Source organism: Lepidochelys olivacea, assembly GCF_965140295.1.
Source record: "Lepidochelys olivacea isolate rLepOli2 genome assembly, chromosome: 2".
Taxonomy (NCBI): Eukaryota; Metazoa; Chordata; order Testudines; family Cheloniidae; genus Lepidochelys; species Lepidochelys olivacea.
In genome coordinates, this window is record NC_140412.1 from 246290042 (window position 1) to 246362130 (window position 72089).

Genomic DNA, 72089 nt, shown 5'->3' on the forward strand with positions numbered 1-72089 from the left:
TCAGAAGGTGGAGAAAGCTACTCGGGAAAAGGCTGTTCTCAATTTGATTTTGACAAATAGGGAGGAACTGGTTAAGAATCTGAAAGTGGAAGGCAGCTTGCGTGAAAGTGATTATGAAATGATACAGTTCATGATTTTAAGGAATGATAGGAGGGAGAACAGCAAAGTAAAAGCAATGGATTTCAAGAAGGCAGACTTAAGCAAACTCAGGGAGTTGGCAGTTAAGATCCCATGGGCACAAGAGAAAACTATCCCACTGCATAGGAAAGATAGGAAGTATGGCAAGGGACAACCCCAGCTTAACTGGAATATCATCAATGATCTAAAAATAAAAAAGTTCAATAAAAAGTGGAAACTAGGTCAAATTACAAAGAGTGAGTATAAACAAACACAAGTATGTAGGGACCAAATTAGAAAGGCCAAGGCACAAAATGAAATCAAGCTAGCTAGAGACATAAAGGGTAACAAGAAAACATGCTATAAATACATTAGAAGCAAGAGGAAGACCAAGGACAGGGTAAGCCCATTACTCAATGAGGGAGGAAAAATAGTAACAGAAAATGTGGAAATGGCAGAAGTGCTTAATGGTTTCTTTGTTTCAGTTTTCACCAAGAAGGTTGGTGGTGATTGGACATCTCACATAGTGAATGCCAGTGAAAATGATGTAAGATCAGAGGCTAAAATAGGGAAAGAACAAGTTAAAAATTACTTAGACAAGTTAGATGTCTTCAAATCACTAGGGCCTGATTAAATGCATCCTAAAATACTCAAGGAGCTGACTGAGGAGATATCTGATTTTTCTTTTAAAAGTCATGGGAGATAGGAGAGATTCTAGGGGACTGGAAAAGGGCAATTATAGTACCTATCTATACAAAGGGAAATAAGGACAACCTGGGGAATTACAGATCAGTCAGCTTAACTTCTGTACCCAGAAAGGTAATGGAGCAAATTAAGCAATCAATTTGCAAACATCTAGAAGATAATAAGGGTAACCAGCCTTGTGGATAGGGGGGAAGTGGTAGATGTGGTATATCTTGAGTTTAGTAAGGATTTTGATGCTGTCTCGCATGACCTTCTCCTAAACAAACTAGAGAAATACAACCTAGATGGAGCTACTATAAGATGGGTGCACAACTGGTTGGAAAACCATTCCCAGAGAGTAGTTATCAGTGATTCACATCACTGATGTGAAGTGTGGAAGAGTGTGTGGAAGAGCATAACAAGTGGGGTCTTGCAGGAGTCAGTTCTGGGTCTGGTTCTGTTCAAGATCTTCATCAATGATTTAGATAATGGCACAGAGAGTACATTTGTAAAGTTTGTGGACAATACCAAGCTGGGAGGGGTTGCAAGTGCTTTGGAGGATAAGATTATAATTCAAAATGATCTGGACAAACTGGAGAAATGGTCTGAAGTAAATAAGATGAAATTCAATTAGGACAAATGCAAAGTATTCCACTTAGGACAATCTGCTGCACACATACAAAATGGGAAATGTCTGCCTGAGAAGGAGTAGTTTGGAAAAGGATCTGGGCATCCTAGTGGACCATAAGCTAAATATGAGCCAACAGTGTAACACCGTTGCAAAAAAAGTGAATATCATTCTGGGATGTATTAGCAGGAGTCTTGTAAATAAGACAAGAAGTAATTCTGCTCTACTCCACACTCATTAGGCCTCATCTGGAGTATTGCATCCACTTCTGGGCACCACATTTCAGGAAAGATGTGGACAAATTGGAAAGTCCAGAGATGGGCAACAAAAATTCTTAAAGGTCAAGAAAACATGACATATGAGGGAAGATTGAAAACATTGGGTTTGTTTAGTCTAGAAAAGAGAAGACCAAGAGGGGACATGATAGTTTTCAAGTACATAAAAGGTTGTTACAAGGGGGAGGGAGAAATTGTTCTTAACCTCTGAGGATAGGACAAGAAGCAAGTGGCTTAAATTGCAGTAAGGGAAGTTTAGGTTGGACATTAGGAAAAACTTCCTAACTGTCAGGGTGATTAACCACTGGAATAAATTGCCTAGGGAGGTTGTGGAATCTACATCATTGGAGATATTGAAGAGCAGGTTAGACAAACACCTGTCATGGATGGTCTAGATAGTACTTAGTCCTGCCATGAGGAGACTGGACTAGATGCTCTCTCGAGGTCCCTTCCAGTCCTATGATTCTAAGTTCAGAGGATAGGTCCATCAATGACTGTTAGCCAAGATGCTCAGGAATGCACCCCCTGCTCCTTGCATCCCTAAACCTCCAATTGCTAGAAGCTGGTGTTTTCAGCCGTTCAGTTGTGTGTGTGCGCGTTCTCCCTGTGTGTCCCAGCTCTGCATGGATAGCTGGCACAGCAGATCTTGAGCAAACCGCCCAATGACCAGAAAATCTGTTAAGGTGCAAAGGCGCTTGGTCATGTTTATTGTCAGCAAAGCATGGTCCTAGCTCCCCAGATCAATGTCTACAGTTACATTAACACATGTATGCCCATGACAATGGATGCAGCTCAGTCAGTGGCGGGACTTTCCACTGCCCCCTCGGTTGGACAAAGACAGTCCCTCTGAGGGGGTGAGAGAACCTGGATTTGTGCAGGAAATGGCCCACCTTGATTATCATACACATTGTGAAGAGAGTGGTCACTTTGGATGGGCTATTACCAGCAGGAGAGTGAGTTTGTGTGTGGGGGGGCGGAGGGTGAGAGAACCTGGATTTGTGCTGGAAATGGCCCAACTTGATGATCACTTTAGATAAGCTATTACCAGCAGGACAGTGGGGTGGGAGGAGGTATTGTTTCATGGTCTCTGTGTGTATATAATGTCTTCTGCAGTTTCCATGGTATGCATCCGATGAAGTGAGCTGTAGCTCACGAGAGCTCATGCTCAAATAAATTGGTTAGTTTCTAAGGTGCCACAAGTACTCCTTTTCTTTTTGCGAAGACAGACTAACATGGCTGTTACTCTGAAACCTGTCATCTTTATACACCAATACCAACAAGTTACATATGACCCTCTGACTATTAGGGCACCACCCATTGCCTTCTACCTGTAGGTTCGATCAAAACATCTCTATTCATCATGCTGTCATCCTGACCTTCTCCTTAAGATGGGTCAGCATGTTCCTGTTACCTTTGGGGAATGTGTTTGGTATCGGGGTGTTCTGGTACCACCCTTCTGGAATGTGCTTGCGTGAGTGCTTTGTGCCTAGCAACTCTTAGGAATATATGTTTTTACAACATCAGATCTGTGCTTGCCAATTCTGTGTGGAGGGCCTGCCTCTTGCTCACAACTTAACTTTGCTTTATATCAGTAAAGTTTTGACTACTTTAGTTCAGGCCTCATACCAGGCCTGTGATACAAGGGCTTATGTCTCAGGCTGTTCCATCCTCTTTGGTCCAGTCCCAGATGTAGTAGGATCACTGAAAATTGTCCTGTTCCGTTCATTCCCTCTGAAGCAGCCTGCACTGACCACTGTCAGAAGACAGAATACTGGGATAAATGGACCATTGGTCTGACCCAGTATAGCCGTTCTTATATTCTTAACTATTTTAAATAACAGAAGTTCCTCAAGTGTTTGTATCACCCAGATTTTATTTTCTTTATTTCTATAATACCATTTTACATAATAAGGTAACCAGAAATTTGCACCACATTTTACATGTGGACTAGAGTGTTAGAATGGTTTCCTCTGTTTAACTTCCCATACCTCTCTTCATGCTTGAAAGAATGCATTTTCCCCTTTATTTTTCATTTTTCCAATCCTTTCCTTGTTCTGTCCCAGCTATTATGTTAATAAAATTATGTGCCCACTCAGTTTTTCAGATACTTCACATTTAGGGTCCAAAACAAGGGAATACAATTGTTGTAATTTTAAACCCAGGGCCCATTCAGTATTTTTATTTGCTTGATAGCCTATTTTTACTGTGGGCACACACTCTCTCTCCCCCTATTCTAGAGTTCTTTGGTTCCTATCCTCAATATACTATCCTATCTAGCAGTGAATTGTAAAACATGAAGGGCCTGATTCTCAAGTCCCCTATAAGCCTTTCTTGCTTTCCTTTGGGGTAAGTGAAAATTAGGGCTAGAACTTTCCATGATTCAGTGATATCCATGTTACTCCCTGTGATGGGGTGTGTACTCTAAACAGGCAAGCATTGGTTTAATGTGGGCCTGAATGTCTGGTTGTGCTATGTGACTTCAACTGGAGGATGACCCAGATTTAACTGAAGATGAATCTTAGCTGAGGGAAGAGTTGGGTAGCGGCTATAAAGCGAGGAAGCCCAGAATAGAAGAGGACTGGTGTGAGGAACTCTGCTATGACTCCTTGGACTATAGAGAGGAGAGACCAGGAAGATCAAGGAGGAAGTTCCGGGGGGAGAGTTGGCCCTGAGATCCTGTCCTGAATAGAGACATCTGGCAGGAGACCAGTGGAGACACAGAGCAGCCACTAGAGTGGAGGCTCTGCTGAGAAGCCCTGACAAACGAGCAGGAACTTTATCTCCAGGGAGAGAGCCCTGAGAGGCATTTAACTGAGGAATTGTGTAAGAAACTTCAGAGGGATGACAGGTCAAGACTGAGGAGAGTAGAAGTTGGGTGAAGTTGGGTTAAGTTGAATTTCTGGTTTGAGATTTATTTGGGGATTCCAGGGATGCTGGAACAATTTGTATAGTGGGGGTGCTGAGACCTGTGGTGGATTCCTGGGGACAACCCTAACTCTGTCCAAACTCTGAGGGAAAGGTGAACCTAAAGAGGTGTGGGGGAAAAGGTCTTGTGACAGACTCGGGTAGGAAGAGGTCCACGAATGTAGCAGGGGATGGGTCTGAATACAGAGAAGGAGATGAGGATTACTAAATCCTAAGAGAAGGTTGGAGGACCACAGGGCCCAAAATTGGTGCCAAAGACCCTTTTGTGAGGACATTGGACTGTTATTAGTTGGGCTTCCTGTTCCCTCCAGAACGGGTAGGATTAAAGCATAACTTGGCTGGAGGGCTGAGTCACAAAGTGGTGGATCACTGTGGGACTGGTGTGATGACTGGCAGGGAATGCTAGACAGATTAAATAGCTGGATCTTGATTGAGTAAAGTTTTAGCTCTACCTTCTCAAGGAAATTCATAGCTCCCAGGATTTTTATATTTATTCTAATGTTTGTTGATTCTAATCTAGCCGCTCAAGTTAATGCTGATCATTTCCTAGGAGAACTTGATGACTGATGTACTTCATTTTCAGATGTGCTATTTTTCATGGAACCCTGCAAAACTCCCCAGTGTGTTTCCCTTTCTATGCTGATCTCCAAGACAATAGTGTCTTCTGGGCAAGAGTGGGAATGTAGGGCCTACACACTGGTTGACCTGGCCTCTCACAAATCTCAAGGGTTCTGTCAGGCCTCACTGCCTTTACCACTTGGAAGCAAACCCTTTTTGGCATGTGATGGGGTAATCTCCCTGAGAGAATCATCGCTGAGCATTCCATGGAAAAAATAACATCTCAAAGTTTTTCAGGTAGAGGGCAAGAGATCACCTGGCCCACAGACAGGTGCATCTGCAGGAACAAAATAATCAGTCTCACTCACACTCGTGCTTTATTTGAAGCGTCACCCTAAGGGCTCACAGGTGATGGAATAAGAGCTACACTTTCACCTCAAGCAGTGGCCTGTCATGAGGCTGAAGTACATTGACAAGATATTGTAGGTAAACCTTTACTACTTCATTACTGCTGCTTTTGTTCTACCTGTCCTGTAGGTGAATAGATTTCACTTTCCAATGCAGTCAATGTAGCACCTTTCACAAGCACTAAGGATAAGTGTCTACATTGCAATCAGCAGGTGTGACAGCACCACATGTAGACATATCCAACCTAGCTTTGGAGTGAAGCGCTGATAGCATGGGTGGTGGCCTGGACTAACTGCCCAAGTACAAGCCTGCCTGGGACAATGGACACATACTCAGGTAGCTAGTGTGGGCTACCGCCCATGCTGCCGTGGCTCTACTGCCATTTTTAGTGAGCTAGCTCAATCACAGCTAACTTGGATTTGCTGACACATACTGCAATCACACCACAGTCATACCCCAAATGTCCATTTAAGATGCAAAAAGTTACTTTATTCCTACCTGTCTGAGGCTACATTTGAAGAATTCAGGATGTATTTCTAAGCATTTTGTAGCTTTGGTGTGACTACAGAATTGTGTTCTGTGTCCCTGATTCAGCAATGTGCTTAACTTTTTAAGATCACGTGTAAATCCCACTGGTTTCTGGGACACTTAAGTGCTTATTTAAGAGTTGTGCTGAATAGGGATGGATTTACGCACTTGCTTAAATACTTCATTGAATCAGGGTTTGTTAACGGGTAAATTAAAAATACCTGCATTGCCAATTTCTTTAAAGGGAAACCTTGCTAAGTATCAAAAATGTCTGAGTTTTAATCAGAGTTCTCACCCTGCTAATTCTCAGTATGTAAAAAACTTTCTAAATGATCTCCCAACTAGCAATGAAAGTTAATTCCAAAGTGCTATATAAGACAGGAAAAAGAAAAAAAGCAGTGAAGGCCAATATGCTCTTATCTTTAAATCCTAAGAGCAGTGATCATTAAATCTAATCCTCTGACTAACTTTCATATTCATAAAACCTCTTGACATTATGTAATTTTGATCTGTACTGCTGATGGGTATTAATGATTTATACTTTCTCTCTGAATAAACAAGTGGGATGCATACTGATAAATAATAAGATGTTGAAAATGCTGTTCTTTCCATTTGAATAAAATCAATGTTATAATACAAAAAGAAAAATAATTTTAATCTTCTGAAAAGTCTCTCACTGGCTTCCATGGAAGTAAATAAAATAGTATTTTATTTGCTTATCTTCTCAGTTATTTGTGTTACCATAGTGTCAGGAGCCCAAGTCATGGACCAAGACCCCTTTGTCCTGAGTATACAATAAAACGGAATGTTGTTGAAACACCATACTATGCTGGTGAACTAGTTTTGTTAGACAAAACTTCTCTGCTATTCTAATCTAGCATTCATCTCAACTGTGGATAGGGTTGCAGGAACTGACACATATTTCACTATGGTATTTTGACTAGGACTTTGTGGTTTTAAAATATTAAAAGTACTATAGCTGTAATACTGCCTATCTCCACTAGAGCGTGCTCACAACAAGTTTAAAACTCCCTATGTGAGGCTATCTGCAAAGAAATACGCACTAATTTCACTTTGGAATTTCTTGGCTAATTCCTATTATAGTAAATTTTGTATACTAATCAGGGATGACTATCTTGCTGAAAACATCACTATATTACGTGGCTGCATTTAAACATTTGAAAACATGCATAGCAAATTATTCCTTTTTTTGTGCGTGTATTTCCCATGGGTTTTCCATAGTGAAGAGCTCACATGCTTAAACTTCTTTGTGCAAATTGGCAATACATATGGCGCTAAAAAAATGTACCTTATCTATTGTGCATCTTAAAGACATTGTCAGTCAAATTAAAATTTTCTTTCTTTTAGATACCCCCACTAGAATTAGTTAAGATAAGAAAAACTGGAAATACTGAAGTTGTGAACAGAGGCCTTTTATACAACCTGTCTAACTCAAGAATACCAGTATAACCTTTTAACAACAGTTTTGTTTTGGGATAAGTGCTGTAACATTAGCAAGCCATTTAAATTCCAGCCACTTTGCTAGTTCAGCGTATTTTAGCAAAACACATGACAAGTTGACCTGGTTGAAGAATGCAAGAACAGGTTTCATAAACAGTATTTGGATACTGAACAGTCATTTAGAATTCAGCCACATTGCCTTTTTTCACTATTCAGACATTTTCACAGATGCTTTTTATTCACAACTGCTTGGGGTCAGGCAATTCTTCATGCACATAACTGTAATTGCAGGCCAATATCATTATTCATGTGCTAACAAGAATATCTATTACTAGTTTTAGTTTTTGATATTCATTTGTTTGTTTTTGTTGTATGCATGATTGCTTTCTTGCCCTGTGCCTCCTTGATTGACATTCACAGTGTGGTCTGTCTTGGGGCTGTGTGCTGAATCTAGTAGGCTGCTAGGCCAGTGGTTCTCAACCAGGGGTACAACCGCGTACCCCTGGAGGTATGCTGAGGTCTTCCAGGGGGTACATCAACTCATTTAGATATTTGCCTAGTTTTACAACAGGCTCCATAAAAAGCACTAGTGAAGTCAGCACAAACTAAAATGTCATGCAGACAATGACCTGTCTTTACTGCTCTATACACACTATACACTGCATATTTATATTCCAATTGGTTTATTTTATAATCATAGGGTAAAAATGAGAAAGTAAGCAATTTTTCAGTAATAGTGTGCTGTGACACTTGTAGTAGTTTTAAGCAAGTAGTTTTAAAGTGCGGTGTAACTTGGGGGTACGCAAGACAAATCAGACTCCTGAAAGGGGTACAGTAGTCTGGAAAGGTTGAGAGCCACTGTACTAGGCAAAGCTGAGAGCTTCCTAACAAGGCTCTTGCCTGCTATCCTTTGATCCCTAATCACTGTAGGATTCCTTAAGAAGGGGGTGGGGTTAAATCAGGAAGAACAGGGTTTTAAAAAGCAAGCTCCTAAGCAACCAGAGGAGCTAGCAAAGAGAAGCAGAACACAGGTGAGTTTTGTGAGGGACTTTAGAAAGGGAACATGAGAGCCAGATGCATCTAACAAACATACTCTAAACTTAGGCCAATAAGCACCCCACCCCCCACACCGAAGAAAAGAACGAACAAACCCCAACCCCAGTAAGAAGCAAAATAATGCAGGCAGAAGTCTAGCAACAGAGTGAGGACTGTCCAGATAATTGCACTGAATGCAGCATGTACAATTCCCTACCTTGTGAGCAGGTGACATATGTGTGCATTCAGTACAAGCAATTCATGACCCTCAGACTGCGAATGGGCTTTTGAGACCAGAGTGGCTGAACTGGGGGAGCTAAGGGAGACAGAGGTACATAGACTAGACTTTCAGGGACACAGCCAAGCAGTTCCACCCTCTGTGCTGTTGAGGAGGATGAAAGTCTTGAGGAAGAACATCAAGCCGGAGCAGAGGGAAACAATCCCATAGTTGGGACCCTCTTTCCAGATGTCATGGTATCCTCTCACACTGAGGATACCTCTCTGGAGGTGGGGACCCCATTTATTTGGAAGAGACAGGTAACAGTAATGAGGGATTTGATTATTGAAAACATATATGGTTGGGAGAACCTCATGGTGAATTGCCTGGTGGGTGTGAAGGTTGCAGACTTCTCAAGACATCTAGATAGACTTATGTTGAGTGCTGGGCAGGAGCCAGTAGTTGTGGTACACATAGGTACAACGACATAGGGAAAGATAGGAGAGGGGTCCTGGAGGCCAAATTTAGACTGCCGGGTAAGAGACTAATGTTCAGAACCTCAACGGTAGCATTCTTTGAAACACTTCAGTTTCCCACGCAAGGCCAGTGAGTCAGGCAGAACTGCAGGATCTCAACTCATGGATGAGACAATGGTGTTCAGAGGAGGGATTTAGATTCCTTAGGAATTAAGGAACTTTGAGAAAAGAAGAGCCTATACTGTAAGAATGTGTTTCCCCTAAAGCAAAACAGAACCAGATTGCTGGTATGTAAAATTAAAAAGGTTGTAAAGGAGTTTTTAAATTAAGGGCTGGGGCAAAGCAGATAGGTGCAGCAGAACATATGATTCTGACAGACTTCTCTTAGAGGAGATTTATTAAAGGGGATACTCTATATTCTAGTAAGGACGAGAGGATAGAAATTGCAAAATACAGGTAGGAACTGAAGAGAAACAGTCAAACAAAAAAAGTCCCATCCAATTACATCCCATGAAGGCAGACAACTAAATATTGACAAATTTTATAAGTGCTTATATACAAATTCAAGAAGTCTAAACACTAAGATGGGTGAACTTGAGTGCATGGTACTAAATGAGGATATTGATTTAATTGGCATCACAGAAATGTGGTGGAAAGATGATGATCAATGGGATACAGTACTACAGGGAACAAAATATATAGGAATGACAGAGTAGGTCATGCTGATGGAGGAGTGGCACGATATGTGAAAGCATAGTCAAATATATTAAAAATCTTATGAATCTAACTGTACCATAGAATCTCTAGGGATAGAATTCCCATGCTTGAATAATAAGAGTGTAGCAGTAGAAATATGCTACTAATCAGCTGACCAGGATGATGACAGTGATTGTGAAATATTTAGGGAGGTTACAAAAACAGAAAAGCCAATAATAATGGGGGATTTCAACTATCCCCACATTGACTGGATACATATCACCTCAGGACAGGCTGCAGAGATAAAATTAAAGACTGCTTCTTGGAGCAGCAAGTCCAGGAAGGCACATCAGGAGAGGCAGTTCATGACTTAATCCTCTTCCACAGGAGCACAGGATCTTGTCCAAGAGGTGAATATTGCTGAACTGCTTGGTAATAGCAACCATAATGAAATTTAACATCCTTGTTGGGGGGAAAATACAAAGAAACCCACCACAGTGCCATTTAACTTCAAAGGGTGGGGGGAACTACACAAAAATGAGGCGGTTAGTTAAATGGAAATTAAAAGGAACAGTCACAAGAGTGAAATGCCTGCAAGACACAAGAAAACTTTTTAAAAACACCAATAGAGGCTCAAATTAGATGTATACCTCAACCCATCATGGCTAAACAGAGTAAAAGAGGTGATTAGTCAAAAAGACATTTTAAAAACTGGGAGTCAAATCCTACTGAGGAAAATAGAAAGGACTGTAAACTCTGGCATGTATAAAAGTATAATTAGGCAGGTCAAAAAAGAATTTGAACAACTAATAAAGACACAAATTTTAACAATTTTTTTTTAGGTATATCAGAAACAGGCAACCTGCCAAATAATTAGTGGGTCATTGGATGATCTAGGTGCTAAAGAAGTATTCAAGAAAGTCAAGGCCATTTCAGAGAAGCTGCAGAAGATGTGGTGAAAATTCTTTTTAGGTGACAAATCTATGGAACTGTCTCAAACCAACGTATCAGTAGAGGCGGTTTTGAAACAAATTGTTAAATAAGTCGCTAGAACCAGATGATATTCACCCAAGAGTTCTGAAGAAGCACAGCTATAAAATTGCAGAACTACTAACTATAGTATGTAACCTGTTGCTTAAATCAGCCTCTGGATCAGATGACTGGAGGATAGTGAATGTAACACCATTTAAAACATGCTCCAGGGGCGATACTGACCTGTAATTGCCAGGAAGCCTAATTTCAGTACCAGGCAAACTGGTTGAAACTACAGTAAAGAACAGAATGATCAGACACACAGATGAACACAATATGTTGAGAAGGATTAACATGGCTTTTGTAAAGGGAAATCGTGCCTTGCCAGTCTATTAGAATTCTTTGAGGGTGTCAATAAGCATGTGGACAAAGGTGATACAGTGGATGTAGTGTACTTGGACTTTCAGAAAGCCTTTGACAAGGTCCCTCACCAAAAGCTATTAAGTAAACAAAGCAGTCATAAGTTAAGAGGGAAGTGCCTTCGTATATCAGTAACTGATTAAAAAATAGAACAAAAACGGTAGGAAGAAATGGTCAGTTTTCACAATGAAGAGAGCTAAATAGTAAGGTCCCCTAGGATCTGTACTGGTACCAGTGCTGTTCAACATACTCTTAAATGATCTGGAAAGCAAAGTGAACAGTGAAGTGGCAAGTTTGCAGATGAAACAAAATTACTCAAGGCCAAAGCTGACTGCAGAGTTACACAGGGACCTCACGAAACTGCGTGACTGGGCAGCAAAATGGCAAATGAAATTCAACATTGATAAGTGCAAAGTAATTCACACTGGAAAATTAGTCCCAACCATACCTACAAAATGATGGGGGTCTCAATTAGCTGTTACCACTCAAGATATAGATCTTGGCATCATTGTGGCTAGTTTCTGAAAACATCGGCTCAATGTGCAGCAGCAGTCAAAAAAAGCTAACAGTGTTGGGAGCCATTGGAAAGGGATAGATAATAAAAAGAAAATCTAATGCTGCTATAAAATCCATGGTATGCCCACATCTTGAATACTGCATGCAGTTCTGGTTGCCCCATCTCAAAAACGATACATTAGAATCGGAAAAGGTGCAGAGAAGGGCAATGAAAATGATTAGCGATATAGAACAACTTCCATATGAGGAGAGATTACAGAGACTGGGCCCATTCAATTTAGAAAAGAGATGACTAAGGGGTGGATATTATAGAGATCTATAAAATCATGAATGATGTGGGAAAAGTGAATAAGGAAGTTTACTTCACATAACACAAAAGCCAGGGGGGTCACATGATGATATTAACAGGCAGCAGATTTAAAACAAACAAAAGGAAGTACTTCTTCACACAGCATCCAGTAAACCTGTGAAATTTTGGTTCCAGGAGATGTTGTGCAGGCCAAAAGCATAAATGGGTTTAAAAGAGAATTAGATAAATTCATGGAGGATAGGTCCATCAATGGCTATTAGCCACCATGGCCAGGGATGCAACCCCATGCTCTGGGTGTCTCTAAACCTCTAACTGCCAGATGCTGGGACTCGACAAAAGGGGATGGAACACTCAATAATTGCCATGTTCTGTTCATTCCCTCTAAAGCATCTGGCACCGGCCACTGTCAGAGGCAGGATACTGGGCTAGATGGATCATTGGTCTGAGCCAGTATGGCCGTTCTTATGTACTTATTCTGGTTTAAAAAGTTTTAGCATTTCTCCTCCATGACTGGATAACTATCACGTGATTTAAGTAGCCAAGAAGATATAGTAGAAATGAGCAATTCATGAACACTCCTAGGCAAAAAATGTGTTCATGTATGCCCTTTGTCCAACAATTACACATGTCAAATACGTTCCAAGGGCTAGATTCCGATAGACTTAATCACACTACATTGTACTCCACAAATAGTCCCAGTGAAATAAATGCAACTGTTTATGAAGCAAGCTGCTGTTCCAGGTAAGTGTCTCAGAATCTGACCCATAAAAATCAAAGTCAGTTTGTAAATAATTCACAAACAAAAAAATACATTTCTTAGGTAATGTATTCACGGCAAACAATGTGATCAGCTTGAATTAGAAAGTAGACAGTAATGTATAAATGCATTTCACAAAAGCAGTGAAATTATGTTTCTGTTATAGTTTTCAAGATCATGGGCCTGATTCAAAATGAAATTTTTTTTTCCTGACCCATATCTATATTTGCTTATATTACTTTAGAACTGGGTAGAATTCAACTGTTTCTTTTGGGTTCAATTCACTTGAGTTCAATTCATATTGGTTCACACCTTCTGAGTTTTGCTTTGAGTTTGAGGCTTGAACAGTCCTTAAATTTCAAAGCAAAACTCACTGAAAAACTGCTGGCTGTCACTTGGTTTCCTGTCAAAACATATAGAACTACTTGGTGTCATTCAAAACTCTGAACTATCCCAGAGTCACTTTGAAACAGAATCCAGATTGCAAACCTTGTTGAACAGTTCAACAAAGCTGGACTGAATTTCACGTTTGTAATGAAACCTGAAAACTCCAGTTGGTCCTGAAGTGATCGCTGAAAGCTGGTGCAGCACCTTTCAGGGTGCAGATTAAGCTTCCCTTGTGTGGTTTAATAGTCTTATATTCCTTTTTCCTAGTTCAGGAGACATATGATATTTGGATTGAAAAGTGCTTGTAGCAGAGGTCAAATTACTGGCTGTGAATAAATTATCTGATGAATTTAGCCCCCTTTGTGTCTGTTTGTCCTGTGTGAAAGACCATGGATATGGCACCAGAAAGGAACTGCTGCTGACTCATAGGCAGTATACTTATTTCATAAATGACCAGACTGTTAATCTTAAAATATCAATGAAGATCTCAATGCAAACATATGCCTGTTAAAGGGATTTTGTTTTCCTTAAAAAATAAAATATTTGAGTATATTTTGAGCTGCAAAATATAAGAGAGGAGACAGTGAGTATATCTGTTACACTTTTTACAGGGTGGCAGGATTTCATTGACTTCAATGGTGCTGATTTATTCCTTTTTATACCAAGAACAGAATCTAAGGCCTGGGTCTCCATTGTATTTCCAGTTACACCTGTACAAAGTGTGTGTATAAAATGCTACCAAATCACATTGTGGAGGCAGGCTCAGGCGCTTAATACCTATTAACTGTCATACTAGTGTGTACTATACGGTGGTACAAAATCTCTCTCTCTACAGATCCTGCTTCCACTGAAGTAAATGGCAAAACTCCCATTGAGCTCAGTGGTGCAGGATTAGCCCTTCTATTTTCTACTGAGGCAGGTTTTTTATCTACCCCATTATTGTATCTCCACACAAATATAGCAGTATTACTGAAAGCCTGGAGCCTGCTGCCATTGCCTTGCTCATCTCCTTAAATTCAGTACCACAGCAGAGCCTTATCTCTAGGACCAAAAAGAAAAGCATGATCACAATAGTCAGCTTGGCTTTTCTTCTCATCTCTATATGCACTTCAGTGCAGGAGAAGTTCAGACACCACAGAGCTTCAAATGGTTTCTTTCAAAGGCATTAAGAAGAGAAAAAGAAACAAATATTGAGCGATTACAAAGAAGTTTTCAGCTAGTGAATGTTTATTAAGCTTACTTTATTCTAGCCAGAATATTCAAAGATATCTGATTAAACTGTCCTGTTTAAAGAAAAAAAAAAGGACAAAGCTTTCTTCAATCTGTGCGGTATAGATAAATAATTTCGTGGAAGATTTTTATCATCTCTCTCTGGCTCTGTTCCAGGAACTCCTTGAGTGTCACTTCAAGAATCTCTGTTAGATGAATACATTGCCAAATACAATCTAATTCAGATTCAGAATATGCATACGTTCACTGAAATTAGTGGAGCTAGTTGCATGAATAAGGATAGAAAAATTGGGCCTATATCGTAGTTGGCAGAAACAAATGGGTAACATATGACAGTTCACAATGACCATTTAGTTACAGTGGTTTTTCATGCATTGTTTACGCCTTGTACTAACTTCTATCTAATGTTATGAGTGCCATTTTTGCAGAGGTTATTCCAGACTGAAAGGAGAAGTGATGAAACACTGTATACGTGAAGGTAGAGATAGAAAAGATTCTCTCTGGGCAGCTCCTCAGCTGGTGTAAATATCATAGTTCCATTGAGGTTTAATGGAGTTATGAGAACGTACACCAGCTGAGAAGCTGCCCCTTGCATTTCTTTTTAAACCATGACCAAGCGGGAGAATGCTCTCCTTATTCTAGTTCACTCAGGCATTACTCACTCCCCTCACCTCACTTAAGGCCTGACACAGTGTGGTACTTATGCATGAGCCTAACTTTATGGGACTACTCATGTGCTTAAAGGAAGAAAGAACAAAGGAAGAAAGAGCAATTCATACCTAAACTCATCCCAACTGCGACATTGTCCAAAATGCAAATGAAAACAACTACAAAAGAAGAAAAAAACATTGAGTTTATAATCCAAGTTCACATTCAAGCTTTATTCAAAAAGCAGTACAGCTGGTTAAACTTGAACTTTTTTCTAAGGAAACTTCAGGCTCCGCTCTACACACACTCTGATATTGAATTTTTAAAAATAACTTCCACTTTAGCCTTTCTGTGAACTGGAAAAGAACAAATGACTATAGAGCAGTAATTTGGTGGCCAATTTTCCTTAAATACATGTTCTGTTAGATATTGAACCATTTTGATATTTGGAAGTTTCATGACTTGGTTCTCTGAAAGAAGCTGCATAAATTGAGGAATTCTGACAATACAGTTTGGCCTAATAGCTACTTGATCATGATTCCTCAGTGGATCACACTGTTCTGACTGATTGGAATGCTCTCAGTTAGATACCGTATTACAGAGATGCCATTCAAACTGCCATGGTTAGGGTTGTGCATGCATTTTCATTATTAAACCCTATTGTCAGGGGCTTCATAATTTGGCTTTAAAATCACTCTGAGATGAGGCTTGGTATACAAGCCTGGCAGCACATTCACTTCTTTATTTTTACATAATTTTCAGAGTCCATTCATTTCTGCTGACTTTTTTTTAAGGAAAAGGAGTACTTGTGGCACCTTAGAGACGAACAAATTTATTTGAGCATAACCTTTCATCTGAATGCATCCGATGAAGTGAGCTGTAGCTCACAAAAGCTTATGCTCAAATAAATTTGTTCATCTCTAAGGTGCCACAAGTACTCCTTTTCTTTTTGCGAATACAGACTAACACGGCTGCTACTCTGAAACCTTTTTTTTTAAGGAGGTCTCTTCTCCTCAAAACTCAGTCTTCAAAGTGATGGGGGACATTGGGTGACATTGTAGACCAGTTCATTTCCCTCTCTGGATGCTTCAAAACTACCCCTGTAAATGGTGGCTTTTCTTCCTACCTCCTAAAAAAAAATTCTGAAGAATAATATGTCTTTTTTTTTCCTTTGGCATGAACCAGATCGCACCAGGTAGCAGGTGTTTTCAAAACACTTTTGTGATGAAGGATGTCCGCAGCCGCTTCATCCTCAGTTGTCATGGTCTCCCCCTCTGCAAATGGCTTAGGGCCCAGGGCCCAGTTGTTCCACTCATGATCATGCTGAATAGTATCTTGATACACAAGTGATCCTGTTGAAGTCAAGGGGACAGTGCGTAGAGTGTTACTCACCATAAGTAAGGGTGGCAAAAAGGGGCCCTTAACTTGAACACTACTGACAATGTAGAAATTTTAATTTTCCCATTTTTTTTTGAGTCACTCCAAGGTGGGGTTAATTTTTTTTTTTTAAAAAGACAAATTTTACTTTGTGTTGGCCAATAGCATTAACTGATTACTTTTGGTGGTGGTGTAGAAGAAAAGTTTCTATTAAAATTATCTGATACTTATGAGCTAGGGATGGGCAAAACTTGAAAAACTTGAAACTTTCGCTCAGCTGTCTTGGTCCAGACACATGGAAGGTTTGAATGTTAGGAACAAAACCATAGTTTGACTTTGTATCTAAAGGGGGAGACAATGCAAAGAGTGATGTCCCAGGGTGAAGTGGTCTCAGCAACTTACATTGCTGCCTTTGTGGCTGCTGCTTTCTGATCCAGCCTTACTGTCCTCTCTTCCATTGGAGGCTTCTGAGAATGGTAGCGGAGGTTTTGCGTTTGTGACAGTATGTTCTTTACTCGTGGCTGTATGTAAGGTACTTCCTATTAATAGAGTAAGACCATTAGTATCAACTACAACTATTCACTTTCAGATATCAACAGTTTTCATTCCCCACCCACCCAGCTGACCTTCCTTCTCCTCCCTTCAGTGTAGGTATATAGACTCGTATCAAAGAGCTGCTTCCAGCTACTACTGTGACTACTACAGTCTGCACTCATGGCATCCTTAGCTCCATGTTTTTTTTTACAAGTCATGCAAAGCGTTACAGAATGTATTCTGTAGCAGGGAAGTTACATAAACTTGAGGAGTCCTGTGGGCCCATGATACTGCATGACTGGCATCCTTGGAGGTCACAGCTTGAAATATTTGGCATATTATTACAAATCATATACCTTACTGGTGGAACTATGTGAGGGAATTCATGCAACACTTGGCTCCAGCCAATGATTTGCTTGTTAGATATATTCATTTTAGGAGGCCAAAAATTCATACAAACTTTCTTCAGTTTTTCAAGAGGCCAACATGAAGTAGTAGTGAGCCTATGTGGCTGATTTAACTAAGATTATTTGAAAGGGGAAAAAGAGTTAGATGCATGTAGGCCAGAGAGCCTTTGTTCAATAATCCTGGTTTTCCCCCCAAATAACTCTTTACTTTGACCAAGTGGCATGATCCTAATCCATGGCTGATATTTTGTGAACACTCCCACTGAGGAAGTGTGCCAGACTGAGCAGTAAAATTATCTCCCATTGTTCCAGAATAGGCACAAAGGCCTCTGCTTTGAAGGCTGTCAGTTTCCCTCAGGGTTAATAGGTCCTTCCTCCAGGCCATTTTCTTCTCTCCAGCTGCTCCCAGTTGTGTCTCTTTTCCTGCACTTGCTTCTTAGATATTCATCTTTTCAATTCCACGCTTCCTGCTGATACTGACATTTCAGGCAATTTATATCTTCCAGGAGAGGAGCAGTGGTTTCTTCCTGGTGGTCTCAGCATGCTCCATTAACTGTTCTGAGTGCTACAGCTAAACTCTGTTATCTTAGAGCAGTGATTTAAAATAGAAAGCGACAACATGATGGCAGAAACTGGCAGAAAGAAAAATCTTGATTCCAAATCTAGTTGAATGTGGAGTGGATTTAAATCCCCAGATCTAAACCTGTCCCTCCAGTTTCGGTTTATGGATCCAAACACTGCAGAAGCCTACTTTCCAATTCTTGTTTACTTGCAGTGAACATCTCTGAATAGGCATTTGCAAAGTTTCAGCTCTATCAACAAAAACACAAATCCCAGTCCTTGTTTTACTTCAAACCCAAATCTCAACCCCTTTCTTTAAACCTTATCTAAATCCACATCACTGCTTCCTCAGCCCCATCTACACAACACCCAAAATGAATGCCTGACCTTTACAAAGGGTTTACAAAGAATTTCACATGAATGAGTTTATCTGCAACACGTAGTAGTTGCCACTGCGTTATTCCTCCTTGCTCCCCGCACCCTCCACTCCCTCCCCCCACCCGTCATTTTTTACAGTACTGGAGTCTGTCTGAAATCTTTAAAAAAAGTGTTTTACCAATCTGTTTAACTTACCTTTGGAAAGTTTGTTCTACTATCACAGAAATAGCGGATAGAAGGAACTCAGAGATACTGGTTATATTATCAGAACACGCTTGTAAAATGGCACTTAATAAAGTGTCACAAGAAGACTTACCAGCAAGTAAGGATTTATGAATTACAAGAAAAAGGAATGACTTAGAAATGCAACGAGAAGATGGACTGGGGAGATATGATTTGTCATTGTGACTGACAGTTAAAAAAAAAGTATTCCTGATATTGGTAGTGTGCAGAGATGTCCCATGGAGATCAAGTTGAAGGCTTATATTCAGTGCAGTACATTGCAAAAAAATGTATGGGGAGGAGGAACCTCCCAATAGGCCATAGGAATGTTCTAAAGAAGGAGATCAACTGCTGAATGACAAAATCTAGCTCCACATAATCCCTGCTGGAAAATTCAAACAGCTTGGATGCATTCAGGTTCATCCTCTTCTTCGGCAGCTCAGACACAAATTCTCTTACACACCTACCTCTTGCCAGCAATACAGCCAGTTTAAGGAGTGGCACTCAGACATTGAGAAGGAGAGTGATAGGGTTACTGGCAGTAGAATTCCTTGCAATTAGAACCATGCTGTAGCTAATGAAGCCTAGAGGAAAAAAATGTCAAAGAGCAAAATTCAGACCTAGGTGAAGGAGAGGAAACTCCAGTGGAGCTCCATTTACTTACACAATATTTGAATGTGATCCAAAATGTTCAGAAAACATAATGGTCCAAACAGAATTGAAGACAACCCTGCTGTTCATTGTTTTGAAAATGCTCATATCTAAACCTTGTGAGTATCATACGATACATTTTCCACTCACTTGGTTTTTTAATGTTTTTTTTTCTCTTGAAAGATTAATCCCACTCTCCATTGTCCTTTGTGGATGAATAGGAGAATTATCCCACCTTACCCTTCAGGGCATTTTTTATTTGAAAAAAAATCTTTAAGTCTATATAGGAATATTGCATTACCTCTGTGTTGTAACTTAAATGAATAGATAGGAGCCCTCCTTTCGGTTGTGGATGAAACTACTGCTAGGTATCATTTATGTGCTGTGACATTTAAGAATCTTATTGCACACACAAATCAGACAACTATGATGCCTACACTGTGGACTCAAATACTTGAAGATGCAAAATGTAAACAACCCAAACATTTCCTTCTTTCCCTTCGGAATTTCCCCCAAAGCTACCCAAGGTTGAGGCCATGCAGATAATAATCAGTCTTGGATTCATGAGAGGTTTACGATTTAACACCTTGTGAGCTGGTAGGGCTAGAAACGCTTTCTATACTACTGCACTATCTCATCATCCAACAAATCCCACTCAGGGTTTGGATCAGCAAGAAGCAGTAGTCTGAATGGGCTGTGCAGGTCTGTCTGCTGTTCCACGGGAGCTCCTTGCCTTGCCAGGTCACCACCTAATCCCATTTAGTGACTCATCTTTACTAAGGTGCAGGTGCCCACTGGTGTCCAATCAGCTGTGTTATTGTCCTCTGCACATTCTCACAACACAGCCCTTATGGAAGGGGGCTAAGAGCACACAGGATTCTCAAGCAGAACTCTTGACTACTTGAATGAGCTCTTTCCCATAAGATAAAAACACGTTTCCCTCTTTGAGTCTCTCTGGGAGTCCACTACCCTTCAAAATACTTAGTACATATATAGTAATGGTGACTTCCCAAGTGTCACTAGAAGCATTGTTAGTAGTTAGCCTATGCAAATGAACCTTTCTACGGCAGCACTTTTCCCTTTTCACCAATAAAGGAAGTAGAGAGCTCTGTCCCCTCTGGAGCCTTTGCATCAGGCTTCCACATATATTCACACACAGGTCAGAGGTTAAATCCTGACCCCCTTGAAATTAGTGGCAGCTTTGACAATGCATTGACTTCAGTGGGCCAAGATTTCACTCTAGATATCTATATCTATATATACATACACAGACATTTTAGTGCCCATTGGCTTATGGCCTATCAAATAATTGCATTGCTGAGAGATTGTCAGAAAATCAGATCTTGGTGACCAAAAAACCTGGAAGTTCATGAGTTCAATAAAGATTATCAGGCAAAAAAGTAGCAATCATTGTGGGTAAGAGCAGTGATGTATGTTGACAAAGAAATATTGTGAACATTTAATGGCAGTTCTGGTAGCTGCACAGTATGTTCTAGTTAAATAGTTTTGTCAGCTGCTTTTCTTGTAACCATTGGCTATGCCATAGTGCTGTATAAACCTTTACAGGACACAGAATTAGCTTTAATGAAATTTGAGTAGCTGACATAATAGACAATGTATTATACTAAAGAAATGTTGCGTGATATTTTTCCAAGGGACTGTTTCTTGACTATGATCACTTTATTTCTTTGCGATACATGATGTCACCAAAGACTTTAAGAAACTAATTATTTTGACATTGACTATAAAACAAACAGTTTAAGAGCATATGAAGCTCTTTAGAGAGAATGCTTTTGCTCTACAATCTGGTACAAAGCACTGGAAGCGACAGCAATTAGCAGAAGCAGACTTTAGAAGGCTTAGTAACTACTGGGTCCCAAAGTCATACCCCATGGTCTCTCTCATTTTGAGGCTGTGATATCTTCTAAATTGTCAGTCCTAGAAAAGTCTTTTGAAAGAAACAGAGGTCATAAGGTGACTTTCCTCCACATATATTCCAGAAAATATGCATGAAAAACCCTGCTTAAATACAATGCCTTGAGTTACCAACCATCATCTACAGCCAAAAGATCTTAAATTCTGTTTCCAAACATGACTTCAGTTCCTAAGAGCCAGATTTTCACAGGTGTTAAAATACCTAAAGATGCAGATATGCGCTTAGTGGGAGTTTCAAAAGCTCCTAAACAGGTTAGGCATTTAACTCCCATTGAAAATCAGTGGGATTTAGGAGCATAGAAAATGGGATGTAGGACTAAGTCACGCAGGCACTTTGGAAAAGGTTATCCTCTGTTTATTATCATTATTTAAATAATACACTGAATTGAATGTATTAGGGCAAGTTTGATAAAAAATAGGGCTTAAAATTATTCTCCTGAGTCACCATGTGTGCTCCTGAATAACTGGTTTGATTGTTCAGAATGGCTGAGCACCTGGGAACTCTCACTGAGGTGAGTGGGAGCCTGCTTGGTGCTCAGGGTTTTAAAAAAAGATCCGTACCCAGACTTCAAGAAGGATGCTGATAAATTGGAGAGGCTTCAGCGAGGAGCCATGAGAATGATTAAAGGGTTGGATAACATGCCTTATAGGGATAGAGTCAAGGAGGTCAATCTGTTTAGCTTATCAAAGAGAAGGTTAAGGGGTGATTTGATCACAGTTAATAAATAACTGCAAGGGGAACAGAAGTGCAATAATAGAGGGATCTTGAAATGTTCAAACTGTCAAATATTTATTAAATATATTAAAAATATATATCACTTTATTTTCAGCCTTAACAATGAGATTCACAGTTTCAGCTGTATTTAAGTCAGGGCAATGTAAAAAGTGTAGCTTGAATTTTTTTTTTCCAGTAGAGAAAGTATCATGTTTCCCCCTGTCATTCATTCCACTATAGTTATCTTAAAGTTTTCCTGATCTTAGAACTCTTCAGTGCTTATAATTTAGTACTGCACTGGCTTTGAAAAAAGATGGTAGGATGGAAAATACATGACTTGCCTAAAACCGACTTATTCTGCATTCAGATTTCTTCAGTATCCTGTGCCAATACGTATGGTGTGAGATGATTCATGTTTAATTTTCTTTCCTCAAGATACTTCCCTATTACCCTGATGCAGACCAAAAAGGTTTCACAGGATAGGAGACCACTGCAAAATTTCACGATCTTTGATGAGATTGAGTTCCCTTGAGTGCAACAGACCCAAATTATATTTTTGTGACAGATTTTTTGATTATACAGTCATGGTCATCGTCACTGTCTGTGACCCTGGCTGTTAAAGCTGATTTCAGTGCAAAATCCAGTTTCCATATTTATATGCAACTGGGATATCATGGCAAATTATGTATATTATTATTATTATACTCCCCTTTCTGCACTTCCACTTAATTCTTTGGTGAAACACAGGCCAGTGTTTGGTCTTTTCAAAAAGTATTACACTGGCCTAGGGCTGCTGTTTTTAAAACCTGAATTAAAATCTTATCACTAGCTCATAGTCACTGTCAATACCACAGAATTGCATAGCATACTTACACATATTTACATTTATTACAAACAAGCAAGCATTTTAAACAGCATTTAAAATATTCTTCAATAAATGTTTTTAAACAAAAGTTAGTAAGGAGTAAGACTGTGAAGGGCCTATTGAAATTGAATTGCCCATCAGCAATGACAGTGGGTCATGGGGAAAGCTTATCGTCATCTGATGAACTGTCCTGGAGACACTTCAATCAACCCATGGATAATGGCTGCCATCACTTATTGAAGTATGCAAGGGCATATGACTAGATCACATGATACTGAACTCCATTTTGGTACCTGTATTTTTCTACAAACTGGGCTGGGAACTTGGCTTGAAACAAAGGGGTTCCCATCATATGAAGTAAGCTATTAAAAGGGGAAGTGACATTACCAAGTGGCCTCACTCCCCACACAAGACAACACCTGGAAACACCTGAGGAACAAAGACTGAACTGGGAGAAGTGCTGGTTCCAGGCAAGAAAGAAGGAAGCCTGCCTGGGTAGGAAACCTTGGTGGACTGCTTATACTATCTAACAGGGTGAGACACTGGTTAATTCAAATCCTATCTAATATACAAGGCTTAGTTTGTATTTTTTGTTTATTTGCTAAGTAATCTACTTTGATCTGTTTGCTATCACTTATCACTTAAACCTATCTTTCTGTAGTTAATAAATCTATTTTATATTTTACTGAAAACAGTGTGGTTTGAATGAAGTACTTGGGGGAAAATCTCAGCTCAGAAACAAGAGTTAGTGCATGTCCACTTTCCTTTGTAGAAGTGGTGGACTAGGTAATAACTCATATACTGGTCAGGCTTTTGACCAGGGCACATCAGTACAGCTCCGGGGTCCTAAGCTGGGGAACTGGGGGTATTTTGGCTGGAGCCTCAGTCTATTGTCAGATTTCAGAGAGGTAGCCATGTTAGTCTGAATCGCAAAAACAACGAGGAGTCCTTGTGGCACCTTAAGAGACTAACAAATTTATTTGGGCATAAGCTTTCGTGGGCTATGACCCACTTCATCAGATGCGTGGAGTGAAAAATACATAAGCAGGTATAAATATACAGCACATGAAAAGATGGGAGTTGGCTTACCAAGTTGGGCGGGGGGGGGTGTCAGTGCTAATGAGGGCAATTCAATTAGGGTGGATATGGCCCATTCCCAACAGTTGACAAGATGAGGTGAAGTTCTTGAGTGACCTAGGAGAAGCATTCATATAACTGCAGCTGGGTGTGTCCCTGCCTATGTAAAGGTCTGTATAAGTGCAGGATCGAGACTGGTCTGCAGCTTGTCACAGCAGCACATTGTGTGAGAGAGAGTCCAGGCTAGTGAGACAGAGGGCTCAGCAGTACCCCAATTCCAGGTTGCACCCTGGGGGGACCCATCACAAGGTGTTTGCCCATATTTTTCAGGTACTGGTTGGATATCCAATATTTAAAAATCTGGCTGGTCTTTTTCAAACAGATTGAGCAGCATTAGCTGTATGTCCTGGCTTAAATTGCAGAGGAGCCAATCATTCAGCAGTCCATGATCTGCAGTTCTTTTACAAAGATGCCGCGGGTTAGAAGCCTTTCAGCAACAACTCATTGTGTTAGTCACCTTGCAGCAGATCACTACTTTTTGTCTCATACAAGTCCTGTTATTCCTTAAATAGCTGTCACATTTGGGACGTGAATGGGGAACCCCAAAGCTGTAGTTCTGCCACTTCAGCTCCAATAGCTTGTAGTAGTGGAATTACCTGCTGTTATCAGCTTTCAGGCCTTTAACCATTAGAGGGCAGACTATCATATTGCTGAATAGTAATGTGCTTAGTCTGAGCAGTGCTATTATAGTACATTGGAAGTCTTGAGAGAGAGATTTTCTGCCCTACTTTGAAATAAATAAGTCACAGCAGCAGTCCAAAGACTGGTGATGGAGTATTTTGTAGCAGCGCTTTGCTACCCTCATCTTATTCCAAACATAGATACTGCATCTCCAGGCTTTGCTTTAGCAGCACTTGTGTAAGGCCCAGTGGAACCCCATTTGTTAGAAAGGATGCTGCATTCAGTTCCTTAGCAGTTCTAAAATAGCAACTGAACTCCATTGTACCAGGGGCTCCTTTGTTAACGTACAGGCAGGTCAGCTGTCATTTATCTCTCTCTCTCTCTCTTTTTTTTTTGGTTAGGGAGAGAACATGGTTGGGTGAAGGAATGTAGGAGCTAAAACTGTGATTAATTGTTCACTAGTAAATGCTGGGAATAGAAATTACAGAGGCTGGGGAAGGAGAGCTGTTATAACCTTCATAACAGCAATAACTTCGAATAGTGAGTTACAGTATGATACCATTATTTACATGTGTCTATATATGCCCACTCCTGACCAGAAACAAAAAGAGGCATACAATTACTGCTAGCTCAGGGAGATGCCCCTGGGCTCAAAAGGTTGAGGCCTGTGTTTTTAGCAAGATCTTAGATTTAGTTCCACAGCACTTTCTTATGTAACATGCAACCCCATAATGGGTATAAACAGTGTCCATGACCAGGGATCAGTTATAAAACAGTGTTTCCAGCTCTTACAACTAATCTGAATGAACAGAAAAAAATTAGTCTTAATATTCATATTTGTATATTATGATCCTCTAAGGAGTTAAAATAATTTAGCAAAATGTTGATCCTTTAAATGTGTTCATATTTGGGAACTGTAGGTTTTTAGAGTTAAGACCCACAAAGGAATCACTTTAATTCTCTCAGTTTAGATAACCCTGCTTATAACTGAACCTCAGGCTAGTTTGAAGGTTGATGTGGATAAACTTTTTAAAATGCAAAACACTAGGAAATGAATACATTACAGAAATTACAGCTTTCAAACTAGCCAGAGCCTCAACTACATCATCCAAATGGAAGCTATTTTTAAAAATTATTTTAATGTTAGCTCTCCCAAATTCCAGTAAAATTGTGATTACAGAGAAAGACTTATATCCGTTAGCCACTTATCCCTACCATTGCAAATTTGGAATTGTGGGCTGAAGCCAGGGGAATAGGATTAAATCACCTTTGACTGGATTCCTGAGAGTCACTAAATTGACTAATAATGTCTCTACCAACGTAGAAGCCAGCTCTTATGCTCCCAATCTGTTTTCTGTTTTTCTCCATGTTCTTGGTTCAGTACCTGTGGGATCAAAGTGGTGAGTGATAGCAGAGGATTCCGTAGTTTGCAAAATAAAAAATGTGACTCACTCACCTTCCATGCACCTTTCCCACTGGCTTCTGGATACAAATCTAATTAGCTGGGCATTGCCCATTAAAACTGAAACTCTGACTCTCAAAGTGCTGTGCCGAGATCATGAATATGAGGTAAATTTCCTTTCGCCATTATGAAATGAGCCATAATCTAAAACTCTTTCCCATCCTAAATCCCACGTTGTGAGGGCTGCTGATGCTAACTCATATTGTACTTTGTCTTCCTCTTGCAGAAGCAGCCATTTTGTTGTCTTACACTCTCTTAATTGTTGTTCCTGTACATTCTTTTGAAACGTCTCTTTAACCAACCATCTTACAACTCAATTTTAGCAAAACATTCATCTTCCATGTCCCAAATTCCAGCTCCCCAGTAGTTTCCTGAAAAAGCTGCTCTAGTGGGGGAGGGAGAAGCAGCAGAGCAGCATGGAGCAAGCTTTGAGTTTGCAGCGTGGGCCTTGCCTTTCCCATGGATCCCGAGAATCTACGCAGTTCAGAGGCAGTACCCCTTGACTGTTTGTAATCTTCCAAGTCCATCTCCAGAGGCAGTTACTTAGGCCTCATGGTATTTCCTGGCTCTCTATCCCTCTGCCAGGAGTTTCTCCACTACAGTATTTTAAGTAATCTAGTGCCCAATAAGGTCTTGACCCAACATCCACTGAAGAAAATGAGAAGTCAATGGGCATCGATAAGGCTCTCAGTGCCCTGACCCAAAGTATAGTTCTGAGGTGCGGGTTACCCTAAGGCTAGGCAGTACTGGATATATAGATCGTTACAGCTTCAACGTATGTTCACAAACAGTAACTCGACAGAATATCAATAATCCCCAAAACATCCAGTTTTAAAGGGACCATCCCAATGTATAAAGGTAAATATGGCAAAGATAAACAATGCAGTAGATAAGAAAATAGAATCAAGATGATTTCTACAAGTACCAAGTGACCTGTGAACTCACGGTGGAGTTTTATCATTCAGTGAGACCCAAGTTCAGAGATTTGTGACAGCAAATAACCTTATCAGTGTGTTCAGCTGCATTTTTAACGAAGATAAATCTGTAATGGTGGTTCAATCAAAGCCAAGGGATATGGCATATTGCTCTTACTTTGAAAGTGCTAATGGAGACAGGTAATGCAAAGTCCAAAAAACCCCCAAACCAACTCTCCCTGCAAACAAAGCTCCAAAATATCAGTTTGGTCAGCTCAACATCATATAGGCCAGAAAACCCATCCAGAACCACACATCTTGGGGATGTCAGGGAAATGTTCTTACACATTGAATGAAATCTCTTGGGAAGGTAATAAATCCTAAGCAACAAATTATATATTAACAGGTTCTTAGGGGAATTCAAATAAATCCTCACAACCGCTTAGTGGGTAATCTCCAGATCAGATTCCCATTCTTCTTTAGAGGAAAATAATATATTGCTTCTTATACTCTCTGCCAGTTAAATGCTATATATCAAAGATATGAATGTACTCGAAATATTGATCTTGAGCCAAAGTGAAACTAAAGTTCAATATATTCCATTGTATATAAACAAGAAGGAACGTGATGAAGAAAATATTGAAAGTACAGCTTTTAGTTAAAGTCTACTGGGTGATAAGGGAAATTAAAACAGGAAACATATGAGACCCCCAAACCCCATTTTATATTCATTGTCTACACCAAAAAAAGCGAAGAAACAAGGCTGAAAAGCTAGAATCTTCCACACCAAGCAACAGCAAATAAGAACTAAAGAGTGCAGAAGAGATTGCTGGAAGGATGAAATAACTTAATGTTGTGTGCAAATGTGTTTAATGAGGAATTTATTGCATAGCAAGATGGAAGACTCCCATTAACTGGCTACTGTATAAGCTGGCAAACCCAGAAATTGGCAGGGAGTGTAGTACTGATTCCAGAAGGCAGGCTTCAAAAGGGAAGGTACTGATGCAAGAGGACTTTCTGCTGAATAAGGCTAGTTAGTTCAGCCAGAAGGAAAGACTTCCCTGTCAGAGCTATTGCGGGAGGCATTTGAAGGTTCTAATAAGTCTCAGATGCTGTGGTTTGCAGATCAGACATGCAGAGTACAGCCTCTAGACAGGCAACTCCATTAATAAGCTAGGTCTGCCTACTGGTTTGAGGAGTCTGGGTCTGACTCTGTTACCCTCACTCCTGCATTTGATCCAGAAGCAAAAACGTGTGTAAACTGCCTCTGTGCTTCCCATATTCTAGAGCTGCTCAGGGGCCGCCCCAGGCCCAGTGCATGTCAGATGTCTAACTTATCCTCTGCTTCCCTTAGTGCCCTGTGAGCTCTGGCAAACATGATTTCCAAAGTAGACCGCTAAGCTGATGGTGAAAGAAGATGTGTGAAGAAAGGCATTCTACATTCATGGCTGCAGCCATATAAGAACCCTTGTTCAGAAGGCCAGTCAATAGCATTGATCTGCTATATCGGGGCAACAGAAGGGACACTAAATTAAAAAAAAATCTTTTTCTCAGTGTTCTAGCAATGGCAACTGTTTATACAATAAAGCCACATTCGTCCCTGTCATCATAGCCCAGATTTAAAAGACCTAAACCCACTGAAACAGCATTTTTGTGATTAGGTTGATGGGTATTTGCAGTCCTTAATGAAACATTATATAGTCATTTGTGCAAAGCATGAGCATATTGCATTCCCAAGTTGTCACATAGCCAAGCTAAAATTATACTCCATACAGACAGCATCACAGCAGTGAGCCGCTGTATGCAAAAAAATTAAATATCTTCAAAAGATCTAATGTCCTAATCTATTATTTCTGTCATTCTCATTCATCATCTATAAACCTGTATACAAATATTTTTTTCAAACCCCTTTTTTTCAGGCCATCCTTACAAGGTTTGATTTTTTTTGTTAATGTAAGCAGCAAACCACTTTCTCCATGCATGCATAAAATGAAGGAAAGCTGTAGTTTCATTCACAGCAATGCAAATCTGCAGCTGGTGTAAATCAGTGGAGCTCCATGCAGAATCTGTTTGGCCTCAGTGGGTCTCTGCGCAGGCATGGGGACCACTAGTACAGTACTCAGTGCATAACTGGAGTCTGGGTCTTCGTATGTTAAACTAGATTTTGTATTTGTAGTGTATAGTATTGGGTTTTATCCATTTGAATAGTTTGGGAGCTCTCTACCTGGTCACTCTGTCTTCTGTTGTAGAAGCCACTAGATCTTAGCAGAGCAACAGTGTATTCAAATATATTCCTACGCCTTATATGTTTGTATATAGTTAGTAGATACAGGTATTGCAAACCCAACTATGTCCATGTAGTTTTCTCATACTCTAAAAGCAAAGGCACAACAGTAGCTTAAAATTATTAGCAGGATTCTGTGGCACCTTGACGTCTCCTATGGTAAACCTGTATAGTATGAGTGTAATATTTTATACTCAGAGATAGTAGGCAAATGTGCAATATATCAATGTAATCTTTGTCTTTCCTTATTCCATCGCTTCTCTATTGTGTATTACATTCACTCATTGTACCATGCCTAAAATGAGATTTCTAACTCTTTGGGGCGGGAACCTTCTGATGAGGTTCAACAAAGACAAGTGCAGAGTCCTGCACTTAGGACGGAAGAATCCAATGCACTGCTACAGACTAGGGACCGAATGGCTCGGCAGCAGTTCTGCAGAAAAGGACCTAGGGGTTACAGTGGACGAGAAGCTGGATATGAGTCAACAGTGTGCCCTTGTTGCCAAGAAGGCCAATGGCATTTTGGGATGTATAAGTAGGGGCATTGCGAGCAGATCGAGGGACGTGATCGTTCCCCTCTATTCGACACTGGTGAGGCCTCATCTGGAGTACTGTGTCCAGTTTTGGGCCCCACACTACAAGAAGGATGTGGAAAAATTGGAAAGAGTCCAGCAGAGGGCAACAAAAATGATTAGGGGACTGGAACACATGACTTATGAGGAGAGGCTGAGGGAACTGGGATTGTTTAGTCTACGGAAGAGAAGAATGAGGGGGGATTTGATAGCTGCTTTCAACTACCTGAAAGGGAGTTCCAAAGAGGATGGCTCTAGACTGTTCTCAGTGGTAGCAGATGACAGAACAAGGAGTAATGGTCTCAAGTTGCAGTGGGGGAGATTTAGTTTGGATATTAGGAAAAATTTTTTCACTAGGAGGGTGGTGAAACACTGGAATGCGTTACCTAGGGAGGTGGTGGAATCTCCTTCCTTAGAAGTTTTTAAGGTCAGGCTTGACAAAGCCCTGGCTGGGATGATTTAGTTGGGGATTGGTCCTGCTTTGAGCAGGGGGTTGGACTAGATGACCTCCTGAGGTCCCTTCCAACCCTGATATTCTATGATTCTATGATGGCAATTCTTTACCTATCTTCTGTAAAGCACCTACAATATATCTGGTTAATCTATACATAACAGTAATTTATGTATAATATAATTATTCTGTATTCCCCAAAATGAGATATGTCTGTGCATCACACAATAATTATAACTAGGTTGTTATTGCTGAGATGGCCAGATTTCTTTGTATGCCATAGACTCATTTTGCCAATTTCTCCTTACAGCTGCACCAGTGCAACCCAACCAGTCTCGAGTTGTTGTCCTTAGTTTAGGCTCTGATCGTCCCGTTTGTTCCCCAACTAACCCACTGGTCAATGTGTGTTCACCTCTGTGCCCGATCCACAGAGGATCCACAGGTAGAGAACTTGCCTGTTTGGCTCAGGCTGCAGGGACTGTTGCTTTTTAGCTGTGGAAGTACCTGGTTCACTACTTGGTGTTAGCCAAGATTGTAGCCCTCACCCCTATAATTCCATGGAGCCCTGTTCACTTCTTTGAGATTCTGCATAAGGGTCAGGGTTGTCTCACACAGATCAGATTCCAGGATCAAGGAACATAAGAGGATAATTTGTACCTTCACAACTTTAAATTTTGTGTCTCAAATCAATTCAAAGTGTGTATTAGAGTTGGCTGTAAACCTGTTTTTTTTTAAAAAAACTGATTTTCCCCCCAAATTTGACACTGATTTTTCAAAAGTTTTTTAAATGTAAAAGTTGATCAAAAAAAAGTGAAATTTCAATGTGAACAATGAAATCTGGACAATTTATACTAAAACTAACATATATAATAAGCATCCGGGCAGAGTTCCACTGGGCAGTGTCCGCTGGCTCCCTTGATAGCTTTGAGGAGCAGTGGGCACTGTCCGGGGTTTTCTACTCGGTATCAGTATCCTCATCCGGTACCCTTGTTTTGAACCTATGACCTTCACTCCGATCCCTGGTTTTCATTAGTTGTCCCCCACATTTACCTTCAAAAGTCACTTGTTCCTAAAAGACTTTCAGTATATTATCAGATCCTTTTTTTAACTAATTGAAAATATCTTGGTGAAAAATATTGGGCCAAATCCTTAGCTGGTATAAACTGACATAGCTGAATTGACTTCAATGGAGTTATGCCAATTTACAGTAGCTGAGGATCGAGTCCACTATTCATGACTATGGAGACTTAACCTGGACATAAGACTGAAGCTTATAGCATGCATGCTGTTGAATGGTTTATGGCTTTTATATTGGTTGAGGAGTTTGCTGCTAAGCTAATTTCCAAATAGACTAAAGATTGGCAACGACAACATTACTTAAAAAAAACCAACAATATTCAGTGCTCTGCTCCCTGAAGTAATTTTACCAGTCTGTAAGAACTGAGAGATGCCTAAGTAAAAGCTTTGCCAAGCCTTTAGTTTTGTAAGCACATCAGTGGCAAATTAAACCCACTGTTCCTCCAGAGTGAGAGTGCTTCAGTGCTGCACTTTATGACTTGAACTGCCTGCTTAATGGTCTGTGAGATCCTTCCCATTTGCTCTGCACAAAAGAGAAGAGAGAGGGAGAGGCTGGTTCTAGTTAAATCCCTGGCTGCATTGAAAATTAAGAAATTTCCTAATCTAACTTTATGAATATGTAGAGGAGGCACGCCCTGGCATTTGAGCAGAAGAGATGCAACAGGATTGAAATGGTTTAAGCTCTCATTAAGAAACAATCCCTTTGCATCATTGCTTGTCTACCGTGGTTAGAGAAGGCACACCCTGGCATTTAAGTAGAAGAATTGCAAAGAAGTGAAATGGTTTGACCTCTCATTAGAAAATAATCCTGTTGCATCATTGCTTGTCTTAAGTGATTAAAGAAGGCAAACAGAATTTATAGACTCAAGTGTAACATATACATGATAGAATGACCTGCTCCCCAGTGATTTTTTTAAAGGAAGGCCAAGAAAAAGGGGAAGTGGAAAAGAAGAAGGTTGATGAGGACTGTGAGAGACCATGGCAGAGCCATGATGGGACTGCTGAACATGATTTTTGTGTCTGCTAATGCAATAAGGTGAAGTAAGCTGAAGGGAGCATGCCCTGTAGACATTTGAACTGGCAATAACACTGTGCCGTCGCCCAACACAATGTCGTGAAAGACTGAGCAGTGGGTGATTTACTAGCATTTAATGGCCACTTTTGCCCAGGTATAAATGACTGTAGAAGTATAAGGCAGTGGGGAATCAGGCCCATTGTTTTCTTAGACATTTCAGTGGTAGTATCTGGTCCCAGTTGCTGCCCCAGTGCTATTCTTCTAAGGTTGTTCACAAGTACATTCTAATAAGCCAGGTAGCCGTCGTATCTGAAAATTCTCTGAATGGCTTCTATTTGCATTCACTTTCACATCATTTGCATTCACTGCTCTAAATCAACCCCCCTGTGGAAAAGGCTATGGAATGCAGCTCTGGGGCAGTTAATCACATATCTCAATGGAAAACTATGGCGGTCCTCTCCACTTTTACTGAATGAGGCTTAAGGCTCACCCAGAGACCGTGAAGATACCTGGGGGTCCACAAGTAGCCAGGAATGCTAGATCTGGTCTAGAGCTGGTAATGCTGAAGTTGTGATGAGATTTTTTTTTCAGTCTTTTAGCCAGCTAGGAAGGATATTGTTATTGTTGTATCTCCCCATGCTGTACGTGTTTGAGATGGGATGGTGGGGGGTTGGTTTTGTGGGGAGAATGGGATTTCAAAGGACAGCCTGATCATAGAATCATAAAAGATTAGGGTTGGAAGAGACCTCAGGAGGTCATCTAGTCCAACCCCCTGCTCAAAGCAGGACCAACCCCAACTAAATCAGCCCAGCCAGGACTTTGTCAAGCTGGGCCTTAAAAACCTCTAAGGAAGGAGATTCCACCACCTCCCTAGTTAACCCATTCCAGTGCTTCACCACCCTGTTAGTGAAATAGTTTTTCCTAATATCCAACCTGGACCTCCCACACTGCAACTTCAGACCATTGTTCCTCGTTCTGCCATTTATCACCACTTAGAACAGCCTAGCTCCATCCTCTTTGGAACCCCCCTTCAGGTAGTTGAAGGCTGCTATCAAATGCCCCCTCATTCTTCTCTTCTGCAGACAAATACACCCAGTTCCCTCAGCCTCTCCTCATAAGCCATGTGCCCCAGCCCCTTAATCATTTTTGTTTCCCTCTGCTGGATTCTCTCCAATTTGTCCACATCCTTTCTGTAATGAAGGGCCCAAAACTGGATGTAATACTCCAGATGTGGCCTCACCAGTGCCAAATAGAGGGGAATACTCACTTCCCTCAATCTACTGGCAATGCTTCTACTAATGCAGCCCAATATGCCCTTCTTGGCAACAAGGTCATACTGGTGACTCATATCCAGCTTCTCATCCACTGTAATCCGCAGGTCCTTTTCTGCAGAACTGCGGCATAGCCAGGCTTAGCCCCAGCCTGAAGGAGTGCATGGGATTCTTCCGTTCTAAGTGCAGGACTCTGCACTTGTCCTTGTTGAACTGCATCAGATTTCTTTTGTCCCAATCCTACAATTTGTCTAGGTCACTCTGGACCCTATCCTTACCTCTCCCCCAGCTTAGTGTCATCCACGAACTTGCTGAGGGTGCAATCCATCCCATCATCCAGATCATTAATGATGATGTTGAACAAAACTGGCCCCTGGGGCACTCCGCTTGATACTGGCTGCCAACTAGACATCGAGCCCTTGATCACTACCCATTAAGCCTGATAATCTAGCCAGCTTTCTATTCACCTTATAGTCCATTCATCCAATCCATACTTCTTTAACTTGCTGGCAAGAATACTGTGGGTGACCGTATCAGATGCTTTGCTAAAGCTGATCCTGCATGACACTGAGCACCAAATTCAAGGTGCTGCATGCAAACAAGTTGAAGGTGCTCAATACCTCATTGGAGACACTCAAGAGCTCACAGGGGCTGGGACCTAGAGAGCATGCTCCCACATAGTCCTGAGTGCCATCTTTAAAGTACTGGAACCCTCAATTCCCATTGAAATCAAGAGTTGCTGAGGGTACTTACAATATTAGTAAGTGCTTGGCCCCCTGCAGGATCAGCCCTATGAGAGTACATGAAAGACGGAGCAATGGTTCAGGCTGTTGAAAGTCACCATGGGGAAAATACAGTAGGAACACTGTACAATATAACAGATAAGGGCTCTTTTAAGAAACTGTTTATAAACATCCATCCTCACATTTGCAGCTGTATCGTCTATACTAGAGGTCCATAGAAATGTCCCGTCCCATCCTGCCTAGCAGCTGTTCACAGTCTGCCCAGTGAAATGCCCTGCCTTTTGGTTTCAGGCAGGCATGACTTTTGAGGCATGTGGTGATGTCACAGTGGGACCACCTACCCACAGTCATATTTGTCTTTCTGTGGACAGCAAGAGGTGAGCAGAGAGGCCAGAGAAGTTTTGATTCTGTGAGTGATGGTGGGAAAAAATATTATTTTCTCTTTTGAGTAAGTATTTGAGACAAAAGAAAACTTTTAGCAACGGATTTAGTGGAGCATTCTGGGATAGAAAATGATATTTAATGGAAAAATATTTCAAATAAATATTAACCCTAACACCATGGTGTATATATATGTATATTTTTTCATATATCAAAGAAGCTGAATTTTCCATCAATTTTAAGGATTTACTCTTTTTACAGAGCCAGACTTTAAATTGGCAACAAGCCAGACACAGTGAGCTCTGATAAGTTCATAAGCCTTCAGTTATTTGGGTTCTTTAATTTTTCAGAATGTGATTGCAGATTTCCTTCTACGATCAACAACATGAAGCACCAACACAAATTCAGCACTCTAATTCTACATGTTATTGTATATATTGGCCAAATGTTTGTTCTTTTCACCCTGATAATTCACCAGTAAAAGTTTTCAGGCTTTTGCATGTATAAGTATCTCAGAGTACCGTACAAACATTAACTGTCTAAGCTTCAAAACACCCCTTTCAGGTAGGTTAATATTACAGATGACTTAAATCAAGGCTGTGCGGTTTGGGGACCACCCAGACCAGTCAGGGAATCTGTCACTGCCTGCACTGTAACTTTGAAGTGCCTTGGTGCCATGCAGATATGATTCAAATTCCTGCCACCAGTTGCCACAAGCATAATGTACCCCAAAGTTACAGGGCAAGTGATGACAGAACCTCTCGCCAGTCTGTATCTTCCCCAAAATGTCATAGTGCCATAGTTGTTACAGAAATTGTATCCCAATATCAGCAAACTGAGGTTCACACTCCAAACACTTGCTAAACCGACCCTAATGGATTCAAAAGTGAGGGAGCCAAGTACAAGCTTACAGTGTGTTATTTTTTTCTGTTTGTTTATTTGGGTAAAGGAAACAGAACAAAAGATAGTTTAAAATGAATAAAGCAGCAGAAAAGGCAGGCTGAGCAAGGAAATGTTTGCTGAGCTTCCCAAGAAGCAATTAGAAGAGGTGTGAGCAGAGCAAGGTCTGTCAGCTGCTGATCAGAAGAAATCGGAGCTGGTGGCCATGAGGCAGTATGGGGCTTCTGCTCCAAACCGGGGTGGGGGCCAGAAGGGTCCCTTTTTCTCCTACAGGGCAGGTAGGAGACCAAGCAAATGGTTCCCCAGACAATCTAGCAGAGGTAGCAGTGAAGGTGAGAGGTCCAGATCTATGGAGGCTGGAGTGGAGTAGCCTGCTTGTGGAGGAGAGACAGAGCTGGAGGCCAGGCATCAGAGTGAGGAGGCAGAGCTGTTGCAATGGAAGCTTGCTGACCAGAACAGTTACAGGCAGCTCGAAAAGAAGAGGGTCAAGGCATGCCCATGAGACCCAGGTAAAAGGACATAAGGGTGTGCCTAATCAGGGGCTAGCAAAGAAACAGCTTGTGGGTAAGTTGGACCCACCCACTCTGTAGCCCGAGTCATCAACTAAAGGTTGCTCTGGGATTCTGACTGTGGGAATATGAGAAGTTATTTTTCTTGATATGTTATTTTTTTCTAATGATATAACAGGGTGAAACACAAGGTCTCAGATACAAGCCTTCTACGACCAAACTCAGTGGTCGATGGAGGCGAACTCACTGTTTACCCTGGGGAAACTGAGGCAGTGCTGAGTGTGTCTGTGGCACAGCTAAAAGGTGCTGTGGCCAGAATCTGCTGTAGGGGTGAGACACTGGCACAGCTAGAAGGTACTGTGGGCCAGAATACTACTGCAGGGGAACTAGACACATCCATAAGGTGATGTGTGTCAGAGCTCTCCAGCAATGATAGAGACTCTGGGTGGTAAAAGTGCCGGAAAATTCATGCTACCTGGTTGTGACATACAAGGGTACAATGCAGACTGATGAATAGCTGTGTCACCCCTGCCTGCTAACCTGGGGTCCCCTTTACAATGCCTTGCTGCTGTAGCCTCCAGTCTGGACTGCTCACAAACAGCCTCCAGCATGCAAGTCACTCCCAGTTATATCTGTGTGAGCTGCAGCTAGCCAGCCACACCCTGGCTCTTACCGGCCTGGATTACACTGCAGGGTGACCCCAACACACCCCTAGTCTTACATTTCCCCACATAAATGTATGTCCTGTACTGCCCAGCCCTCTCCCGGACAATACAAGTGTCTATAAAGTCCGTTATCTCTTTAATAGAAATAATATGCATGCAACTTGCCATCCCAAAAGGAGATTCTCAAATACTTCAATTTAAACACATTGCTTTAGATAAAACAATAAAGCAACTTCATTAATTACAAAGACATAGATTTTAAGTAAGTACAAGTAATGGGGCATACAAACTATATCAGATTCAAGCAAAGTTTCTCATGGTATGCTTTCAGCAGTCTTACTGACCAAACCCTCTAGGTTAGGACCCCTACCCCCAGAGTTAAACAAATGCTTCCTTTGTTGCTTCTGATGCTGTGGATGCAATGGACAGGGAGAGGGTGTGTGTACATGCCTTGGGGTATTTGTCCCTCCCTTTTATAGTGTCAGTCCAGCTCTTGAAAAACATTTTCACCTGAGATTCAGGAGACAAAGAGTCTGTATGGAAGAATGCTCCCGGCTGGTTTTTTCCACCTGTTTGAACTTCCTATATCTCTCCTTCCTGCTTGATAGCTCTGTTTACTGCTTACATTCCTCTGTTTGAGACAGACCTGCTTGCCAATGTCAGTTTGGAACTAATGTTAATATCACCATACAGTGGAATCTTATAACTTCACATACAATGTTTCTACAAATATTTCATCAGGACAATATTGACAAGCAAATTATGAGTTTTCAAATGATACTTTAAGAGACATGCTTTGTACAAAGATTATTATAATAGTGTGTAGGCTGTGGACACAGGGTACATTCTGTCACACTGGTAAAGAGTGGAAAAAGCCCAAAGGGGAGTAAAGCAACCTCTGAGGGAAGTGTATATGTCAAGGAGGGGAAAGCCTTTAATCTAGGGGTTTAGGGTGGTCATATGGGATGTAATTAAATCTCAGGGAGATAGGAGAAGATAACATGAAACACCCCATTGCATTTCTGAGCAAAAAATACTGAAAATAATTACTCAACAAAAGAAAAAGAGTGTTATTCTATTCTGTGAACTATAAAGCAATTTAGATCTTACCAGTTCAATAGGTGGTTCAGGGTGTTAACAGACCACTCACCATTAGTCTACCTCCTTAGAACAAACAGAACTAACTCTAGATTGCTATACTGGAGCACAGTTTTACTGGAGTATTATATGGAACATAAGAATGACCATAGTGTATCAAACCAATGGTCCAGCTATTCCAGTATCCTATCTTGAGAGTGGCCCATGCCAGATATTTCAGTGAGAATGAAAAGAACAGGGCAATTTTGAGTGATCCATTCCCAGTTTTCCAGTCCCAGCTTGAGGCAGTTGGAGTTCCAGGGACACCCATAGCATGGGGTCACATCCCTGACCATCTTGGGTCAGAGCTGTCAATGGACCTATACTCTATGAACTTATTGAATTCTTTTTTTAACCCAATTATACTTTGGGGCTTCATAACATCCACTGGCAATGAGTTCCACCGGTTAACAGTGTTGTGTGAAGAAGTACTTCCTTTTGTTCATTTTAAACCTGATGCCTATTAATTTCATTGGGTGAACTCTAGTTCTAGTGTTATGTGAAGGAGTAAATAACACTTCCCTATTCACTTTCTCCATACCATTTATGATTTTATAGACCTTTACCATATCCCCCCTTAGTCATCTCTTTTCTAAGTCTTTTAAATCTCTCCTCATATGGAAGTTTTTCCATCCCCCTAGTAATTTTTGTTGGCCTTCTTTGTACCTTTTCCAACTTTAATATATTTGTTTTGAGATGGGCTGACTGGAACTGCATGCAGTACTCAAGATATGGGCATACCCTGTATTTAGATTGTGACATTGTGATATTTTCTGTTTTACTATATATTCCTTTCCTAACGGTTCTTAACTTTCTGTTGGCTCTGTTGACTGCTAGTGCACACTGAGTGGATGTTTTCAGAGAACTATGCACAATGACTCCAAGTTCTAGAAAACATGAACTCCGAGGGAAGATTGAAAAAATTGGGTTTGTTTAGTCTGGAGAAGAGAAGACTGAGAGGGGACACGATAACAGTTTTCAAGTACATACAAGATTGTTACAAGGAGGAGGGAGAAAAATTGTTCTCCTTAACCTCTGAGAATAGGACAAGAAGCAATCGGCTTAAATTGCAGCAAGGGTGGTTTAGGTTGGACATTGGAAAAAACTCTGTGTCAGGATGGTTAAGCACTAGAATAAATTGCCTAGGGAGGTTGTGGAATCTCCATCACTGGAGATTTTTAAGAGCAGATTAGACAAAGACCTGTCAGGGATGGTCTAGATCAGTGTTTCCCAAACTTGTTCTGCCATTTGTGCAGGGAAGGTTTGTTTACCTGCCGTGTCTGCAGGTTCGGCTCATCGCGGATCCCAGTGGCCGCGGTTCGCTGCTCCAGGCCAATGGGAGCTGCTGGAAGAGGCGGCCAGAACTTCCCTCGGCCCACGCCGCTTCCAGCAGCTCCAATTGGCCTGGAGCAGCGAACCACGGCCACTGGGAGCTGCGATCAGCCGAACCTGTGGGTGCGGCAGGTAAACAAACTGGCCCAGCCCACCAGGGGCTTTCCCTGCACAAGCGGCGGAACAAGTTTGGGAACCACTGGTCTAGATAATACTTAGTCCTGTCATGAGTGCAGGGGACTGGACTAGATGACCTCTCATGGTCCCTTCCAGTCCTACAATTCTATGATTCTATGAAGATCTCTTTCTTGAGTGGTAACAGCTAATTTAGACCCCATCATTTTTTATGTATAGTTAGGACTATTTTTTTTCCAGTGTACTTTACTTTACACTTATCAACATTGAAACTCATCTACCATTTTGTCATCCAGTCATCCAGTTTTGTGAAATTCCTTTGCAACTCTTTGCAGTCAGCTTTGGACTTAACTATTCTGACGGATTTTATATTGTCTGCAAATTTTTGCCACCTCTCTGTTCACACCCTTTTCCAGATTATTTATGAATATGTTGAACTGCACAGGTCCTAGTACTGATCCTTGGGGGACCCTGCTATTTACCTCTCTCCACTGTGAACACCGACTGTTTATGCCTAATTTCTGCCCCCCCGCCTTTTTCCCCCTATCTTTTAACCAGTTACTGGTTATCATAAGAAGACTTTCTCTCTTATCCTATGAATACTTAGTATGCTATAGAGCCTTTGCTTTGGGACCTTGTCAAAGGCTTTCTGAAAATCCAAGTACAGTATATCCACTGGATCATCCTTGTCCATATGGTTATTGACACTCTCAAAGTATTCTAACAGATTGGTGAGGCATTTTTTTCCTTTACAAAAAACGTATTGACTCTTTCCCAGTGTATCATGTTCATCTATGTATGTATCTGAGAATTCTGTTCTTTACTATAGTTTCAACCAATTTGCCTGGCACTGAAGTTAGGCTTACTGGCCTGTAATTGCCAGGATCACCTCTGGCAACTTTTAAAAGAATTGGTGTTACATTAGCTAGCCTTCAGTCATTTGGTGCAGAGGTTGATTTAAGCAATAGGTTACATAACACAGTTAGTAGCTCTACAATTTCATATTTCAGAGTTCCTTCAGAATGCTTGGGTGAATACCATGTGGTTCTGGTGACTTATTACTGTTTAATTTATCAATTTGTTAGAAAACTTCCTCTGTTGTCACCTCGATCTAGGACTGTTCCTCAGATGTGTCACCTAAAAATAAATGTCTTGGGTATGGGAATGTCCCCAACATCCTTTACAGCGAAGGCCAATGGAAAGAATTCATTTTGCTTCTCTGTAACAGCCTTGTCTTCCTTGAGTGCTCTTTTAGCACCCCGATCAGTCAGTGGCTCCACTGATTGTTTAGGAGTTTTCCTGCTTCTGATGTACTTAACATTTTGTTTGCTGTTGATTTTTGTGTCTTTAGCTACTTGCCCCTCAGATTCTTTCTTGGTCTGCCTTATTTTGCTTTTTACACTTGACTTGCCAGAATTTATCTTCCTTTCTATTTTCCTTACTAGGATTTGACTTCCGATATTTAAAAGTTGCTTTTCTGCCTCTAACCACCTCTTTTACTGTGCTGTTTAGCCATGGTGCCATTTTTTTGGTCCTCTTACTGTTTTTTTTTCCCATTTGGATTATACATTTAGTAGGAGCCTGTATTATGGTGTTTTTAACATAATCTCTATGCATTTTGCAGGCACTTCACCCTTGTGACTGTACCTTTTAATTTCAATTTAACCAGCTTCCTCATTTTTGTGTAGTTGCTCTTTTTTAAGTTAATGGAGATTAAACATATTGAGGGGTTGGAGAACACGGTAGCTCACACCTTATCCAGAAAAGAGGGGCAGAGGTGATGCTTACATCACAACTAGTTGCCAAAACTCCAGCATCAGACTCACAAGGGGTGAGTAACAATCTCCCTCAAGGGGAGAACAGAAGGTTGAAACCCGCGCAAAATGAACAGTTCACCCAGCTGATTGCATACTGTATTATTGTACTATAAAAGTATATCAAGAAAGATCTTCACTGAAAACTTGTATTGTTCTGAACTTGATGGTCATTATAAGATATGTATACAAGCTGTGGTTATGAATCTATGTATTTTTGCATGTAGAAAACTGTGTTCATACCCAGTTTCCTAATTTCAGCCATACCTCCCAATATGACAGTGAGCAGTTAAATGGGAAGAGGAACCTCCCAAGCCAGGTGTTTACATGAAACTGAATCCAAGTAAATATTCATTTTCCAACTCTGGAAAAGACAATGGTGGACCATTAGACTTAACGGAAAGACACTGAGACATCCCCAGGCTATCAAATCAAGAAGGAATTTCCCCTTGTCTGAATAAACACGAGTCAGGATGTACTGGGGCAGAGGGAAGCCTTTTAAAAACAGGCTTGAGACTAAGGTATTTTTATCCAGAACTTGAGAGCCAGTCTCTAGGGGGGAAGCTGTTCCTGAATGCTGGTTGCTTCCTATAGCAAGGGTATATGCTGAGAAACTGTTTTAAGGCAATATGTAACCTATGGAAAAAGGGATTGCATCTAATATAGAAATGTAAAGTCTGAGTTTGTATCTTCATGTTTATTTACTGAGTAACTTGTATATCTGCCTTCCTTTATTATATCACCTTTGAATCTGTGTTTTTTCTTTTAAATAAACTTTGTTTATTTGTATTCAATGCAGGTCTCTTTTGTGCAAACTGTGTGGACTATGTGTGCCAAAGACAACTGATAACTCAGGGGCTTCAGAAGTGACATCTTCAGGGGTGACAAACCCGAGGGCAGTGGTCCCCAAACTTTTTACTTTACGCCTCCCACCTTACCTCTGTCTGCGCCTCTCATCCCACCTCCTGGAGCCAGGCCCAGGAACAGGGCCCTGGTTCTGGGAGGGGGAGACGCAGACGGAGTAAGAGGGCTGAGGCTGGCGCTAGGCTGGGGCTAGGTGGTTCCCTATCCCCGCCCCTGCCCAGGCCCCAGCCGCACCACCCCGCACGTTCTTCTGCACCCCCCGCTAGGGGGGCATGCCCCACAGATTGGGGAACTCTGCCATAGGGGAACAATTTGAGCATCTAGTACTTATGAACTTGGGGAGGACAGTTTTGGGAAGACTTGGGACTGGATGGGCTGTTCCATGAAAGAACTAACTAGGCTGTTGAGAGCCTGGGTGAGACCATATGCTTGTAGGCTGGCTACTGGTGTCAAGAATCTGACCCATAGCCACATAGCAGCAAGACACCCTGAAGTTACGGGCAGCTGGAGATAGAACCCCTTATTGTTCTGAGTGGTCCCCAGAATGTCACAGATGCAGAGAAGAAATTTGCCAAAAGCCATATATCAAGTTAAGTATACAGTCCAGGAGTGCTGATTCCCTACTCCAACCACTATAATATGCTGCCAAAATTTCATGTAATCATGTATTGTATATGTCCTATTTAATGGCATAGTTTTGCTCTGTGTTATACATAGGCCTAGAAAGATGAGATTTTTATTGGAAAATGTTGGTAAACATTGATTTCACCGTAAACATACAAATGGACGAAAATATATTTCCATCGATAATAGATACATACAGATAGACAAAATAAGAAATTCTTCTTAAGAACTTCTTAGCATCAAAAGCTGATTATTTAGACTTTTGAATTAGGCTTATTACAAATGGGCTAGCCAATGAATAGTAAAAACAACTATGATCTATTGATTTAAGGATATTTACTTTGTTTTGGTCAACATGTAATGTTGACCGTTTGTGTTTTAATGATGTATACATTTTTAATTTTTTGAATCTCAATAGCTACCATAATTAAATAACGGCCTGACCACCCCCCTAATTTTCCACAACCATGGAAATATAAACTGATAAAAATAGAAAACAAAATGGTTAAAACCCATAATTCCATGAAATTGAATATTTAAATGAATCAAAAATGTAAAAAGATTAAAACCAAACATCAATATTATCTTTCAACATTATAATAGAAATTGAATTCTGCCAACCCTAATTATAGATCCCTCTAGCACCTGATTTTTCCATTGTCCGGGTGCTATCCATTTATGGCAGTAGGAGAGCCATTCAGAGGCTGAGGAATGTACTGAACCCTGAATTTGCAAAGACTTTCTGTATATGCAGTGCCATCTACTGAAGGAGCATAAGCATTCACAAATGAAATGAATGGAAGGGGTAAATATTAAATACTCATCCCTACCATGAAAGGGTATTGAAGTTTAAGGAGCTCCTGTAGAATCATGATGTTAATTCCCCCTCAGTACTTTGTGGCATCTGGCTGTATTCCCATGTAAAGTAATTTTACAAGATTTGTCTCATTAAATTTTTTCTGCAAAAATGAAAAAAGTTCTCAAATGGTATTGTATCAAATATATGACCACTACAATATAGGTGTATGTGTGTGTGTGTATTACATATAGGCCAGATCTATTAAGAGTATTACAGTTGCAAAGTCAAGAACTCAAAAGTTAGGAAACACCAGAATACAAATTGTCCATGCTGCCTTAATTCAGCCTCCTTATCTGTATGACCTATGATACAGTCTTGCGCAACATTACATAGAAAGTTAGGGGCAGAACCAGGAACATAACTACTCTTCTAAAATGGGAATACTGATCACCTTCTTTGTGAAGTTGTCGAGGGGATGCACATCCCATCCTCCTTTGGGTTAGGGTGGTATAACATCACGGTTGCAGTCTACCAGACTGTCCTTCAGCTGAAAGCAGCACTGCCTAGTAGCTGGAGTCAGTACAACTACCCTTAGGGTCAGGGCAGTGTGGTCCAGCAGACGGAGTCAGTATAATTGCCCCAGGGGTCAGGGCAGTGTGGCCCACCGGCCAGTGCCAAGGGAGTGGCCTACCACATAGGAGTGAGTGGTGACCGTGGTAGGGGACCTGGGCCCTCCCTATCCACCAGATCCCAGCCCAGGGCCCTGTTGGCAAAGGGTGTGGTCATCACCCAGTCAGCGAAGAATCCTACCAGAACACACTGACCTTGCTTGGGTGGTAGATATTACTACCTCTGCCTCCCTGGGCCACTTCCTACTGCGGTTCCTGAGGTAGCAGCTGATATACCGTCAGGACCTCCAGGTTCCCTGGCTGGGGTAACTCCCGGGAAGTTTGGCTCCCAGCCGTTCGCTGAGGGTAGCAGGTCACCACTCTGGTCTCCGAGTTCTTGGGCTCCTGCAGTCCATGGCTGTAGCAGCTCCTGGCCTGGAGCCTCCACCGAGCAGTCCTCTCTCCTCAGCGGTCAGCCTAGAATTAGTTGGGCTGCTCCCTTCTAGGCTGAGGTAGCAGTTGGAGCATGCTCAGGACTGTCTGAGAGGTGGGACTTCCACTGCCCATAACATGGGTAAACCCTCTCTTGCCCAGTGTGGGGGTCTGCACATCTGGTCACAGAAGTGCTTTGGGAACTATGGATGACAGCACTCTATGGGAGACGAATATTATTCTCTCTCTCACTTTCTGAGATTCACACACAGGATATGTCTACACTGCAACTATAAAAAAAAAGACCCACAGCAGCAAGTCTCAGATCCCCCCCCACCAGCGACTCAGGCTCACAGGGCTCACGCTATGGAGCTAAAATTAGTGGTGTTGACATTTGGGCTTAGGCTAAAGCCTAGCAAGATGGGGAGGTCTCAGAGCCCAGGCTACAGCCCTAGCCTGAACATCTACACTGCTATTTTTAGCCTGTAGTGCAAGCACCGTGAGCCCAAGTCAGTTGACCCAGGCTCTGAGACTTGCTGCCACAAGTCTTCTTTTGCAGTGTAGACATATCCACACACACAGATATGCCTTTCCAGCGAAAGGCAGTTTTTCAACTTCATACAGATGTGGTAAACCTACTCTAGGTGAAAATTGTCCCCAAGAAAAGAGTAATAAAAATGTCAAGATTTGCTGGGTTATTTTTCATCCTGCACAGCAATAGAAGACAACTGCCTAGAGTAGCAAAAATATTTCTATATTAGGAAAAGATATAACCCGGTGTACACGTGAATCGTATTTGAGCCACACAAGGATACACTATCTGCCATCCTGTAAGAACATCTATATGGTACTGTTCAATATGACTTCATGGTCTGCAGCTGTTACAAAATGCTGACCCAGCCACAGCTTTATCAGCATTCCCTCATAGGGTGTCAAGGTTCCTTCCCCACTCTGAACTCTAGGGTACAGATACAGGGACCTGCATGAAAGACCCCCTAAGCTTATTTTTACCAGCTTAGGTTAAAATTTCCCCAAGGTACAAACTATTTTATCTTTTACCCTTGGACTTTATTGCTGCCACCACCAAGCATCTAACAGATATATAAATGGGAAAGAGCCCGCTTGGAAATGGCTTTCCCCCCAAAATCCTCCCCAAACCCTACACCCCCTTTCCTGGGGAAGGCTTGATAAAAATCCTCACCAATTTGCATAGGTGAACACCAGACCCAAACCCTTGGATCTTAAGAACAATGAAAAATCAATCGGGTTCTTAAAAGAAGAACTTTAATAGAAGAAAAAGTAAAAAAATCACCTCTGTAAAATCAGGACGGTAAATACCTTACAGGATAATTAGATTCAAAACATAGAGAATCCCTCTAGGCAAAACCTTAAGTTACAAAAAGACACAAAACCAGGAATATACATTCCATTCAGCACAGCTTATTTTCTCAGCCATTTAAACAAAGAGAATCTAACGCATATCTAGCTAGATTACTTACTAAGTTCTAAGACTTCATTCCTTTCTGTTGCCGGCAAAAGCAACACACAGACAGAGAGAGCCTTTGTTTCTCCCCCCTCCAGCTTTTGAAAGTATCTTGTCTCCTCATTGATCATTTTGGTCAGGTGCCAGCGAGGTTATCCTAGCTTCTAAACTCTTTACAGGTGAAAGGGTTTTTCCTCTGGCCAGGAGGGATTTTAAAGGTGTTTACCCTTCCCTTTATATTTATGACATAGGGCATCATAATGGGCTAACTGGATGGGCTATTTTGTGTTTGCTGTTTTTTCTGTAAGTTGTCCATAACATTGCAGAGGAGTCCCATTCGCCATTGTATTAACCCTGGGCATTATTTAAGCTTAAAGCCATTCAGTGAGTTGACAACAGCTTTTTCCACTGCTAAATTAAAGGAATGGGGTTTAGGGGATAGAGACATAGCCATGTGCAGTGTCCTCCTTATGATAATCAGAGTACTAGCTAGAAAGCAAAGGAAAATGGATTCTATGGCATGATCAATCTAATGAAGTTCAACCAATTGGATATCTGTAATGGTTTCTGACAAACTCGGTTAGGGTAAGATAGTTCAAAATCAGAGATCTAGTATTTGGTGAAGTTCTTGAAATTGCCTTTCATTAGAACTAGTATTAAAGATTTTTAGATGTACTTGATAAAATCATTGTAGAGTTATTTGAAGATCTCAGTGGACTGCCAGCCTATCTGGATAGCATTATAGTTTGCAGTCCTAGAAGAACACAAGGCCATCAGGTACTTAAGAAGCTGGAGATGAAGGGCTATGTTTCAATCAGGGCAAGTGTGAGCTCAGAATGGCTAAAATCAGGCTCTTGGGGAATGTGTCAGACTTGACAGCTCAAAAATAGAAATAATTATGTAAATCTTAGCTCCAAACCAGAAAGTACATAAGTTGCAAGTGTTGTTAAGTGTGGTCACATACTTCAGCAAATTAATTCAATTGCCTGTCACAGATTAAAGCTCCCTTATGAAGCTGCTAAAAAGATAGAGCATTGCATGGTAATATGGGCTGAGCAAACCCAGGTTATCCAAGAACTGGAAAAAGGATCTGACAAAATATTCAGTTCCAAATTTCTGTGCACCTGGACAGACAATTAAAATATCTGTATAGCATCCAGAACAGAGCTTGGAGCTCTATGGGCCCAACCCTGCAGTCAGGATGCACAGAAAACTTCCATTTAAATCAACACAAGTTTTGCATGAAAAAAGGAGTGAGTAGATTGGACTGGGCTTGTGGTGGAATTGTGGGGGCATACCTCAGTTTCTTTTCTTCTATAGCATTAACTACATGCTGTCAGGTAGCCTTTTCATGGACAAGTGTAGGAGGAGACAAAATCTGCAGAAATATACAGCACTGGTAAACTGTTCTGTGCTCATAGCTTCTTATCAAATCTACACAATAAACAATGTCAAAAGTCATTTTCAGAAGGGTCCTTTAATGTGGGATACCTCAATTTCTGAATGGCCAATTTGTGTTTGGTAAAGGGAATGCTGGAAGATTGGCATTCCTAAAGGCATAGAGAGTTAAAGTAGTGGTATCTGGTCTGTGGAACATAGGAACTGCCATGATGGATCAATCTCACATTCCATCTAGTCTAGTGTCCTGTCTCTGATACAGATTAGTGCTAGAAGATGAAGTATGGGATCTGTGGCATAGGTAAGGTGTATGCCTGTATTTAATTTCCTAGCTTTTGTTTTTCCATGTCACGTATGTTATGGGGTTAGAGCTCACTGAATTTTTTTGCAAGAAAAATGTCCTGTTAGAAAATGTGATTTTGGCAAAATTGATATTTTCTGTGGAAAGATGTAGATTTCAAGAAAATTTTTTCATTTTCCAATATGAAAATTCAAAGTGAAAAATGTTGTTTTGAACTGACATTTTAAAATAAAATGACATCTTTCATTTTGTATTGATATGAAGTGAAGTGTGTTTTTCATTTTAGATTTTGGAAACCAAAATGTTCAGTTTTTCCCTTTGGATTTGTTTTTTCCCCACCTTTCTCTTCCTTTTGTATTTCCTCACCCTTTTTCCCCAGTGGAAAGAGCAGGGGAACACTGAGAAAGTAAAAAAGTATGGGAAAAAACATTTTCACACATTTTATTGTTTTCCAAAAGCAGTAGAAATTATGAAAAATGTATTTCCCCACACTTTCATTTACTTCTTTATTGTTTTCCAACCTTTTCTGATTGCAAAACAGTAAAAAAGAGTGTAAAGAATATGTGTGTGGGTTCTTACTTTTAACACAGTTTTTCCTTTCTCATCCACTTTTCTAAAATGTCTCTTAATTGTATGTTACAGAATTTCAAACACAGCGAGAAACACTAACTAATAAATAAATACAGATATATGATGAAATTCACTTTGTGGTGAGAAGCCACACTCTGTGATGCTGAAGTGTGTGAAAAGTTGTTCTCCTATGGGGGAGCTCAAGGTTGGATCAAGCCTCCTTCCTGGTAATGGCTACTCGGAGCAGCTTCTCCCCTCTCCTTGCATGGTTTCTTTTTTGATGCCTGGTTCCCCCACACAAGGTGACTCCTCACTGTGCCTGAGCCACAAGGGATAGTGTCCCTTGGGAAAATGAATAATGCTATTAACGGGCAGGGAGCATAGAATCCAATATACAAGAGACAATAAAGTACATCAAACCAGTCCCAGGAATAAAATGACACACCCCAAAAACATCAGTAGAACAAAGGGACACTTTACTGGGGTTAGGAAAATAGGATCTGGGGAAGGAGAAGGGTAAGCTTAACTAAAAGTATGAAACATTAATAAGTCAACCAATTTCCCAACTTCCACCCTTGCACCTTCCTAGGCAGATGGCACGCTGAGGATGAGTCCAGAGATGAATTCTGCAGTGCTGTGAACTTTGGCCTGCTTGAATATCAAGGTTTTCCTTACTGGCTCTTTGCCCCTACATGGGGCAGGGTCCCCTCCTCACTCTCTGGCCTGGAGTCCTGTGGAGGTTTCACCTGGCTTACAGTAGCTGGCATTGGATCAGTTCTCTGCCATTCTGGACACTGGTCTCTGCAGGGCTGGAGCTGCCTGACTTATGCAAAAAGTCCCACAGCAGTTCAAAGACCACCCTGTAGAGAGAGGAAGTTAATCAGAAAGCTCCCTAATTCTTTTTCAGCTCCCAGACTGAAAACTAAAACTAGATTCTTAGTCTCTGAGTCAGGCTGTCCCTTCCTGCTGAGGGTCTGAGCAGCCTTGGCTCTTCATTAACCCATAAAACTGCTTAGCCATATCACCCCATGCAGACACCTCCTTATTGGCCTCAGCAGGACTTTCCAGTCCATTCTGTCTCCACCCCGACTCCAAGCATGCTGGGAAATGGTCTCAGAGGACTCTGGTAGACATTACGGTTGTAGTCCCTTGGGTAGGACTCCCTAGAGGCTCAGTCGGTCACTCAATAAGCTGGCAAAATGCAAGTGTGCATTACATAGGCAAATAAGAGAACTATTTAAAGTAATGACACTGATGCCATTTCACTTGTTATGCTTACAAGCAGAAGCAGCCATGGGGCCGTTGTTCCGCTCCTGGAAGGCATTCAGGCTTGCTGGAGCCCAGAGACAAAGCACTGCATCAGTATCCACCTCAAAAGGATTGTCCCCAGCTACACCCCTCCCCAACCCGAAAATAACCATTGAGAGTAAAATAAGATTTTTTTAAAATTCTCTTTAAGCTTGTTTTGCCTTCCTCTCACAGGATAGAGCAATGATGCTTTTTTAAGTACCAGTCCCAGACAAACTAAATTGGCCCTCCAGTTCATATGGATTAAAGGTAGAGCAGGATGAATTGCTTTGGCCATAATCCTACTAAATGCAGAACCAGACGCTCAGAACAGAGCAATTTCTATTTCAGGTCTTGGTCAGAAAAACCTAAGCAGAAAATTGCTTTTGCACTGTAAAATGTGTTTGCGTCACCAAGCAGAAAGTATACAGAACTGAAAGTCATTTTAGTTAGTAGGCCAGTAATTAATGATTGATTAATTAATTGACTGCCAGCACTGTAATGGTGATTCACAGAAGAGGAAGGAAGAAGACAGAGGGACAGATCCTCAAAAGTATTTAAGATCTAACTCCCATTGACAACAAGGTGCCCCAAACCTTGCCCGAGGGATCCATGTGGGGTGATGGCCTTCTTCACACAGGTCCTGTGCCCCCAGTGCTGTCCTCCCCTCCACATGCACACACATACTTTCTGGCAGCATTGTTCTGATGAAGTCAGACTAGTGAAGCTTACCATTGGCGATGGCTGCAGAGGGCTGTTCCATGGGTAAGATAATATAGCCATCAGCTTTCCTAGGGAATCTCCATGAAGTCTGCATGCAGCTACGGTATGGGTGGTGATGTGCATCTTTCCTAGCTCTACGGCTGCCACCCAGTGCAGGGTCATTCACCCATGACACCCCCAGCCCACCCAGTCACAAAACCTTTCCCTTGTGCATAACCCAGCCACAAGGAGTGCTGTCCACAGGGCCTTGGATGGAACAGATAGTGCCATGTGTCAAGGATGCCCTCTGAGAGCAGACCTTGGGGGTCACAATCAAACCTCTACATAATTTTCTTTTGTTTGTTTTAATCCTCTTCAGATCAGCTGTCTGCAAATAAGAGAATTGATATTTGGACTCTTTATTCAAGCTGATTTTTTTATGATGTTATCTTTAAAGTTATTCATGATAATAGAAATAGTAGGAAAAAGTGGGGGATGAATTCAATGTAACAGCTCTAAGTTCCAGCTTTGCGTGGATTAATGTTGGCATCATGTCTAACGTATTTAAGGTACAGAATCCTTAGAAGCTGCCTGAGGCCTGTCACCTGGACTGGTGCCTCAACAAGTCTGCTGCCTCCTGGTATTTTGTGTGTTTGTCGGATTTATTTTTCACATTTAAAAATAATAATAATAAAAAAACCCTAAGAAAAGTTTGTATCTAGTATAACTACTGTGATATTCCAGTAAGAGCTTAACTGCTCAGCTGTTTCATAACAGCAGTTCAATGGAGAATTTGCTCATTTCTAATACATTTGAAAAGTCTATTAAGCTCTTAACCTCAATGATTCCTTGCAGCAATGAGTTCCACAGGTTAATTGTGTAAATGATAATTGTGTAAATAATAATTTGAGAAAAATTACTTCTTTTGATCAGTTTAAAATTTTGCCTTCCAAGTTCATCCCCTTGTTGTTCTTGTATTACAAGAACAGGTAAATAAGAGTGCCCAATTTACCTTCTTTGTAACTCTATCATGTTGCCTCTCTAAACTAAACAGTCTCAGTCTTTTCAATCTATCCACATACATAAGTTTCTCCAGGACCTTCATCATTTTTGTTGTTCAGCTCTGGACATCCTTCATATGTCTTACACCTTTTTTTCAGATAGGATGACCAGAACCAAACACAAAATTCCATTTGAGGGCAGATCATCCATTTAGATGTTGGCAAGATATTTTCCATATTACCTGATTTTGTCAGATTCCTCTGACATACTTCACAGTTTTCTCTAGTCTTCACTAAGCGAAATAATTTTGTGTTATCTATACATTGTGCTAACTCTCTTTAACCCTTTCCCCAGATCATTAATGTTCCTCAGATCAATAATGTATTTAGCACAAATCTTAATATGTAACATGACCCCACTGTCAACTCTCTGCCATGAATGATTATCCCCATAGCTTCTTGTTTTCTATGTCCATTCAGGATTAAAGGAGGACTTTAATGGACAATGGACTTTTAACCTATTTTTTATTACTATTATGAGTGGGAACTGGAACTAGGTGAAATGAGTTGCAATATGATGATTTCAAAGTGAAATAAACACCAAGGAAGGTCTGTCATATTTCTTCTTTAATATATCTCAGTTTATTAATATTTTTATTTGCATTAATAATCCAGGGGCAACAATAGTACTGCTTCTCTAATTTTAGGAACCAAAAAGCATAATCCATTTGTATGGACATCCTAGAAATCAAAGATGGAAGAGTAATTTTTCTTGTCCTCAGTCATGATACTAAGCAGCCCTTCATCTGCCAATATTCATACATTTCTTACTTAGGGATCAGCATCCTAGCAACTCATGATGTTATCCATGCAATCAGTTTGTCTTCCAGTAATTAGGACTTTCTACATGCTCTACCTTTATACTCTAATCCACTTGCTCCTGGCTTCCACTTGACATATGTCCAACACATTCTAAAAATGTATCTTAAATTTGAAACATTACTGTTCATGCTGTTTCAGTATTGGTTCTCAATTCTTATGTGTTCATGGTGCTTGGTAAAAATATTTAAGTTGAACAGATTCCTATTTCCTCAAAAATAATTGGAAAAATATGGTAAAATCAATAAAAACCATTTAACTTGTTTACCACAACAGAATCTGAGCAGTACCTGGATCATCCTTTATGAAGGGCTGGGTTAAGGAAAAAATCACAAAGACATGGTATTTCTCTGAGGATGTTAGACAGAAATCAAAAGGAGCTATCACAAGGGTTAAATGCCTGCAAGCAGGATGGAGACTCTTTGTAAACACCATAACACAGGTTCAGACTAAAAGTATACCCTTAATGAGAGAAGACAAAAAAGAATGCCACCATGGCTAAACAGCAGAGTAATGGAGGACATTAGAGGCAAAAAGGCATCCTTTAAACTTAGGAATTCAGATCCTAGCAAGGATAACAGGAAGGTGCACAAACCCTGGTAGGTAAAGTATAAAAGTATAATAAGGCAAGCAGATAGAATTTGAGAAGCAATTTGCTAAATGTTCAAGCACTAACCGTAATGTTTTTTTAAAGTATAGCAGAAACAGGAAACCTGCCAAACAGGCAGTGAGGCCACTAGATGACCAAGATGTTAAAACAGCGCTCAAGGAAGACAAGACCACTGCAGGGAAGCTAAATGATTTTTTTGCATTGGTTTTCACTGCAGAGGATGTGGTGGAGATCCCCACATCAAAGCTATCCATTTTGGAAGAGAAATCTGAACTGTCCCACACTGATGTATCAATAGAAGGGGTTTTAGAACAAATTGATACATTAAACAGTAATAAGTCTCCAGGACCAGATGGTATTTGCTCAATAGTTTGGAAGGAACTAAAATATTAAATTGCAGAACTATAAAATGTAACTGCTGAAGCAAGCCTCCGTACAAGATAACTGAAAAGGTGGCTAATGTAATGTGCTGATTTTTAAAAAGGGCTCCAGAGACAACCCTGGCAATTACAGGCTGGTGAGCCTAACTTCAGTACCAGGCAAACTGGCAGAAACTATAGCAAAGAAGAAAATAACTAGACACATAGATAAACATGATATGTTGTGAGAGTGAACATGGCTTTTTTAAAGGGAAATCATGCCTCACCAGTCTATTAGAATTCTTTCAGAGTGTCAACAAGCATGTGGACAAGGGTGATCCAGTGAATACAGTGCACTTGGATTTTTAGAAAGCCCTCATCAAAGGCTCTTAAGCAAACTAAGCAACCCTGCGAGAATAGGGAAGGTTCTCTCATGGATCAGCAATTGGTTAAAAGATAGGGAAACAAGGGTAGGAATAAATTGTCAGTTTTCACAATGGAAAGAGGTAAACAGCAGGGTCCCCCAAGGATCTGTCCTGGGATCAATGCTGTTCAACATACTCATAACTGATCTGGAAAAGGGAGTAACTATGAAGTGGCAAAGTTTGCAGAAGGTATAAAATTATTTAAGATAGTTAAGTTCAAAAGCTGACTGTGAACAATTACAGGGGGAGTTCATAAATCAGGTGATTGGGCAACGAAATAGAGGATTAAATTCAACATTTATAAATGCAAAGTAATGCACATTGGAAAAAGTAGTCCCAACTACACACATATAATGATGGGTTCAAAATTAGCTGTTTCTGCTCAGGTAAGAAATCTTAGAGTCCTCTGGATAGTTCTCTGAAAACTTCAGCTCAATGCACAGCAGCAGTCAAAAAGGCCAACAGAACGTGAGGAATCATTAGTAAAGAGAGAGAGAGATAATAAAATAGAAAATATCATAACACCACTACATAAATCCCTGGTGTGCAGAACACTGTGTCCAGTTCTGATTGACATTTTCAAAACAAAACCTTTTTTTGCTTGAAAAATTCTTTTGGGATTGGAAAAACATTTCCTGCCCCATTGTACTATTAATCTGGACATATTCCTCTCTGTGTTCACTCTGCTTTGCATTTCACTGTATTTTAACAGCTTTTCTCCCCAGCATGCTTTCTGGATCTTCCTCTTTAAATTTGGCAAAGCCAAACAACTACAGTCCTAAAGGTCTATTTTGGAATTTGCAGTTGCTGTCTGCATTTTTCCTCTTTCCTGATTTGTAAGTATGACTTCCTTGCTTGTAGAGATTAAAGAGATTAAGAAAACTGGGTTTAAAAATGTTAATCAGGTTAAAGAGGTAAACATCACCTTGAATCCAATACACTTTAAAAATACCCTTTTTATTAAGAGGGAATTACAATACAACATTAACATACTACATCATAAATTACTTATTACTGGTATAGGATCAGGTCAATATTTAAAGAGTCTGGCAAAAGATTCTAGCTTGCTGGATGGGGAGACTTGCTTCCCTGAGTACACTATAAAAAGGTAACCACGTTTCTAAATACCTTTCTTTTTTTTTTTTTTGAGCTTCTCTTGTGTACGTACTTGGTGTGAAAAGCTTTTCCATTACAAGGACAGTTCATATGTTACCATACTACAATTCCATAGGAGGAGAAGTCACATTTTCCAGTAATGTGCAATAGAAAGTCTTGCTGCTAACAGTAAAAAAGAAATTAGTTTGTCATTCTGTTTAAAATGGAGATCCTTTACTGGAGCATTAAGTAATCAGGTCAGGGGACCCATTTGCCTTTATAGTTTCACAGTCTGCTCTTATTTACACTGGTGTTAATCTGAATTGGCTTCAGGTGTTTTTGATTTACTCTGGGTCAACTGAGAATGCAATCTCTGTCTCTCGCTCTTTTCTATAGCACCTGTCATTATAGTACTTAAGTGCTGAATGTTGCCCATATAACTTATAAGCAGCTGGACAAATATTTTGGAAAGATTGTATGAAATAATTCTTCCAGGTCTGGAAACCTTCTCTTGTGAAAAGAAAAAGAGCATCTCCAATGCACTCAAGAAGCTATGCTGCTACTTCATAAAGACTATATAGTCCAGCCTTCAGCCCAGAGCATATTCTTATGGGTGAGTGATGGAACAAAAATGCGGACACAGACTGACATAGAAAGCTGCTGGAAGGTGTCGCTGTAAATAAAAACTAGATCACAGTCATTTGGAAGTATGAGCCAGGAGAGAAAAATGTTCAGCAATGAAGCTCGGGACCTTTGTTTTCATGACCTACAGATTAAGGCCTGAGGGAAGAAGGACAAAGGACAGAAAATGTGTCTTTTTTGCAGAAGGTGCAAAGATGCAGTACAGAAAGATTTTGGGTTTTTTTCCCTAGCAATAGTAAAATACAGCTAGTTAGTCAGCTTGATGGCTATTTAAAAAGTCAAGAGTTACTGCGCAATATTGCAGTAATTTCCTGATCTAAGTAAGAGAAATACTATCTCTGTTGTCTTTTTAATAGTGACTATTGTGTACATGGGATTGTTTACGAATAACGCACGTTTTCCTCTGCTGCAGTTAGGGAATCTACCTCCCAGAATGAGATTGGTGTAGTTGAAAGCAGAACATGATGTGTGGTATGACAGTAATGTATCAGTATGAACCAATAAAACACACATGACACAGGGTAACTGTCCCTTTTATGGGGTGTCAGGGCCCAGTCTGCCCCTCACTGTCTTCTGAAGGCCCAGGTGGGAGATAAATGGTTAACTAGTCAATGTGCACCTGGACCTAATAAAGGTTACCCAAGCTCAGTGAGGTCAGGAACTCCCAAGGAGATGAAGCTGATGAGGAGACAGACTCCAGGGGTAAGCTAGTTAGGAAGCTACTCTCAGGGGTGCCTTCCTGGAGGGCAAAGGCTCCAGGACAGAGGAATAATCCCAGGGAGCAAATGCTCCCAGGCAATGGAGTGGAGCAGCCCAGGAGAATGAACTGGGTGTGGTGTCTCCTGGGGAGCTTCGAGAGACTTGCTCAGCAAAGAAAAAGACCCAGACAAACACTCAGCACAGGCCAAAGAATAGAGCCCAAGAATAGAGTCTGTGGCTAGTGGGGCAAGATGTAAAACTGATTAACCCAGAGGCAGAGTTTCCCATGAAGCAGCTGACAGAAGCTTTCACTTATGTTTTTGTGCTGTCCTTTTTCTGTTAAATAAATGAGAGCCTCTGAAAAGGCTGCCCTTTAATATTAGAAAGGTCTGCTTGGACTTGTTTATACTTTGGGTGAGGGGAAACTGAGGCAGGAGCTTACCTGCGGTACCACCCTGATGACACAGGGTGCGCTGAGGTGATCTACTTGATACCACAACACCAACGCTTAAAAATGGGCCCTGATTGTGTTACCCTTATTCAGGCTAAAGTAGTAGCCAATGTAAGTATTGGTTGGAGAATGGGGCCTTACAATGACAGGCCATAACACAATGTTACAAATAGAAGTCTTGCTTCAATAGCAAAACTCCAGTTGAGTTCAGCAGTACAGGATCAAGCCTCCAAAGAGACAGGAGGAAGAGGAGGTAGATGGAGGCAAGGTGTGAAATCCTAGCCCTATTGAAAGAATGGAAGGTTTGCCACTGACTTCAGTGGGGTCAGGACTTCACCCAAGTAGCTGTGCAACTTGCACTGGCTACCTGTTCCTCTGGATTGTTTGTGAAATGTTGGTTTTGACCTGTAAAGCCTTAAATGACTTGTGAACTTCCCACAGAAGAGCCCGCCTCTCTCCCTGTGCATATTGCTGCAATGGCAGTCAGCAGAGGTGCCTGAGCTGAAACTCACTTAGTATAAAAGAGTGGGATTTCCGTGTGCTCTGCATTGGGATCCATCACCTTTTGTAGTCACCTAAAAAGATGGTCAAGGGTGCCTGAGTTTTGGATGAGTGCATTTTAACATAGAGCCGTAGAAATCCGAACAAATAAGTATATTTTCTCCCACTTAAAGTGAGTTACAGTGAGAGTCAACAGAAATACCGTGATGTAGAAACACAGTGAGATCAGAGTGAGGCCCAAGATGATTATTCTTTACTCTGTATAATCTTTATTTAATTTTTTTTCTGCAGTAACTATAATAAACTGCCCTGTGCCAAATAGACACTGTCACTGCCCATACCTTTCTGGTTCATGAGACATCTTAAGCAATAATTCTGACGTGAAATGCTCTCTACCTAATTTTACAATGGTATCTAAACAATGACAAGACAGCAGTACAGGAAGGGTGCTCTGAGTACTTTCATGCCCTGTGGTTATTGCTGCTTGTAAATTCCTCCTGCAGTTAGCATGTCTGGCTCTTTTTTTTTTTTTTTTTTTTTTGCTTTTCTTTCAGGGAGTTAATTTTGCATTCTTTGGAGTAAGAGAGAAGATGTAAACAATGGTTAAAATTCCAAACCCAGTGGAGATGCACTCAAACCTGAAGAGGAAAGGTAATAAAGACTCTGTGACTGGGAACCCCTTTTAAGGGGGTCCAGGAACAACCGTGACTGGGAGAGTCCTTGTTAGCACAGTTCATTGGAACCATGCTGCCAGGAAGTAGATGTACACCTGGACCAATTTGGAGAGAAGAACAATTTAATAGAACCACCACAGGGGAATCTTTGTGGAAATTTCCTGTCCTGAGCTCCTGGAAGCACCCTCCCAATACCACTGCATACTAAACCCCCTTATACCTAGTGGTTAATATGGGCCAGACACTGATAAGAAAATAAAAGTTTCACAATGGTAGTAAGTCTAGCTATCTGATAAAAGGGTAATAAATGATCCCGAATGTGTAAGATGAATGCTGCAACAGATGAATTAAACTGTTTTAAGCCATCATGTTTAATGATTTAAGACTATGGGGCCAGATTCAGATTTAAGTTACACTGATGTAAATCTGAATTAACTTCATTGGTTTCCATTGGTATAACTGATTATTCAAACCCTGTCCCACTATCCGTTGTTTCAAGTGTTTTAAAGAAGCTGGAGAACTCTTCTGGATAACATCTTGCTTGGGGAAAGGAACTCTCTATGTCTGCTAAGGGGAAAAGAAAGATAGAGTAAATTGTTTTTAATAAGCTTTAAAATACTCTCAATAATATTTGTTTTCTAGAGGGATTTATGTAATTTTTCATTATTTTAAGTCTCTGGGAGTTGAGAGTATTCAGAATCTCCCAGGAGGGATTTGGTATGTGACTAGGTCAGACCCTCATTCCTAATTGGTAAGACAAAAAGCTCTCAATACCCAGTCTTAGGACTGAACAAAACTGGCAACCCTGTGCTGGGGCTTGCGATAGATGAAGGAGGCTAGGTATTTATAAATAAAATCTCAAGTCAATGCCGAACTCTCTCAATCTAGTCTTTTTCATTTAAATAACGTAGAAAAATATTGCTAATGAGGTGCCAAATTAAAGCATCAAGTGCTCATGTACATCCCGGGCAGCTAATTATCTCTCATCAAGGTGTCTAAGTAATACAGTCCTCATAATGAACTAATGGATTTGCAGGTCCAGTTAACACAAAAGTTCAACCTCAGACAAGTTAAAGTTAATCAAGTACAAAAAGGATTAAATTAGTACATTTAAATTCAATGGACAGAGGCATTAGAACGGTGCCGCACTCCCTCCTTTTTGCTTTGGTGTGAGCTGGTGGGAAAAGAATTGCTGCTGAAGTATCCCGCTGTTTGGGGACTTCATGCTTCAGTACTTTACCACCCATGCATATGGAGTTGCTAATGACAGAGGTTACCCATCAGGGAATGCAATTCCACGTAGACATTTTCCCCAAAATGGATTATTTCAGCCTCGTTGGTCACAGATTCTGTAGTTTTCCAGTGATTCATCTTACTATTAATAATGTCAGAGAATTTTAGGCCCTTGAATTAAATAATGATAAATAGGAGCCACTGAGCGAGCTAGGCTGAGGCAGTGCTGTTTATTTCAGTGTGAAGCTCTGTCAGGCCTGATAAATCGGATCCCTGAAATAGTTTATAAAGTACTGAATTGATGTGGCGGTTGGTGAGGGAGAGAATTAATGTTACGAAATAGGCCTGCAACCTAGATTTGATGAAAGCTGAGGAAAGCCTTTTATATAAATTCTGTGTCTGTGTAGGAAATGGTTGCAGCAAGAGGTGAAAGAGCTGCACAGGGAAATAATGTGGTTCTATAATCTCTGTGGGCTACAGGTCAGTGAAAGAGGAGCACTGCGGATGCCAGTGATACAGGAGGTGCGCAGTGCTACATTAGAGCTCTGCAGATTGAAGTGGTGGTCATAGACTGCTCATTTATAATACAAAACATGAGGACACATTGCACAAAAGAAAAAAATGAAAGCCTGTTTAAAGACATAGTAGAGGCTTTCAAGTTCCACGTGGCTGTCTTTACCAGGCTGCTACGGAAGAAGAGAATCCTTGATGGCACATCAAGTTGTACAGTCACTATTGGTAATCTCTCTGCCTGAATTAATAGTTTCCTCCTCCAATCACGTCATAAAAGCCACTGGGAAATTCAGGGAAAAAATCCTACATCTAATTCATAATTCTAGTGGGGTGCTTCCAAAATACAGCTATTTCCCTCTTTGGGAAATGATTACCTGTAAAGTAAAACATGTGGATCCAATCTATAATCTGTATGAAGTGTGAGATAGCACAGATTTCACACCATGCAAGAATGGAAAAGATGGACACACAAAGACATACAGATTTCAGACCCACTTAGTCCATTTGGACATTCACTGGCTGTTAAAGTTAATAGGCACTGGGCATCCAGATCCCATGGATGACTTTGAAAATCTCAGCCATGTATTTTAAATATTATTCAGAGTTTGTTCATTTTATTCTAAGCCTTAAATATCCTATGTGGATACTGATCTGTGGGAAATGCTGATCCATGATGGTGAGAGAAGAAAAATGAAATCCTCAAGGTGGAGGTCAGATGGCCTGCCACCACCCCCTCCTCAAAACCTGAAGACTGTGATTCTGTCCCTCAGTACCATATTTGGAGACAAGGGCACCAGAGAGTGATTTTACTGGAGACAAGGCCTCTCTGATATCTCAGACTCACCTCATCTGAGTGACAGTCAGAAAGACTGGATCATCTATGCATCCCACAGCCTGCAAAGCTCATAGCTACAACATGGAGCTAACAGAAAGGGGAGGGCAGTTTCATCAGGGTCAAATATCTCCCTCCCAATCCTGTAAGGTAGTAAAAGGAGAGAAAAGTGGCACAGATCTCTTGTCCTCACAAATCCCACACCCCAGCTCTAGTCACTGTTCTCTCATCTGTTTGTTCCAGTGGGGTGGGGGGGTTACTTTTCTACACAAATGATGCATTGCACATCTCTGGCCCTGGGGAAGCCCCGCTGTGTGTGAGATCTGAAAACAAAAAACAAACCTAGTGTTCTACAGCTGACCTGGAATGAAATCTGAACAGGCTGAAAGCTGGGTGGTAGGCAGAGGTGGGAAACATGATTTATATACAATCTGAACCTATAAAATGATTAGATTTTATTCAGTATGCTTGCACTGAGATTTGGGCAGGTTTTTTTTTTTTCCATCAGGTTCATCACATCCCTGCTAACAACCATAAAATTACTCTGTAAATTGCATAAGCACATGCAGTAAAAAAATGAGAAACACCATGGGAAAATATTTTATTCCCTTAAATGTATTATTTGCAAGTTAAGTGCATGGAAATGTCTCAGTGTGTATTTTTTCTTTCCAGTCTTGTGTATTCCCTTGATCTCTGAAGAGCAGAGGACCTGATTACAAGTGCCATCTGTAAGTATGAGGAATGGTACAAGCAAGATTAAACAGGCTTTTTGCCTATGATAATTGACTTTGTATGGACAGCTTAACCTGAGCAATGTTTTACATATTTAATTTGGGGGTGGGAGGGACAGAACAAGAACAAACAAGCAAAAACCAATAAAAACATGATAGGGAAGGTTAGCTTCAAACTGACAGAAGTCGAGCCATTCAGCAGCAAGGCGCCCATTTAAAAACATGAAAACTGCCATAACTAGGTCAGACCAATGATCCAGCTAGCTCAGGATCCTTGCTGCAATAGTGGCCAGTACTAGAGCTTTGGGGGGAATGTACAGAACAGGACAATTTTGGAGAAGTCAGCCCTTTCTTCCCCTCCTGGCTTCTGGCAGTCAGAGGTTTGTGGTCACCCTGAGAATGGGGTTGCAGCCCTGACAACCTTGGCTAATAACCATGGATAGACCTATACTTCATGAAAGTATTTAGATCTTTGTCAAATCCAGTTATACTTTTGGCCATAACAACATCCCATGGCAATGAGTTGTACAGGTAGACTGTGTGTTGTGTGAAAAAGTACTTTGTTTTCTTTGTATGAAATCTGCTGCCTATCAGTTTAATCAGTGACCCCTGTTTCATTCTTCTCCTACCTGCTTGTACTACCCTTTCTGCTCAAAACTGAAGGGAATCTTGCATGCAACATGATCTGTAAGGGCCTGATCCAAAGCCCATTTAAATCAATTGAAAGACTCCCAATGACTTAAATGGGCCTTAGTTTAGGCTCTTATTTCTTGGTGAAACTGATGAATGAAACCACACGTGTTATAGTAACTCTTATACCCTGGCCCTTATTGGGTCAAAACTGTACCAGTCCCAACTCTGTTTCATCATGATTGTGACTAGAAGGGTCCAGCTCCTACCATTTTCCCTCTACTACACTAGCGTACAGGATTTTTTCTCTCTGAAAATTGGCTAGTCATGGGCTTGATCAATGAGTCTTTCAGCTGACTACAGTGGTCTTTGACTCAGACCTGATAGCATTGCCCCCTAATTAACCTCTGGCACAGGTAAACTTAAACTGGCACTTGAAAGCATTTTTGTCTTCTGAAACAATTTAGTAAACTTAGCAAGATTTCCAGTGTTTGTAATGGGCAATACCAGTAGATCAGGTGAAAATTATAAAACCACTACAAACATTTTAGGAGAGCCCATGTATGATGGGACCTGTCAGGCCTTCTCTGCAGCATCAGTGCAAAGACACCACCTTCTTAAGGAAAATCCACGCAGGTTGGGCTACCCATAAGAAGGCCAGGAGGAGCCACTGATCAACTGGGAGCCTGCAGGTCAGTTAAGAAGGCTTGCCTGATTCCTCTCACACGGAGTGCTTGGTGGAGCTGGGACCTCCTTAGTATTAACCCAGAGCCCTCGGCTATATCAAGGACTTGGTTGCAAATGCTGTGACCAAACCGTGGCCTTTGATGTTTGTTTGTTAGTGTAAAGATGCAGACAGACAACTCTGAGTTTATTATTGTCTGTTTAAAGACTGACCCTGAGCTTATGGCATGGGCCACGCAACTCCGGACAGGCCGCACACCTTTTAAACTGAGGTAAGGAGTGCCAGCAGGGCCAGGCTTGACCACAACGGGTTGCAATGGGGTGGTCCTGCCTGTAACACCATGAATTGGTCAGAAAATGATAAGTAGTTTCAGCCAAAATTTTCAAAAGAAATTCAGTTGACTTTTGACACTTGTAATTGGGAATTTTATGCAATTTTGATGAAAGAGTTCAAAAAAATCTTCTGTGTTCAGTTTTCCATATTTCATGAAAAAATACTGACCATTTTGGAAGAAATTAAAACTCTCATTTTGAAAAAGGGCCTTTTTTCATCATTTCCTCCCCTCCCCCAAATGACAAATTTTGGCCAGCTGTATCTAGCAGACCTAGATAGTCACAGAACCCTCAGTTTGGCTGCTACCAGTTTCCCATGCCAGCCATTTGGAAAGAGCAAGAGCAGAATTTTGCTGCAAACTATGATACTAGCTTGTCACCAGTTACACAAATTCCCTTATGGGTTAAAAGAAAAGGAGTACTTGTGGCACCTTAGAGACTAACCAATTTATTTGAGCATAAGCTTTCGTGAGCTACAGCGGTTAAAACTCTACTGTATGCTTGGTGATAGAATCTGACCAGTCAGTGTTTTGGACAGTAATGTTTTAGACTTATTTTATGACATTTTTCAAATACAATATTCATGTTTCTCACCCTTGTTACTATTTCAGTTCATCTTGGCTGTATTGCTAATCTAATACAGCTTTCTATTAAACAGTGGGGGGCGGGGGGAAGGAAGAGATCGATTTTTAAGATAATACTTAAGAAAAAGACAATATTTCTATAGCTAAAGCATCTCATTTGGCTAACTTCTCAAAATGTTGCTGTGCCACCTACTTATTAGTGCATCCCATTACACCTCTTAGTCATGCCTTAGCCACTGAGCTCCCCTTTTGAAAGGGAATGTTCTAGAAGGTGGTGATTCTTCCGAGAAGTTCACTTTGACCTGATAATACAGATACGGAAATAACTATACGGCACTCTTTCTACCCCCTTTAACAGCAGTTTAATATCTACACATCTCCACTGTTTTCTTACCATCCCCTCAAATTCTGTGACTTATATGCAGTATCTCACTTTCAGGAAAAAAAGGTCAATACTTTCCTTTTTGGGGAAAACCTGCAGCGTATGTAAAAGCTTATAATTATCCCTCTGATCAAAAAGCATCAGCCCTGAATTAGGGTACAATAAGTTGGCTCTGATGTAGTGCATGTAGCAGAAACTAACTGGGTTTTGGCATTCAATTGGACACTGGCAGTTTCATGAACAAACTAGCAGAATGCATAGGCACATGTAGAGGTCAAGCAATTCAGGTTTAGTAGGAAGCATCCAGCATTATGCCACATGAATCCCTTAACACTATGGGTAACTGTACCCAGGATACAGACTGTGGGCATCACAAGAGGAACTTTCACAAGCCTTCCCCTCCAAAAATGAAGGTGTATGCACACATGTACATTAGCAACAAAAAGAAAGGATACCCAAGGACTAACCTGAACGGGTCTGGAACTGGATCAAACCAGTCTAAAAACCACTGGGTGTTTCTTTCTTCCTCTATGCCATGAAAAAAAGTAGAATGAACTGTGAGCCTTTAAGGACTGATAATTGTGGATGTCATGGAGGCATTGTGGCCTAGTGGAGAGAGCACTGGACTGGGACTCAGACCTGAATTCTCTTCCAGGCTCTGCCCTGGCCTGCTGGGCAAATCATTTCACCTCGCTGCCTCCATTTCCCCATCTGTAAAGCAGGGATAATGATACTGATGTCTTTTGTAAAGCACTTTGAGACCTACTGTTGAAAAGTACTCTACAAGAGACAGGGGTAATAATTTCTATTCTGTTCATCTGCTTCTCCACAACCATCCCCATGTTGTCTTTTGTACCATGGAGCACCCTCTCTAAACTGTTTCACAAGGCCATTACTTTCTCTTCCTCAAAACCCACTACTTTTGTAATTCCTACTAGAAACTAGCCAACTAATACTGGAAAGGTTGAGGCGAGAGAGGATATAGATGAAATGTCTGTTTAAATATGTAAAATATAAGTTAAAAGCTGCATTTTGATTGTATTCTTCTTGCCATCACAGTGCCTGGTGGATTAATGCAGGAAAAAGGACCTATACCTGCCTTGTTTTCACTTCTTTATGGCCTCTTTGGGTGCAGAATGCTCCCTGAGGAATAAGGAAGGTACAGGACAAGCTCCTTACACCTATGTCCCTGTACACCCATCTCCCTGTATCATGTCAGGACCAGGCACCATCTGGCTCTTATACTGTAAGGACTGCACAGGGGCTGTATCATATGGTGTGAAAACTGTAGATGCTAATTTGTTTTGCTTCCTGATTTCTCTGTGAAATCCTAGAAGGCATTCCTTTAAAATGAAGCAGGCACTGTATTTGATATTTTAATAGCTGCCAGGTAGGGTCCCAAAAATTTAGCATTTTGTAGAAGCTGTACTTGCAACCCCCACATTAGTCTGTTGCTATCAAGGTTTTCTGATGGAGGCAATAGCTTCCTAAGTCAGATCATAAAAAGCATCATTGCCAGCATATTCAATAAGCATCACACCTCTGAAAATTTCACCTCTGCAAAGTCTGGAGTGTTTGGCCTTGTAGTTTGAGATATTTTAACTAATACCCATGATGATGCCCTTTTGAGACTATACAGTATATAGTCCTATATATATATATAGGTCCAGTATATATAAAATCTATCAAGAGACTGTTTCACAGAATGACAGAGCCAAATGGTCACAAAATAGGGGCTTGAGTCACACTCACTGATACAGGTACATGTAATGTGTACTCTCCAGTGAGGCAGATATGCCAGGGTCAAGAGCTGTGTGGGAGGGCAGATGGTATCTGCCCCAAAGCACTTCCTTGAAGGTTCCAGTAGGTGACAGAACTTTAACCTGTGATCATGCCAGCCTCAAGCAGTTTAGGGGAATGCAGTGGCTAGTTGCAGGGCCTCTGCAAAGCAGACCTGTGGGCACCCTGAACCACTGCAAAACCTGTTTTGTACAGCCTTTCCGTTACTGGCGGCCTAAGTAATCTAGTCTGAAAATGACCCTGCAAAATATGCAAAAGTTAGGAACGTATTTTTGAAAAATGGGTCCATAATGGCTCTGACTCAGTCCCACCATTGTTCCGTGTCTGAAGGTCCTACTGAAATCAGTTTTACATATGGCTCAGAACTGTTTGTTTGGGCCAACTGTTAATAGATGATAGTGACCACAAATGAACAAGAATCCACCTGCACATGGTACATGCACTTCTGCTCAGTCCTCGGCTTTTGATGCAGTCTCTTGATCCATGTGATACAATCACCCTTGTAATGACTTGTGCTCCCATTTGTAAAGGGTCATGCAATTGAAATCAGTGGAGAAGCAGGAGGAATAGTATTGGGTATATTTGACAGAGGAGACACTGCATGATACATATGAAACACAGGCAGCTGATAACAGTATGCCGGAGGTAAGCTGAGACTGCTATTGAACAAAATCAAACCAAACACAAAATCTCCCATTATACCTACAAACTGCACTTTACTACCTATGCAGCATGCTTAGTTTACTGTTACCCTAATTCCTCAGTCTCTGTGCCAAACTTTGTTCTGGCACAGGCACAAATTGTGTCCTACGTGTTTACTCTTAGCTTCTCTGAACTATGTAAAGAACACTCCTACATCCTAGCTATCCCATCATATCTCCTGTCCCTTGGTAACTAGTCTGCTGCCACCCACTTTGTGCCAGATCCTAATATCCTTATTCAATTGATCCAGTAATTGTCTTCAATGTGGAATACATTCCTATGCATTGTGGATAAAAATATCACAGTCCAGCCCATTGGGGTCAATGACATTTATTGGGGCGTGTGTGCAAAATGAGTGTACTACTTTTCACAAAGCAATTGAAATACACTATACATGAGAATAGCACAATGCCTTTTCAAAAGTCATTTTTCAGAATATGTTAATTGTAATCGAGGGAAGAACAGACCTCAAAGAGAAGCACAGAGTAAAAGACTTGGCAGTTTAATAACAACAATTACCTGGGGGAATAAATACAAATGCTAATGTAGTTTGTTACCATATTTTAGTGTTGCACACCAGTAAATACTGCCATATGATTTTAAACGGTAAATTACAAAGGTTAATAAATCCAGTTTAATTTTTATAAATAGCTCTTTCTAAAAGAACCTTTGCAAAAAGCAGGAAGCTTAATACAACATACTAAGCAATATTTTTAACAGGAAAGCTTCCCTTTTAATATTTGTTTTTTTCCCCTTTTCGCTATCCAGAATCTATCCTCATAATCCCTAAATCCTCATCTTATTCCCATCACCATAGAAACACCTTCGGTTAAAATCAGTGTTGATCAGTAGCAAGATATCCCACTCCTTTCTTTGGCCAGCAAAGCAGTCCTAAGTAATCCAGTCTGTTTGTATGGAATGAAGAGATCAGCAATGAGCAAAATTTAAACCTGTTTTTTTCTCCCTCAGTTGAATCTCTTCTCTTCATTAGGGAAGCTTGTCCTCTGGGGAAGGGGGCGGAGACTCATTCATTACTAATTATGTTTGTCATAAAAGAACAAGGTTCTCCCATGACCAGTTAGGTTTTAGACTTTAAAATAGGTTCTTCAGAAAAGCTACAGAAGAACACAGTTAGGATTCAGATGTAGAGACGGGCTAATCATATGCAGCAAATCATATATTTGCCTCTTTTTCTAATTGCAAATTGTCCTTGAAAAGCTTATGTTTGTCCTGAATATATCCGTTAAAGTATTTGCTGGATCACTGCTACAAATATTTGTTGATATGAGCATAAGTAGTTTGTTGTGAATATTCAGTATTCAAAACTGAAGCTATTTTGATTGGTAATAAAGGTCACATGGTAGGCTTTTTTTTTTCCTGATTGGAAATGTCATGTAACTTTTGAATCTGTTTTCTGGTGGGGAAAAAAGTGTATTTAGAATTTAACTTTGTCAGTATTCTATAGTATGCTCTTAGAATTTTTTCCCCATCTACATTCCTGCCCATAAATTTGTTAGCTAAACTATTCAAGGGAAGCAGAAACTAAAAGGGGCACAGAATATAAGCTACAGTTTAAGATATGGATATATGCATTGTTGCATAGACTGAGAAATATATTGCTGAATTTTCAGTATAAGTGGTATCTGAGAACAAACTAACAGCAACCAGAGTTCTGCCTGAATACGGATTGCAGTCTCAGGCCAAAATGTTGTAAAGGATGTGAAAATATTGTGAACTGCCTTGACACCCATTTGAATCCTGATTTCTTATCTAACAAGAAGTTAGATGTATGATCTGTATTCTAACAGCACTTTAAGGGGCTGACAATCTAATTCCCAGTTTCCTAAGGGCACAGGCTATGTCTCACTAGGTTCTGTACAACACCTACCATGCCATTGCTGCTCTCTATATAAATAAGTACATACAAAAAACCCCCCAACACATTAAAAGAGCATTATTAAGGTTAGTAGCTGAGGGCTTCACAAATATTAATGAATTTAATTTCACCCACACCTCTGTGAAATGAGGGGGCATTTTTATCCTCATTTTACAGATGGGGAACTGAGACACACAGAGAGTAAGGTCAAAAGTATCTGCTAATTTTGAATGCCTGATTTGAGAAATCTAGGACCTGATTTTTCAGAGCATGTAGCATTATATAGCACTTAACATATTCAAAGCACAACTCCTATTTACTTTGGTTGCAGTTGTGACTGCTCAGCACTTCTGCAAATCAGACCCCAGAGTCTCGAGTCAGGCATGCAGAAAACGAGAGAAACACAATTGGTGGCCACACGTGGAAAGATTTTTTACATGACTTTCCCAGCATCTGTGGCAGAGACAGGATTAGAATCCAATATTCTAAGGCAGTATTCAACTGCCTTAACCATGATACTATCTTCCTCTTCCTGATATTCCCTGCCTCATTCACTACACACCTTCCAACTTCTTTAACAAATGACACTGGGGTCCCGTGGGGAAAAAACAGTGGGTCATCATATAATTAAAGACATTATTATAATGCATACGTCAAGAGAACCGAATTAAAGTTGCACAGGCAACATTAATTCTGGCATTTCCTAACTCTTGAGAGCTTGACTTTGCAATCTTAATAATGTCCTTTCAACACAAAGGTGTTTTTTGTGTGTGTGTGTGTGTGTGTGTGTGAGAGAGAGAGAGAGAGAAATGTTCTAGGTTTTTGAAAAAACAAACTGAAAAAAATAAATGTAGCATTTGACACCCATATCATCCATCAGCAGGGTTGGAACCTTTAGTTGCACCACACACAGCTGTCACTTGAGCTAACAGAATGATTGGTAGCAGTAGTGGGTTGTCATCCTCTTTGTGGACTAGATGGGGATGAGACACTTTGCCAGTGGGTTTTGACAGATATTTGCCAACAGCAATGCATAGTGAGGCTCAAGGATCTTGGGTTCCATCCCAAGGAAAGTGTTTTAGTAAACACAGACTCTTCTTCCTTTCCTCACCACTCCCAAGCTTGATTCCCCCTCCCCCACCTTTGCTTTATTCATTCCAACTCATCCCTGTCCTGTCTCTTCCCCACCCCTTGCTCCTTGTCCTGGTTCCATTCTCCTTGGCTAACCAGTCCCCAGTCTGCACCTCTCAGGATTCTCATCCCAGACCCTTTACCCAGCCAGTCCTAGTCTTCTGCTCTGAATACCCTGCCCCAGTTTCCCCACCACAACTCCCAGTCTTTCCTTCCATTGCAAATCCCCATCTTCTGGCCCAACGATTCCCAGTTTCCACTCCACCCACTCTGGTTCCTTGTCCCCAGTCAACTTGCCCATCCAGTCCCATTTCTGGCACCTCATCTGATCTCTCACTCTCCCTCTCCCCCTCCCCAGTCTCCAGACTCCCCATACCCACATTTCCTGCCCCACTGGCTCCCAATTTCCCTTCCATCCAGTCTCAGTTCTCCACCCCAGCTTTTGTCCCAGTCTCAAAGTAAAGTTTGACAGCTTTTTTTAATATGAGCAAACCAATATATGTTCCCTAGCCTTATTCTCAGAATCAGCTGGATCATTTTGGCTGACATTTCTATAACAAACAAATAAAAATAGGTTTTAGGTAGACATCTGGTATGGAAAATTTCAGCTCAAATGGTTAAAGTTTAGCAAAGTTATAAGCAACTGAAAACAGTATCATATTGTGATGGGCAACCTTAATAATAGGCGGTGCTACCAGCCCCACCTGCAATTAATAGAACTAAGAGAAATTATTTCAGTGGTAACTGGAATGACTGTGTTTCCTCATAGTGGAACTGAAGCAAATCAATCTGAGCCCATTGGAGTCAATCCAATTAAAAAGGAGCTAATCTGTTTTTCAGTGAGGGAAGCATGGCCTACAAGAAGTATTCATTTCCAGACAAGGGAAACATGTTGTTAATCAAAAGAAGGGAAAGAATTTTGATTATTTCACTCTTCATTTCTGCACATTTGCCATGGTAACTCTTCCAAATTGTTTCCTTAAAAACTATTTTTGTTTTTACATATCAACAAAATAGATGCTGTCTATTGCTCTGTAGCATCACTTGTATTTATAGGATATCAGTCTGGAAGATAAACTCCCCAGTAGAAACACTTATTTTCAGTCCACAGTCTACGTCTGCCTCTCTAATTCTAACTATTCATTATCAAGTATGAAGGTCAACATAATTGATTATCGTTTGTCCATATAAATATTATTAATTAAAAAAGAAAACAATTAAAATAAATGTTTACCACTTTCTAACTATTTATACTTGTTCTGTAGTGTGGTTCATAAATTACTTTGTTTTGGAAATTTTCAATAATCTGATGATTGGGGACATGTCAGTATCTAGGTAGATGCAAAATAAGATGGTTATGACTTTTAGTCACTACCATCCACAGCTAGATTTGTATAAAATTACCATGAGAGCTGAGTGAGAGAGAGTTTTCCCATTCTGTGACTATTTCTGAGTCTGACATTTTCCCCCGGTCTCAAATCAGGCCAACAAGTCAAAATCTCAAAGATATTCGCAAACCAAGAATACATTTTTTTTTCATTTTAAGTAAACTGAAACATCTTGTTTTGAGCATAGGAAAACATTTTATTTTTACTTTGACTTTTTTTCTGTTTTCAAACATTTTTTCAGTCAGATTAGCTTGACTATTGAAACAAAAAGTTGTTTTGAACTGGAAAACTAGAAATTTTCACTTTGACAATGTCAGAACTTTTTTTTCTAATATGTTTCCAAGTTTGAAAATTCATTTCATCCAACCCTCTTTTGTGAACAGTTTTTTTTGATGAATCAGCATTTTCCCACCAAAAATGATTAAGTGAAAAATTCCCAACCACCTCTTGTTATTGCTAAACCACCTTTCTGATTATTCCATACAAGCAAGAAACTGCATCAGGCAATGTAGCTGAAAGGTCTGAGACGTGGCAGAGGGAAGAAGGGGGCATTTCATCTTATTTCATCACATTTTCCTGTTCAGATCTTTCCAAACTAGTTTTTAGGAGTGATGATGTTGAGTTTTGGTTGGCTTCAAGAAGGATTGAATAGTTGAGAGAAAGCAAAATATCCAAATCTCTTGAGTCTGCAAATTTCTAGGGAGCAAATCTTTGGTCATGATACTGTGACAGTTCTGACCCCAGACGGAATCTGGATTTGAGAAAACAACTATCGGAAAACTGCAGAGCCTTAAAAAAAAGTTCAATTCTGCAAATGGGCAAAGGTGCACAGGGGCAGTGAGTGGAGTTAGTTTTGTGCCTAAAGTGCAGCACTGGGACTCAGAAGATCTGATTTCCATTCCTAGCTCTGCTATGGATTTCCTTTGTGAACCTGAACAAGTCTCTTAGTCTCTCTGTACTTCACTTGCCTTACCTGTGAAATGGAGGACAGTGGTTCCCTCCCACACCAGAGTGAAGTGAGGCTTAATTATGCAATGTCTAGACACCATGGTGCACTAGAAGTAAACAGATATCTAAGATGGGTAGATGGAGGGATAGAACATACAGATTGAGAGAGATAGAGAGAGAGAGAGATTAATGTTTGCTAAATGCTTTGAATTCCTTGGCTGTGCGGTGCCATATAAATGAAATATATTATTCTTTTGGTATTTTACCCAAACTGATTTACTTATCCATCCTCTGGAGGATTTTAAAGATAGTCCAGCTTTCCTTCAGGTAAATCTTCTCTTGGGTTTTGCAGCTGAGAGGAACAGAATATCTAGACTTATGACTGTTAATACCTTTTTTTTTCTTTTAAGAGGAAATTGATAGACACTTTCCCAGGAGACTTACTTTCAATGTGGTTACTTCCTTAATGATTATTCCATATCAAGCCCACTCTGCTAAAGAGGTGCTAAATTAAAAGGCTGCTGTTTGAAGCAAAAGCTACAAACTGAATTTCAAACACCTCATAAGATACTGAAAATTACCTCAAGCTTTCAAATGTCACATAC